The sequence below is a fragment of the Oncorhynchus keta genome, chromosome 32 (genome assembly GCF_023373465.1).
Source record: "Oncorhynchus keta strain PuntledgeMale-10-30-2019 chromosome 32, Oket_V2, whole genome shotgun sequence".
NCBI lineage: Eukaryota > Metazoa > Chordata > Actinopteri > Salmoniformes > Salmonidae > Oncorhynchus > Oncorhynchus keta.
The window spans coordinates 2159642-2231730 of NC_068452.1; the positions used below are offsets into that span (position 1 = coordinate 2159642).

The window sequence follows — 72089 nt, forward strand, 5'->3', positions numbered from 1 at the left end:
ATTGTTTTTCTATTTTTCTCTGCAATGTTGGGAAGAGCCTGTAAGAAAGCATTTCACTGTTAGTCCAAACCTGTTGTTCACGAAGAATGTGACAAATGCAATTTGATTTGATTTTGATTTGATTTCTCACTTTAGTGTGAACTGTGAGGGTACTGCATTCTAACTTATTGACAACGAATAGCTCAAGGAATAGTACCCCATGCAAAGATCACAATGTCGATGAACACTTTCAACACACTTTTTGAAACTGTTCACAGTAAGTGAGTGCTAATTGTCTTTGGTAATTACTGTGGTCACATAGCAGATTACTTGTTTTGGTGCAAATCAATAAACTTGACCGCAAAGTGTGACTCGAATTTAGAACGGCAGATGTAAATCTGAGTAATTACGTTTAAGGAATTATAATGTGAGATCCATTGATTCTACTTGACACCGCCAGAATGCAGATGAGGAAGAGGAGAAGCTGGAGTATTTCTCAGACAGACTACGGTAATTAGGGAAAAAGATTGAGACATGGAATAGAAACAAGTCTATACGGCATAGAAGGATGCGGCATATCTGAGATTCAGTTCAATTCTGCATTTTGCAATATAGAAATCAAGAAAATAGCAATGCCTGTTATCTGCATAAAAGGCAGAATTCAATTGATTCATATTGTCTGATATTTCCCTTGGCACATTGAAAAGTTGCATATTCATCTGCATCCAAGATGACTAAACGAATCCACCACATAGATTAATCAAACTACATTTAGTCCCACGCTCAACTGTTTGCACATGGAGTGTGTGTGTGTGTTTCTCTCTCTCTCTCTGTGTGTGTGTTTCTCTCTCTCTCTCTCTGTGTGTGTGTATGTGTGTGTGTGTGTGTGTGTGTGTTGCTAGGCTGCAAGGCAGTCCTGGCCTTCTCTTAATAATAGCATGCTGCAGCAAACACCTGACCATGTTAGCTCCACACCAGAGGAGGCTGGTAGGAGGAGCAATCGGAGCACAGGCTCATTGTAATATGGCTTTACACACTACATGACCAAAAGTATGTGGACATACAAAGGGAGGCTTACTGGATATCCTTTCTAAAAACATTGACCCCTAGTGGTTTGAATAATAACTTTGATCTCAGTCCCTTATGAACAATTCTTTATTTTATGAACAAGTCTTATAAATTGATATATTATATCTACAGCTTATCAGCGTACACCTAATATGTTCCCCCTGTTGATGATGCTTATTATGCATTAAGGTTCAACCAAAATATTACATGTGACAAGTATGAAATGAAATACGAAACAATTAAATATGTGAAATTGAATTAAACAATAATGTATGTTGATGCTAATATTATGTACAATATTCAATTATGTTTCTATATGATAACAATAGCCTTATATGTTTAATATGCTATAAACTACTGTTTTAACAGTTTCAGTCATTCATTCTAATGAACTTAATCATTACGACACAACCCTCACTATTGTCATTGGTTGCACTAATTGTACTGTTGGACTATATAACCTGGTTCAAGTCTTCATGACATTATCCTGAAGAAGGCACAGTGATGCCGAAACGTTAGTAAATACCCAATAAATGACTGGGAGTTTATATATGGAGTGTGAGACTCTTTATTTTGATAGTTTACACCTGCTCGTCGAACATCTCATTCCAAAACCATGGGCATTAATATAGAGTTGGTCCCCCATTTGCTGCTATGACAACCTCCATTCTCCTGGGAAGGCTTTTCACTAGATGTTGGAACATTGCCGAGAGAACTCTGTGCAGGCCAGTCAAGTTCTTCCACACCGATCTCGACAAACCATTACTGTATGGACTTCGCTTTGTGCACAGGGGCATTGTCATGCTGAAACAGGCAAGGGCCTTCCCCAAACTGTTTCCACAAAGTTGGAAGCACACAATCCTGTCATTGTATGCTGATAAGATTAAGATTTCCCTTCACTGGAACTAAGAGGCTTAGCCCGAACAATGAAAAGCAGCCCCAGACCATTATTCCTCCTCCATCAAACTTTACAGTTGGCACTATGCATTGGGGCACGTAGCGTTCTTCTGGCATCCACCATTCACAGATTCGTCCGCCGGACTGCCAGATGGTGAATCGTGATTCATCACTCCAGAGAACACATTTCCACTGCTGAGTCCAATGGTGGCGAGCTTTACACCACTCCAGCCGACACTTGGCATTGCGCATGGTGATCTTAGGCTTTGGCGGCGGCCGCTCGGCCATGGAAACACATTTCATTTCCTGAAAATCCCGAGGAACAGTTCTAGTGCTGATGTTGCTTCCAGAGGCAGTTCGGTAGTAAATGTTACAACCGGAGGTTTTTTAGGCGCTTCAGCACTTGGCGGTCCCGCTCTATGAGCTTGTGTGGCCTACCACTTCATAGCTGAGCCGTTGTAGCTGCTAGACGTTACCACTTCACATTAACAGCACTTACAGTTGACCTGGGGCAGCTCTTGCAGTCATTTGATAAACTGACTTGTTGGAAAGGTGGCATCTTATGACGGTGCCACATTGAAATTCACTGAGCTCTTCAGTAAAGCCATTCTACTGCCAATGTTTGTTTATGGAGATTGCATGGCTGTGTGGTCGATTTTACAGTATACACCCGTCAGCAACTGGTGTGTATGTTTGATACCGTTCCATTCCGGACATTACACCTGCCTCCACAGCTTCAGACCATTTGGTGCTGTGACACCCAAGGCTACAGAGAGTGGAAAACAGGTCAGTGGACTGAATCATTACATCTTACTGCATACACTGGGCCAGGGGTGTTAGCAGGCATGTGTGCACACGTGTGTGCTTTGTGTGTGTATATTTGTCTCTGTGTGTAAGGTGTATCAGTGTCTTTGAAATTATTTTATTGATTATTATATACACATGTATATATATATATATATATATATATATATATATATATATATATATATATATATATATATATATATATATATATATATACACATATATACATATATACATATATATCCAGTACCAGTCAAAAGTTTGGACACACCTGCTCATTCCAGGGTTTTTCTTTATCTTTACTATTTTCTACATTGTAGAATAATAGTGAAGACATCAAAACTATGAAATAACACACATGGAATCATGTAATAACCCTTGAATGAGTACGTGTGTCCAATCTTTCAACTGGTACTGTATATACACAGCCTAGGGTAACAGACCATGCTTCGAAGATGGTCTTTTACCGTGTGATTTGTTAGCTCTGAACAGCAGACCGTATTTTACCAAAACTTAATGTCGTTGTCGTGCCTTTTTCATGACTGTGTTGGTGTGAGTGGACCATGTTAATTCCTTAGTGATGTGAACAACAATGACATTTAAACTGTATTGATGCTTTGTGTGTTTGATGGCTCTTCCGAAGTCATAGCGGGATGTTGTATTGATTCATGTGATGACTGCTGTTCATCGAATGATTAACTGTTTATAAGTAAGTGATTAAATAAATCAGGTAATTATTAACTCATTAACCTGGGGCACCATGGGAAAGTTTTGGCTTTATTGAGTTTCTATTTCCCAAATGAACTCAAAGAATATCAGAATATCGATTTTACAACTGTTGCTAATTAATTACTCTTCTCTACAGTCTCATTCTGAACGTCGCATAATCCGGGAATCTGCACAAGCCCGAGTCTCACAAAGTAAGTCCATACCACACCAATTGAGTTGATTATTTATTTATTAACAAGCTAAAATGATAATATAAGATACACATACACAAACACACAGTCTAGGCTATTAATTATAACTTAGTACAATGAAACAGGTCCCTCGTGGGCCAACACAATATGACATGTGTTACACAAAATGGGGATTTCAAAAGAGAAAGAGAGAGAGTGCACGAGAGAAAAGCACACTTGGGTACATTTCTAAACTATGCTTAGTTTAACCCTAACCTTGCCCCGACCTGACGCTCTTGTGGGTCAGAATATAATGATGTAAATGCGTGTCGAAGGTCTCTGGTGGGGTGTCTCTTCGTGGACCGGGTTCGCCTTCTCTGATAACAGCGCGTCTTGGGTTACCGGGTGTAACTCTCTGCTTGTCCTCACAATGTCAGTGTCCTTTCTCTTAGTGGTCTGTTTCCTCGCCCTTGTTCTGAAAGGGGGGTCTTCTGAAGACAGCTAATCAGCCATATAGGTGGTTCCAGCGTGGGAATGAAAGCAGTGTAAACACACGATACCTTGGAGAGAATAACCGGGTGGTCCTGCTTGAATTCACTCTCTTAGACACAGCTACTCATCCATAGCATAGATTGTTAAAAGGTTATTTGTCTTCTTGTTTTGCATTTTGGGGTTACAACTAATCAAACCTTGGCTGCAGCTCGTGGTCCCAAGTCATGATGTTAATTCTTAACTCACATGTTTTACACCCTCGGGTCAGAAAGGGGTGTTTCCGCCTTTAGGACAAGTTCTCTGGGCATAACTAGTTACGAGGCAAGGATTTTACTCAGATCCAATTTAGACAACTAATTTCACATTTCATCTTTACAAAAACATTATCTTTGATCTGGACACTTTCCACACAACGTACAGTATGCAAACAGCAGGTACATATTGTGAAAACTCAATGTTTTCATTATAACGTCGTCATTTTACTTTTAATAACGTGTCAAAAATGACATTCATTTTCATATTCCATCTATCGTCTATCGCCATTAATACCATTTTGCCTGACGAAACATATTTTTCAAAAGTTAATTTATTGCATGTTATTGTTCTGAGGTAGGTTCTCCATAGGCCCATCATACATTCCATTCTCCCATACTGAGAAGACAAAGGTTTTGTCTGCTGCCTTAAGATTTACAATGGGTGGGAGGTGTCATAACCCCCCCCTCCATACCTCTAGATCTCTCCCCCTCTGGTGGGTGTGAGAGATATCATCTGTAGGAGTGTGGTCCATGGTAACCTGACCTGAACAGGCCAGTCATGTCATAAGCGTCTGGATTAGTGCCCCGCTCCTTGAACGTGGCAGCTTTAGCCTTTAGCTCAGTACTGATGTTGCCTGTAATCTATGGCTTCTGGTTGTGTACGTATCTCCCTGTGGGGACGACGATATCGATGCACTTATCAATGAGGTCGATGACTGATGAGGTAAACTCCCAATGTTATTGGATGAATCCCGGAACATATTTCAGTCTGTGCTAGCGAAACGGTCCTGTAGCTTAGCATCCGCTTCATCGGACCACTTCTGTATTGAGCGCTTCACTGGTACTTCCTGTTTGAGTTTTTGCATTGTAAGCAGGAATCAAGAGGATAGCGTTATTGCCAGATTTGCCAAAGGGAAAATATCAAGACAAGGATTCCTCTCAAAGAGTATTTCAAGACTATCTGCAAGCACAAAAAAGTCCAACAAATATACTACAGTGGGAACTGACCTCAACAGGCTGAGAGATATGAAACATCCTCATCTTTAACTTTAAATTAATAAACTATAGAGAAGATCTAAGCTCCTATCTGACAGGCATCTCAAGTGAATCGCCATTGTATAGTAGTACTTTGACCACCTTTTGCTGTGATTTCAGTTTGACTTTAATCATTTAAAAGTCACGTAGCTGCAGGCACACTAAACTATCTCATCTGGCATTCTCCCTGCCAAGAAACCGGGAACTTTTATGTCCAAAATGTATGATCTCTGGGTGATTTGTTTTATTACATTATATATAAGAAGATAGTCATTAGATACTGCATCTCAGAACATCATTTACCAGAACCCTAAGAAGCGAGTTCAAAGCAATCTAAGAAGTCATTTGAAAAAGGCTGCTGAAAGTAGACCTAACTAGGATTCTTGTTACTCTGAGATACAGTATTCAAACCCAGAGAAGGTAAGCTGACAAGCACCAAATGTAAACTGCTAGGAATTTATTTAAGCAATAAGGCACGGGGGGGTGTCGTACAAGGCCAATATACACTGCTAAGGGCTGTTCTTAGGCACGACGCATCTTGGACACAGCCCCATTGGCCACATACCACTAACCCCTGAGGTGCCTTATTACTATTACAAACTGGTTATCAACGTAATTAGAGCAGTAAAACTACATGTTTTGTCATACCCGTGGTATACGGTCTGAAAGACAGTTGAAGTCGAAAGTTTACATACACTTAGGTTGGAGTCATGAAAACTCGTTTTTCAACCACTCCACAAATTTCTTGTTAACGAACTATAGTTTTGGCAAGTCAGTTAGGACATCTACTTTGTGCATGACACAGGTAATTTTACAAACGACTGTTTACAGACAGATTATTTAACTTGTAATTCACTGTATCACAATTCCAGTGGGTCAGAACTTTACATACACTAAGTTGACTGCCTTTAAACAGCTTGTAAAATTCCAGAAAATGATGTCTTGGCTTTAGAAGCTTCTGAGAGGCTAATTGACATCATTTAAGTCAATTGGAGGTGTACCTGTGGATGTATTTCAAGGCCTACCTTCAAACTCAGTGCCTCTTTGCTTGAGATCATGGGAATATCAAAAGAAATCAGCCAAGACCTCAGAAAAATAATTGTCGACCTCCACAAGTCTGGTTCATCCTTGGGAGCAATTTCCAAACGCCTGAAGGTTCCACGTTCATCTGTACAAACAATAGTGCGCAAGTATAAACACCATGGGACCACACAGTCGTCATACTGCTCAGGAAGGAGATGCATTCTGTCTCCTAGAGATGAACGTACTTTGGTGCGAAAAGTGCAAATCAATCCCAGAACAACAGCAAATGACCTTGTGAAGATGCTGGAAGAAACAGGTACAAAAGTATCTATATCCACAGTAAAACGAGTCCTATATCGACATAAGCTGAAAGGCCGCTCAGCAAGGAAGAAGCCACTGCTCCAAAACCGTCATAAATAAGCCAGACTTTGGTTTGCAACCCCACATGGGGACAAAGATTGTACTTTTTGGAGACATGTCCTCTGGTCTGATGAAACAAAAATAGAACTATTTGGCCATGAGGACCATCGTTATGTTTTGAGGACAAAGGGGGAGGCTTGCAAGCCGAAGAACACCATCCCAACCGTGAAGCACGGGGTGGCAGCATCATGTTGTGGGGGTGCTTTGCTGCAGGAGGGACTGGTGCACTTCACAAAATTGATGGCATCGTGAGGCAGGAAAATTATGTGGATATATTGAAGCATCTCAAGACATCAGTCAGGAAGTTAAAGCTTGGTTGCAAATGGGTCTTCCAAACGGACAATGACCCCAAGCATACTTCCACAGTTGTGGAAAAATGGCTTAAGGACAACTAAGTCAAGGTATTGGAGTGGCCATTACAAAGCCCTGACCTCAATCCTGTAGAAAATGTGTGGGCAGAACTGAAAAAGTGTGTGTGAGCAAAGAGGCCTACAAACCTGACTCAGTTACACCAGCTCTGTCAGGAGAAATAGGCCAAAATTCCCCCAGCTTATTGTGGGAAGCTTGTGGAAAGCTACCCGAAACGTTTGACCCAAATTAAACAATTTAAAGGCAATGCTACCAACTACTAATTGAGTGTATGTAAACTTCAGACCCACTGGGAATGTGATGAAATAAATAAAAGCTGAAATAAATCATTCTCTCTACTATTATTCTGACATTTCACATTCTTAAAATAAAGTGGTGATCCTAACTGACCTAAGACAGAGAATTTTTACTATGTCAGGAATTGTGAAAAAGTGAGTTTAAATGTATTTGGCTAAGGTGTATGTAAACTTCAGACTTCAACTGTACCAGCTAATCAGCATTCAGGGTGCTCGATCCAGCCAGTTTATGATTTTCTTTGTACACCTCCTAAAAGTCTAGTGTTCGTATCGTGGAGAAAATTCAAGATTATGTTAATAATACTGTTATTACAACAAATGGTTGTTTTATGCAACAAAGTAGGGTTCTTAGAACTCTATTGTGTCTTTGTGATCTGTGAGGAGAATCTGAGATGTCACTCTAGCAACTGATTTACGATGGTCTTCTCCTCTCTCAGAGCCCGTATTCCATAGAATGAGTTGGTGCTTGTGTGCCAGGAGGTATCAGGGTGGAGATGGCTCCGGTATGGATAATGATGAGAGGAACTTTGTTTTGAGGGCCAGACCGTGGTTTCTACACATCGAGAACAGTCTTTTTTAGTATATTTCATACAAAACCTTATGACCCTTTCCCTGCATCTGTTATTTGTCATGAACATTCAGGAGGATGGACTTTGCTATAAAATGCTGTGGCTCAAATCCGCTCATGGGCTCTCAACGAAACACCCTACGGGTGGGTCGTTGACAAGCTCCATTACTGCAGTAATTAAATAATAGTTTAATAATAAAGGTTGGATTGTTTTGAAGAAATCTAAAAGTCTCTCCTTTTAATTAGAATAATTACATGGCATTAGTCATTTCACTCCAACCCATTCCCTACACCTGGCAATCCCATAACATCAAAATTAAACTATCCCGTTGTCACGTTCTGTCCATCGTTCGTATGTGTTTTCCTTGTTTTAGTGTTGGTCAGGACGTGAGCTGGGTGGGCATTCTATGTTGTGTGTCTGGTTTGTCTATTTCTATGTTTGGCCTGATATGGTTCTCAATCAGAGGCAGGTGTTAGTCATTGTCTCTGATTGGGAACCATATTTAGGTAGCCTGTTTTGTGTTGGGTTTTGTGGGTGATTGTTCCTGTCTCTGTGTTTGCACCAGATAGGACTGTTTAGGTTTTCTCTTTTCTTGTTTTGTATAGTCTGTTCATGTATAGTCGTCTTTATTAAAAACATGAATAACCACCACGCTGCATTTTGGTCTGCCTCTCTTTCACCAGAAGAAAACCCTTACAGAATCACCCACCAACCAAGGACCAAGCGGCGTGGTAAACAGAGGCAGCAGCAACAGCAGCAGCAGGAGAAGCGACAGGTACAGCTGGAGCAACAGAAGCAGCTGCAAAGGCAGCAGCAGGAGAAGCAACAGAGGCAGCAGTGGGAGAGGCTGCACTATTTGGATAAATGGACTTGGGAGGAGATCCTGGACGGAAAAGGACCCTGGGCAGAGCCAGGGGAATATTGCCGCCCCAAAGCCGAGCTGGAGGCAGCGAAAGCAGAGAGGCGGCATTATGAGGAGCTAGCACGGCAGAGCGGCTGGAAGCCCGAGAGGCCCCCCCTAAAATTTATTGGGAGGGGGCACAGGGAGAGTGTGGCAGAGTCAGGAGTCAGACCTGAGCCAACTCGCCCTGTTTACCGTAAGGAGCCATGGATGGAATTGGAGCAGTCGGCGAAGCAGAGTGCTGAGTCTGAGAGTGTGGGGGATGTATTGGACAGAGCAGAAAGAAAGCTGTTGGTTTGGCATAGTATGCACGGCATACCAGTGCCAGCACCATGCATCAGGCCTACAGTGTGTCCCGCCTGTCCAGCGCTGTCTGAGCTACCCGTCTGCCCAGCGCCGCCAGTGCCGCCAGTCTGCCCAGCGGCGCCAGTGCCGCCAGTCTGCCCAGCGCCACCAGGATCCACCAGTCAGCCAGGATCCGCCAGAAGTGCCAGTCAGCCAGGATCTGCCAGAACTGCCAGTCGGCCAGGATCTGCCAGTCAGCCAGGATCCGCTAGTCAGCCAGGATCTGCCAGAACCACCAGCCAGCCAGGATCTGGTAGATCCATCAACCTGCCTGAGCTTCCTCTCACTCCTGGGCTTCCTCTCACTCCTGAGCTTCCTCTCACTCCTGAGCTTCCCCTCTGTCCCGAGCTTCCCCTCTGTCCCGAGCTTCCCCTCAGTCCCGAGCTTCCCCTCAGTCCTGAGCTACCTCAGTCCAGTGGGGCCCGTTGTTAGGTTTCCAAGGCCAAGGTTAGCGGCGAGTGTCGCCACTCAAGGGACACTAAGGAGGTGGCCTAAGACAATTATGGAGTGGGGTCCACGTCCAGCGCCAGAGCCGCCACCGCGGACAGATGCCCACCCAGACCCTCCCCTATAGGTTTAGGTTGTGCGTTCGGAGTCCGCACCTTGGGGGGGGCGGGGGTTCTGTCACGTTCTGTCCATCATTCGTATGTGTTTTCCTTGTTTTAGTGTTGGTCAGGACGTGAGCTGGGTGGGCATTCTATGTTGTGTGTCTGGTTTGTCTATTTCTATGTTTGGCCTGATATGGTTCTCAATCAGAGGCAGGTGTTAGTCATTGTCTCTGATTGGGAACCATATTTAGGTAGCCTGTTTTGTGTTGGGTTTTGTGGGTGATTGTTCCTGTCTCTGTGTTTGCACCAGATAGGACTGTTTAGGTTTTCACTTTTCTTGTTTTGTATAGTCTGTTCATGTATAGTCGTCTTTATTAAAAACATGAATAACCACCACGCTGCATTTTGGTCCGCCTCTCTTTCACCAGAAGAAAACCCTTACACCCGTCAAATAAATAAATAAATCAAGTATAATGTACAGCACCTTTAAAATGGCACGCAACTGTGATTTGAAACATAACCTCAAGAAACCTTGAATGCTGTCCCTCCCCTCTCTTCCTACCCTCTCTACCCTTCCTCCCTCTCTTCCTCTCTTCCTCCCTTTTTCCCTGAACAATGCGAAAGGGCTGAACTGAAAACAGTGTGTAAATCCTCCTTGAGAACAAGATTTAAAATATTCATGAATGGATCCAAGGCATTTTTAAAAGGGAGGCAGGGAATGGAACGGAGCGTCACACACTTTCAGGGAGTCTATGAATAAAATAAACTCTCACACATGAGCATGCTTAGACAACAAAACATAAGGCTGTTGGGATTTCGTTGCGGCAACAAATATGAATAAAGACAAGAGGATAGAAGAGAAGAAGAAGAGGATCGTTTTTAACGCCAATGATGACATATATAAAAAGATACTGACTCCTTTGCAGACACATCATACTGTTTTGTTGTTGGAAAATTGCGATATCGCAAACAAACAAAGCAGCAGGGCTCCAGCCTCCCAAGCAGGGGGGCCCGATATTAAAACAATATCCACTTATTTCAGCGATCCATTTCAAGTCATGCTGTTTGACGTTTTGATAGACTTTCCGACGGGAATCGTTTTACTAGAAATGTTACAGTTGCATGGCTACAAGATCATTTCATTTGTACAGGGCCAAACAAGGTCTCTCCGATTACTTGACTCGGTGTGAGATTTGAGAAAGGTCAGTCCAGTGGCTACACAGCTAATTGCCTGTGAAATACCCCATTCTTGGTTAAGACCAGACCAAAGGAGCTTTATCCCTCTTTTTATCAGCCATGTTTTCAAAGAAAATGGTTCGGAGACATTAAAACCCTATGGACTGTAAATTGTACTGCTTTAGATAATGTATTGTAAAGGTGAAGACATCTTGGTACAAATGTTAACATTTTGACATTTGAGGTGCACAGTATTTACCTATATACCATCATTCCACAGACAGAGAACATTGAAAGTTAAGGGCCGCCACCTGCCCTGGGTTAACTCTGCCTGAATACATCTGTTCAGAGAAAGGGATAAAGCCTAGACTAAGTATCATAGAACCAAAGATCCAACTGATTGGAGTCCTACAGAAAATTAAGAAACACCAGTAAAACTACAACTAGAAGTGCAAAAGCCTAGTTCTATATGCATAGTCTTACAAATATATATTTTTAAATCCACAGCAGTTCTGGAAATACGCAAATGACCTTTTAAACATAGTAGGTTAAATAATCAACCGATTCAGTAAAGAATCCTAAATGACCGTGTCATTCAGGAGGCAGCATAGCTGTTTTTAATCAGCATTTCTCTTCTATTAGCTAATCTGTTACATTTCTGATAATAATTTCACCCACAATTCCATCAATGCTAGGTATTACATGAAACCAACACCCCAAATCAGACAGTTAACTTTAGAAAGATTAAAGCAACTGATAGACTGCCTCTCCTCAATGAAATAAATACTCTATTTAAAAAGGATCTTGCCTAGATAGACTGGAACCCAAGTTTATAAAGTGGTCTGCTAATGTTAGAATGTATCCTCTATCAGATATGTAACGACTGGTGAAACACCTTTTGTAAGGATCTGTGCCCGAGTGACCCCTCTTCATAAAGGTGCAAACTCCTTCGAGCCAAATAACTATAGACCAATATCTATAATCTGTTCAATAACATTAACAAATGTATCAGTACCTAGATTCATTTCATTTCATTTCACCCTTTCAATCTGGCTTTAGACCCAACTATTCTACCACTGCAGCATGAGTGAAACTTACTAATCATATAAATTCTTCACCTGACCAAGGCAAACTAACTGGTGCCATCTTTATTGATTTATCAAAAGTATTTGACTTAGTTTATCATTCTACCTTACAAGGAAAACTTCAAAACATTGGTTTCACGAACAGATCACAAAACTGGTTCCATGCATATCTTAGCAATAGAAAACAACATGTTTTCATAGAAGGACACAAATTACAACATCTTGGAGTCAGTAGAGATGTACTGTACCTCAGGGCTCAGTATCCCCCCCCGCTATTTTCTCTATATTTATAAATTAATTTGTAAGAATACACATGTTCACTTACACGCTGATGATAGAGTGCTCTATGAATCATGTTCAGTTACAAGCAACTCTACAAGATGATTTTGACACCATTTAAAAAATGGTTTCAAGCAAACAATGTCCTATATGATGCTGTTTGGTATATGGCAAAGAATAAACTCCACAGCTGGCAAATTCAGTGATGAAACAATGCTTACATTTACATTACATTTAAGTCATTTAGCAGACGCTCTTATCCAGAGCGACTTACAAATTGGTGCATTCACCTTATGACATCCAGTGGAACAGCCACTTTACAATAGTGCATCTAAATATTTTACGGGGGGTGAGAAGGATTACTTTATCCTATCCTAGGTATTCCTTGAAGAGGTGGGGTTTCAGGTGTCTTGGAAGTGATTGATTGTTTGAAATACCTGTCCATGAGGATAAATTCTGACTTTTGGAAAGCATATTGATAATAAAAATGTAAAAAATACTATAAGCTTGGATTACTATGCAGATCTAAGAATTGTTTTACTGTATCAATTAGAAAGACCTAAGTTACCCAACTGCTGCTTCTTATCCTAGACTATGGTGACATCATCTATCAAAACACAACCAAGACCTTACTTTGCAAATTAGATGTAATTTATAACAATTGTTGCAGATTCATACTTGGATGCCATTATAAGACACTAAATTGGATGTCACTCCCAAACTCCCAAATTAGTTGTATTAGTAGTTGTAGCAGTAGTTTGTATTAGTTGTATTAGTAGTTGTAGCAGTAGTTTGTATTAGTTGTATTAGTAGTTGTAGCAGTAGTTTGTATTAGTTGTATTAGTAGTTGTAGCAGTAGTTTGTATTAGTTGTATTAGTAGTTGTAGCAGTAGTTTGTATTAGTTGTATTAGTAGTTGTAGCAGTAGTTTGTATTAGTTGTATTAGTAGTTGTAGCAGTAGTTTGTATTAGTTGTATTGGTAGTTGTAGCAGTAGTTTGTATTAGTTGTATTAGTAGTTGTAGCAGTAGTTTGTATTAGTTGTAGTCTTTTTTTATGCTGTTAATGTATGTTTTTTAGTATTTGTTTTAGTATTATTATTATTTCATTGTTATTATTATTAAACAGTAGTATTATTCTTGTTACGCATTATTTTTAACACTTGAAAACGAGATCTCAAGAGATTTCATCCTGCAAAATGTCAAATAAATAAATACCACCTGTGATCACTATGAGGTGTTCTGTCTTTAATTCTAGATTTACAGCAAGGCCTTTAAAAAAATATCCCTCACTGGAGCCATACAGCAGAGAAACAGAGACAGAGAGCAATTCATTGTGTTGATTAGATTACCAAACGTGGAACAGATAAAGTGTCTGATCGCTGATTGAGAGAAAACAGAACATGGGCCGAGCCACTCCATCACATTACATTAATTGTAGTCCTTCTGTAGCTCAGTTGGTAGAGCATGGCGCTTGTAACGCCAGGGTAGTGGGTTCGATTCCCGGGACCACCCATACGTAGAATGTATGCACACATGACTGTAAGTCGCTTTGGATAAAAGCGTCTGCTAAATGGCATATATTATTATATTAATTGTGCTTTAGGTCCGCTAGCCCATGGCGCTACTAACACTCCTCTCTCCCCAGCATGCAATTTGTGTGTGATGTCTGAATGTCTGCTCACTGCTGCCTCACACAGATGGAGACATACAGGGCACAACCACACACACACACACCATTACTACCATCACACTGCTGGTGGTGATTAGGGACTGGTATAGCTAGTGGCTTCAGAATGGGTGTTTCACAGCCCTCGTCTGCCGCAGTACTCGAGTCCAGAGGCCATAGCATCAATCAAATTCTCATTGCTGATAGCCATCTTGTAAAAGTCTGTTATATTGTAATTGCACGGCACAGTGGTAATGCTTGCCTACGTCCCAAATGGTACCCTATTTGTTATGTAGTGCCCTATTTTTGACCAGAGCCCTTTGTGCCCTGGTCAAAAGTAGTGCACTATGAAATGAATATGGTGCCATTTGGGACACATCCCTTGTTGCAGTTGTAAAGGAGTCAGGCCTCTTGTTCAGCTTCGCCAGCCTCCTGTTAACAACTTTGTTTGTGTTGAAGATATAGTACACTGTTTGTTCACCTGGCTCTGAATGCTTCTTATATTCACAGATGCTCTAAGCACCGAATCCTATTATAGGATACTGTACAGTAAATCAAATAATGCATTGATGTCAATAGGAGCTCGGAGTGAAATGCGGTTACACACACATATCTGAAGTTTGGCCACAAGCTATTGTATAGCACTCAGTTCATTCATTCAACTTCATCAAGCAGGCCACTATCCAAGCTCTGGCTTGTTTTTGTTCTAGAAGTTACTTACTGTACTATAGTACAATACAAATAAGTTGTTTAGAAGACAGATGGTACATGTAGCTCTCCAACAATGCCTGGTACTTGTCCTGATACTACAGTCTGTACCAGTAGCTATAGGCAGCTCAGGGAGCCGCAGGTGGTAAATTGGGCACAGAGGGGCTCCAAACCAATTATGGGTGTGGTTTACTTGTCAGTCAACAAGTGTTGCTATATTTAGCCTGTCTGTTGCTTACCAGCAACTCAGTGAGATTCATTTAGAGGGCAGGGCTGCAATGCTGTCAGGTAGCCAATCAATATTTTCCCTTTGAGATTGGCTTTGATTGTTTTTTGAAGTCTCTTTTGTGAAATAAATGTGTAAACTCTCTAAATTAAGATTTAACAGTTGAGTATAATAATAGAATATAGCTATCTGGTTGACTGTCTGCCATACATGAGCTACAGTAGTCCCTGAATTCCAATCAAAAGTTTCACTTTAAAAGGGACCGTTTCTATTCTGGTGCTTCCTAGAGTCTTCTACTTCCTGATCTCTCACTCCTCTCCTCCTCCTCGCTCATTAAATGCTTTTCTCTCTCGCAGGTTCCTACCTATTAACTCTGGAGCTGGCCTCTAACTTCAGTTCATCGCTCTCTTCTACTCTGTTCTCATTCCCTTAGCACTCCATGTTTGATCTCTCTCTTCCTACTCTCTTCTCTATGTCCCTCATTCACCAGAGGTTCGTCTCCTTCTCCACTGTGGTTGTAATTCTTCTTGATCTCCCTCTCTTTCCCTCTCTCTGTCACTCTGTGATGGGTGTTGAAATCAGTGGATGCTCCTCAGAGGAGGAAGGGGAGGACCATCTTCCTCGGTGAATTTCAATCAAATAAAAATAGTAAAACCTTTTAAAACATTTTTAGATAAAACTATACTAAATATATTCACATGCTACCAAATAATTGATTAAAACACACTGTTTTGCAATGAAGTAATTTATTCCAAATTAGGAGAAGAGAGAGAGCTAGCTATATTTTGTAGTATATATATTTTCACTTTCACTTTCTTAGCTAGCATCGAATGCAGCTAGCTAGTTTAGCCTACTCAAACAGAGAGGGATGCTATGTTAGCTAGCAGGCTATGGCTATCCAACACTGGAACTATTCCAAGTCAAGGTAAGCTTTTGGTTTTATTCATTTATTGCCACCAGGGCCTGCCGGTGTATCTGCAAAACTGCTTGCTGCTGACTGTACACTGCACTGCAGGATTGTAGAGGGTTTACTAACGTGTTAGTTCTCATATCTATATTGACTATGACTTGACAATGATGTAGGCTGTGTGTAGCGGTTAGCAGTCATGATATGAAGGTTTGGCTTGGAAAGGTTTTTTCGCCTAGATGTTACATTGAGCTGGATGAATGGAATATGAGTGACAGTCATCCAATATGCTGTAATAGAAATAAGGCCATGTTCATGAAAGAACTATCATCCTCCCTCATCTTAAACGGCTCCAACCACCACTGGTTGAAATGCCTGGGGTCATATTGACTTTGTTACCACAGTTCACCGTTGAAACTGAACATGGTTGGCTTTTTTGACTCCTGCAATGTAATAGTTGTGCCACTGTGCTCTTCCTTGCTCATCAGAGCGCCGAGCTCTACAAGTGTTTAGATGTCCCTCAGGCAATCTAAGTGGTCTGCCTTGTGCTGTTGCACATCACATTTGGCATGTAGAACTGGAAGATTTCAGCGTTATCTTGAAAATGTTGATCAGATATTGTATAAATTATAGTCTCCTGCCTTGCTGTTCTGCCAAAATCAGACGTCAATATCTGAACTTTCACAGCGTTATCGGTGCTCGTTATTGGTAGCCAAAAAAAGTTAAAGCCTCCCTGCTTTAACTTTTGGAAACCTTTCATTTACAATTCACATAATATTTGATTTTCTATGAATATTCCATTTTTGGATTAAGTGATCTCTAGCTCCATCTGTCTTTCCCTTAGTAGGCTACGAGTGGGGAACCACCTTCAATATGATACTCTGAGATTTTTAACATACAGTATGAAGCTGTCAGTGATGACAGAATATGACATACAATCTAATGATCTTATACAAATAGAATGTTCTTCAACGACTTCATGCCGCATCAGGAATGAGCAACATCCTGTTGTTTAGAAGTCATGCTCAAAGTGATCCGGCCAACAGCAATCGCCCAAACCGATTGAGATGAACCAAGTGTTGAAGAAGTTTGCTTCTAGGAGACACAAAAGACTCCGAGCCTCTTACTCCTTATGATGCCACGCTACACTGACTAACCTGACACAGACGCTAGCTGAACACACCCTTTCAACTCCAGCGCCCCATCAGACGGTCTCCAGTGACACAATTACCAAGTTTTCGTTCAAATTTGTCTCTTGTCCAAAAGTAGCACGTCAAGCGCGGGTAAAGGGGACGGTAAATGGGCAACGTAGTCACGCCTATTATCGGACGGTGAGTTGCTAAATAACTAACCACCTGATGCAAGATGACACTTTTCGGATAAGTAACAAATAGGGGCGAGCACCCTCTTCAGCGCCTCTTCTTCCATCCGTGACCCTTTCAATAAACTGTTTAAAGTGCCGAGGGGGTTATTTCCAACAATTGCGGTCCTGCTCCCATTTTGGACCAGAGTGGAGAAAAGGTTAATGAATTCAATACTGCTGTAAGCCCTGTATCCTCCTAAACAGTGGGCACAACAGGAGTCAGTGGGTACAGGAGATTGTTCCAGAATGCTGATAAGGAGGACTAGTAGAGCAGAGTGTATATGCTGCCCCCTGTAGGTTTAGATTTGTAACTACAACCATCAACTTTATTTCCAAGAAACAAGCAAAACAACTAAGCAACGTCTGTGTTCGGTTTAATGTATTGGTTTAGGTTCGACCCACTGATTGCTTGTTCCCTTGTTGCGACGTGGGAATTAAACTTCCTGATTGATTCTAACTACTGCGCCACATGGAAATGTGGATGTACCTACTGCAACTACCATTGGGACTATGGGGCTGAATACATTTCAATATGACGTTTGACTCATTCCTTGCGATGTGTCTCTCAGCCGAAAGTTCCAGTGACTTTGTGATAATTGAATGGCACAGAGCAATCCCAGCTCTATGGCCATATGAAGAGGATTAGCATACAAGCAAAGTGTGAATATACTACAGTGTCGTGTGGTGAGATCACATCACACTCCATTCTCAGCCTCCTGTAATCTTGTCAGTGAGCAGCATATGCAGATTTGCAACCAGCCTTATCCTCTGTGAGAGAGAAAGTGTGTGTGCATGTGTGTGTCAGTGTGTGTGTGTCCATGTTTGTGTGTCTATAAGCTCCTGACACTGCATCTCAACACTTGACAGACATATATGTTCAGTAGTCAAAGACCTGAACCAGTGTCCAGAAACAATCCCATAGACAGGCTTTGTATTTCTGTTTTCCTTGTGCTTGTCTCCCACTCTCTCCTGCAAATGACAACGCTACCATTCACTCTGGATGTCAATGTTAGCTACATCAGGTGGAAGGAAATCCCATTTGTGTAATATCTGAATCAAAGATCCATTGCCACGATCCATAGCCACGATGAATAAAACGATCATTGAAATACATTTCTGTCCAAACCAGCTGGAGTAAAGTCATGTTTTTGACGTATTTTCCTAAAATCTCCTATTCAAGCCTAACAAAGGCGAAGTATCAGGGGACATTTCATATCATGCCATGTTCACGCCATTCACCTCGATTCATCTACATTTCACATAGAGTTCAGTGTTGGGATTGATGGGGCAACAGCTTGATTTATTTAAGATGGCGTTTCCCTGTGATGGGTGCTGCCTTCTACATTAGCTCCTGGTGAGTCTCCTGTTCTGTTGATGCAAGTTACTCTGTGATGTGTTCTCTCTCCCTGTCTGTATAGTAACCTGTCTCTCTGCACTGAAAATGACATGTGGTCTGCATCTCTGCATCTGAGGAGCGGTGGGCCTTGGGCAGGCAGGCAGGCCCACTAGACAATAAGAGAGAGTAGCTGGGTGCGTGTGTCATTCTTTATTTATGGGTTGAGACTGGGTGATTGACAAGACGGGACATGAGAGGCTTTCTTCCTAACCCCAAAGCCTCAGTCATATACCCATAGCGACACATAAAACACGGAGATGCATAAAACACACACACACACAGACACAGACACGGACGCACACGCACACACAGACAGACAGACACAGACAGACAGACACACATACGCACTCTTTGAAGAGAACCCCTAGCCAACATAGTCAAAGCAGCGCTTCTCTAGAGTCGTTTGGCACAGTTGTTTATTTGTTAGTGTGTCGTTCCGTTCTTCACAGCGTTCTCTCTTGACTATTTTCATATAATTGATGCCCACTCTCTTCACGGCCTGTAGAGCAACAAAGAGAGCGCATGAAAGCCATGTTATAGCAGTAGCCGTATGAATATTGCATGGGGATAACGTGTTAGGAGCAATTTACCCTCTTCCCTTTGTCTGACAGCTACATCAACAAGCGATTGGGCATGCTCCACATGTATAAATAAAATATTAGGTTGCCATTTATTTTAATTTTTTTATTATTACTTTTTAAAAATATATATATATTTTTTTACATCTGACGAACAGTATGGGTTTGTTGGATTCCAACAGAAGCCGGGCAGTGGCAGCTCTCACTCATCTTTTATTCTAACAGCCGCCGCTGTTCTCCTGTACGAGAGAGTATTACACTGTGGGAGACAGCCCAGTCCTTTTTTAAAAGCTATATATAAGCTTTAAAGCAGGCGGGAACAACATATATCATGGAAATGAAATATTTCTCTCAGGATTTGTGCCTTTGCCGCAGAATGTTAAAAAATGAAACACACTCGTCAGTTGGAGGCTTCTGCAAAAGTGCAGACAAATTATTAGTAGCAATTTTTCTGAACCATGAAACGCCACCCATTGAAAATCCTACTGCTTTGTTGACAACATGCATATGATAAATTGATGATGTATTTGTTGATCTAGTTTCTTAAGGAAAGGTTCTCTTACTCGGAGCTTCTGCTGTTCTGACAGCTCGAGTGAGGAACATCAGGCAACAAATGAAACAGCATGCAACTAGATTTGATGTCTTTCTAACATCAAGGAGAGTGTTTTCCACTTACCTAACCATATCTACTGAACCTCAGGTGGAGATGATCAATGATCTATCAATGATCATTTTAGTAAACATCCATTTCCATCTTGTGTTCCAAATAGTATGCTGATAGCAGTTCATAAAGGTCAGATCCCAAATGGCATCCTATTCCCTACATAGTGCTTACCTTTGACCAGAGCCCAATGGGCCCTGGTCAAAATTAACTCACTAAATAGGAAATAGGGTGCCATTTGGGATACAGCAATGTAACATTAGCTTCGTCTTCTCCCAACAACCTTACTGAGATATTGTCCATATCTGTCTTAACAGATGATTTAATTCCAGGAGATACTGTATATACTGCAGGGTATGCCAAAGGCAGATATGACTAAGCACCCCTTCATCTGCTATGTTTCTAGGCTTTGTTTTTGGTTTATGATCTCATGCGGCAGGTTTTATTATAGTGTGTGTGTGTGTGTGTGTGTGTGTGTGTGTGTGTGTGTGTGTGTGTGTGTGTGTGTGTGTGTGTGTGTGTGTGTGTGTGTGTGTGTGTGTGTGTGTGTGTGTGTGTGTGTGTGTGTGTGTGTGTGTGTGTGTGTGTGTGTGTGTGTGTGTGTGTGTGTGTGTGTGTGTGCTGTGCGCGCTCACAGCCTCAGGACTCTGGTCTGGGAATAAGAAGGTTTATGGAGGATCTATTCTCTCCCACACTCCTTGGCTCTCGCTGACCACCACCAGCCCTTTGATTTCCCCCGAGTGTGAAGGCCAGTTCTGATATCCTCCAGCAAAGTTTATCTCCACAGCAAAGTAATGGTCAAAACGCAGGACGTGCTGCCTTGGAGCTCATCACGCTGGAGAAACATGGATGCGTCCCAAATGGCACCCTATTCCTTTTTGTAAGGCACTACCTTTGACGAGAGTCCTGGTCAAAATAAGTGCCCCATATAATGAAGGGTGCCATTTAGGACGCATCCATGGTGGTTCTAAAAGGGAAGAAACTAGGCCGCTGCAGCAAATCAGTATAGCAGTAAGTGTTTCAGAAACATTTCTATATTCAAGACCTCCTAGAGCCTTTTGTTGTTTTCAATGACACATTTAGAAAGCTATGTTATCTTGATTTATTTAGAAAGCGACATTATCTTGATTTATTGATAAAGCTACATTATCTTGATTTATTGATAAAGCTACATTATCTTGATTTATTTAGAAGGTAAATATTGGCATCTAAATAATTTTCTAGTATTATCATTGACTACTTTGTAACACTTGACATTAAGTTCCTCTTATACCTGTGTAGTTCACTATTAGGTAACACTTTACATTAAGTTTATTAAGTTGATCTTATACCTTTACATTCAGTTGATCTTATACCTTTACATTCAGTTGATCTTATACCTTTACATTCAGTTGATCTTATACGTTTATATTAAGTTGATCTTATACCTTTACATTCAGTTGATCTTATACCTTTACATTCAGTTGATCTTATACCTTTACATTCAGTTGATCTTATACGTTTATATTAAGTTGATCTTATACCTTTACATTCAGTTGATCTTATACGTTTATATTAAATTGATCTTATACCTTTACATTCAGTTGATCTTATATGTTTATATTAAGTTGATCTTATACCTTTACATTCAGTTGATCTTATACCTTTACATTCAGTTGATCTTATACCTTTACATTCAGTTGATCTTATACCTTTACATTCAGTTGATCTTATACCTTTACATTCAGTCGATCTTATACCTTTATATTAAGTTGATTTTATACCTTTATATTAAGTTGCTTTATGTTTGTATAGTAACGCTGTAATTACAGAAGTCAATGATTATCTGGGTTTAGGTACTAAGGTCCTCCAGTAGATGGTGCACATTGACAGTATTGTAATAGCTGGAAATCAACATTTTATGATCATGAACATTTATTTTGACGTTTATTTCACATTTCTTTTGCGTCAATAAATCCAGATTATGTAGGATTATTACAAGTGACTGTAATATGTCTAACCCTAGAGTGTTCAGTTCATGTATTCCAGTAGTTTAGAAACACCACGTGTGTCGAGGTTCACCCCAGGTCGCTATGGCATCAGTACATTTATCTCCTGACCTGGAAGTCCAGCCTTCGTTTCTCAGCCAACCTCTGCAGCTGTTGAGACCAGCTGTGTTTAAGTCATGATCACGGGTCTTATTGAAGTGTTGCCATACATGGGACCCTCTCTCACTCTCCAGAGTGTATCATACTCTGTAACCAATATGTTAAAAGAGCTGTTCCCATGGCTCTCTCTATAGACCATGAGTATTGGGCCCTATGCATTAATTGTGACAGTAATAATGATTGTTACCCCATATTGCATTATAGGACTTGGTATAAGCATTCATAACAAATGGAATGTTATGATTAAGAGAACTTTGAATCTTTAAGTTGTATCAAAAACTGTTTTATTTCAGTTGTATCAAAATCATATTTATCTGTTTATTAATATACACATATTTAAATAACAAATAGAAAAATAAATAAAGAGTTTTAACTTATGATATCTTTAAATCTCTCACAATTAGTGTTGTATACTTGTATACAGTGCTGTACCACAAAATCACGAAAGGAAATCGAAAATCCCCCTCTCTCTCCCGCTCTCTCGCTTTCTCTAAAGTGCAGTGTCAGCCCTCAACATTCTTCTTGTGTGTGTTTGGTCACATGACTTCTGTGAAAATCCAGCCGTTGGGTTTTCCATGCCCCTTCTCCCCTCCTCCGTTACGTTCACTCTGCTTTTCTCTTAAGACACCTCTTCTTTTGCTTGTCGTCCTTGTTTATTCTATTTGGAAGGAGGGAGAAGAGTGTTATTCTCAGAAAGGACTAATGTTACATGGATTATATTAAGACAAGTGCTATAGGATGTTTCTAAAGTATGTGCTAAGGTCTTTTGCTTTTACATGCATTAGCCTCATGTCTGCTACTTAATGGTGTGATAAAACTATAATTACAGTAAAGTTTATAATTACAGTAACTTAGCTTCTTTTTTTTACAATTAGATTTATATGTCATTAGATTGTGATAAATGTTGATCTATAAGTTATTACATTGTCATAACTGCAGTATAGTTCTGCCAAGGATTTAGTATGGTGGTGAGGAGTCTGATGATTTGATCTATCTTACCTGTTCCAGCAGTTGACGAAAAACATGGCCTTCCTTCCAGCGGGGTTCAGGCACCGTCTGGCTCCATCTTCCGCCAGAGTAACACTGAAAAAAACAAACCGCACATACACACAATTAATGCTTGTGTCACACAACTGATACAAGGCTGATGGAGGTGATTGTCATGTCAGAAGTAAATGTCAGAAAGAAACAAACCAAAAACAGAGAGAGAAACCACTTTCTGCTTAAATTAATGCAGTTACTTACATGATTTCAGTAGTGTCACAGTAGTGGGTCTTTTCAATGATTTCAAAGTCACCGATGATTTCCTGAGTGTGCATAATGGTTCCTGGGCATTTGCATCTGGCACCTGGGACGTGTTGAGCTGTAATGAGAGTTATAAACATCAATTAACATGGTCAAACATTTGAATGGAAACGTTGTTTTATGACAAATATGTCTTCAAATTGGATTTTGGATAAGAATTCACATGAATGCATTTTTTGCACAATGCTTGTTCTAAGAAGAAACTGTACATAACTGCAACACTCATTTTATGCTATACGACAGCCACTATATGTATAGTAGCCTAGTCACTGCAAAATCCCTAGTCAGTCAGGTAACTAGTAAAAGCATGCACACTGTACTGTACATTCCATATATTGTAGCTGACATGGCTAGAAATGACTTTGAAATCTTACCTCCGTTGAGCTGTATACAAACTCCCAGCAAAACCACCAGGAAAAGACTGCAGGCTTTTGGTGTGAAGGCCATCGTGAATATAAGTAGCGAGAGATGGGGTGAGGTGAGGAGTCAAGAGGCAGTAAGATCCACTTGAAGTGAAAGTGAAAAGTGAACTATTGGGATCCATTGTCCTTTTTATAAACTGCCGGCAGAGGGTTTTCCCAAATCCCATGTTCTTTCCCGGCAAACGTTCAAGAAACAGCTCTCACTGGAATTTCCCAGCTCACTAGGGTAGAAATGAAGGAATGTTGGACTACAGAGTGGAAGGGGCGGAGGGAAGCTAGGAGTCTGCAGATAAAAAGTTGGCCGCGAGAATCTTAACTCCTAACTTCCTAACTGTGACTGTGGGAAAGTGAACGCCAGGGTGAGTCAGCGTTGTCACGGTGATTCATGTTTAAGTGGCCTGTCTGCAAACCTGTTATTTTAAATCATGTAGATTAAGCTGTCTCGGATTCATTAGATGGACAGATCCAAAGTCTCCTTCCAATTACCTTCTCCTTCTGAAAACTGCTCTTTATGACATCACAGATCTGGGGGTCAAACGAGAGATGGTGCTTCAGAAGATGGTCTCGTATTAAGACAAACTTCACCCCAAACGTTCTTGGATAGAAATAAACAAAGCTAATAGGAAAAGTGAAAACAAAAGTGTATCAACTGCGAAGAATGTTGATGGTTCTTCTCCTTCTCCACCAGCATGCCCAGGTCAGATATGCTGTCTGGGGCAATTAGCAACAGCAACAGCTGCAGGAACATCATGATGACACGATAGCCAGTCATCTCTATTCTGTGAACCCCCAACCTAAATCTACCATGTCATACTAATCATGCTAGTCAACACTAGAACATGTCTATAGACCGACACCTGTTTTACCAGAAGTGAATGATTATCATGGTGATGAATAATGACTGGGCCTAACACCCAGGATGTGGCTGGTGTTTTCAGTCATGTGTGTTGTGTCTTGTCAGAGGTTCCTTTTCGGGTCCCCATGTATTTATATTTTTCATTTGTTTATTTAACCTTTATTTAACTAGGCAAGTCAGTTAAGAACAAATTCTTCTTTACAATGACGGCCTACCAAAAGGCCTCCTGCGGGGACGGGGGTTGGGATTAAAAATAAATAAAGAAATGAAGAAATGAAATATGAATATATGACAAAACGCACATCACGACAAGAGAGACAACACGACTAAGACAACAACATAGCAAGACAGCAACACATGACAACAAAGCATGGTAGCAACACAACATGACCACAACATGGTAGCAACACATCATGACCACAACATGGTAGCAACACATCATGGTAGCAGCACAAAACATGGTATAAACATTATTAGGTACAGACGACAGCACAAAGGGCAAGAAGGTAGAGACAACAACACATCACGCAAAGCAGCCACAACTGAAAAAATGGAAGCCGGTTGAGATACTAAATGTCTCCTATTCTGTGCCGTGATGATGTCAGGTTTTAATTGATGCTAAAACATGTTTTTTCATGATAAATAACTAGATAGATACACCTATGTTTTTAAATGTAATTACACTACATATGATTACATCTGCAAATGTTTTAAAAGCTGGTTTATGCATTATGTAGTTGTATGCAGTGGAGGCTGCTAAAGGGAGTACGGATTATAATAATGGCTGGAACAGAACGTATGGAATGGCATCAAACACATGGAAACCATGTGTTTGATGTATTTGATAGCATTCTACTTATTTCGCTCAAGCCATTACCAAGAGCCCATCCTCCCCAATTAAGGTGCCACCAACCTCCTGTGGTTGTATGATATTTGACCAATTCTGCTCAAATTAATTAACACAGTGGGACTATGCTCAACAAGTTGAGAGGTAATGGCCTGATTTCACTTTTTGGTTCATACACAATTTATTATATGACCAATACTGTACTCTGACTACCACCTCCAATTATGTGAGCCACTGCTAATGAGCCATATCCAAGATAATCCAAGATCATGACTAACACAAATTTGGGTGGTTATCGCAAATACTGTTGCTCTTTCTCATAAAGTGTAATTTCATGGTAATGTCCACTGAAAACATTGTTACTTAACGTCTTAAAATGAGTTTGGTATTTCTTCGGAACAGGACCTAATGACGTTTCAGTAGAATATGTACTGTATAATTCATCTATATTCTGGGTATTGGAAACATTAACATTGATTTACATTTCAGTGACAATGTATCACCGGAAAGAGCAGGCCTCCCTGTTCCCTCCCTTCATCTTGTTTTGATAGAGGGATGGATCTAGGCCAAGGTAGCGTTATTGCTAATGCACTGTAGCGCCAGCTGTCTTGGCTCACCACACGCTTGCGACATTTAGAAGAAACAGAAACTTAAGGAACCTAACGGACCAGAACCAGAGCACACAGGAGTGCTTAACAAAGACAATAGATACAATTTGCTGGCCCATAAAGAAAAGAGAAATGTCTGTTCTTGAAGACAAAGAGAAAATAATTGCCTTGATTGTGAGTGACAGAGTCAATGGCTGTGAAAACAATGTTTTTGAATACCATGTTGTTTTAATTGGGTTGGTCACAGAAATATATTTACAGACAATCATGTACAGTATTTACAGCTTCTATTTACAAAGAGTTCCTTACAAAAAGATTATCATTGCGAGGGTATCCAGAGAGATAAAGCAGCTAAAGTGTAAATTCATTGGGCTGCCCCCTCCTTTGTAAGGTGTCTTCTTCTACGGTGTCCATATTAGGACACCCTTCAACTCTGGTCATGCCTGGAGGGAATCAGTCCATACAGTAGATCACATTGGAGAGTTAAGACAACATTCACAAATCATTCCTGACTACCTCGACCTCCAATCTCACGCTGGGTTAATCCAGTAATGTAATTCAGACTATGCTTCCTGTTCACCAAAGAGTTCCGCAAAGCCCTGTTGCCTTTTCCACAGCACCGTCACAAACAGAAGCCTAGGACTTTCTTACCGGAAAACTGGGCCTGCGCAAACAACCAATCCAGGGGGTCTCGTCCTGAACATAACCGGGTTACACAGTCCAAAGGATGGGCGACCATCAGTGACACATCCGATAGACCACTGGGGATCCAAGGAGCATATGCCATGGATTTGTTATAGGGCGCCAATGAGGCTACAGTGGAAGCATCTTCTGACGGGATGGGTGGCCAAGCAGGTCATCCATTGTCGGTGCTCCCGGAGTGGGCCGTGGAGGGGGTATGGGGCAGTCTGGGAGAATTTCTTGATGGAGTCCACATACTCCTCCATAGTGGGGTACTCATCTTCCCCATCCTCCAGAACTCCTTCCTGCAGCTCACTGATGGTGGGCAGCAGCTCGACGGAGGAAAGCAGCCATCTGGGCTTCATCCTGTAAAAACAGCCTGGAAATACATTGACATTTTTTTAATATTTTTGATATATAAACTAAGGAGATGCGTTTCCTGTTGATACAGAGCCTTGCGAAAGTATTCACCCCCTTGGCATTTTTCCTATTTTGTTGCCTTAAAACCTGGAATTAAAATATATATTTTTTGAGTCATACCAAAATCTTTAAATCATACCACAGATTCTCAATTGGATTGAGGTCTGGGCTTTGACTAGGCCATTCCAAGACATTTAAATGTTTCCCCTTAAATCACTCGAGTGTTGCTTTAGCAGTATGCTTAGGATCATTATCCTGCTGGAAGGTGAACCTCCGTCCCAGTCTCAAATCTCTGGAAGACTGAAACAGGTTTCCCTCAAGAATGTCCCTGTATTTAGCTCCATTCATCATTACTTAAATTCTGAATCGTTTCCCAGTCCCTGTCGATGAAAAACATCCCCAAGGCATGATGCTGCCACCATCATGCTTCACTGTGGGGATGGTGTTCTCGGGGTGATGAGAAAAGTTGGGTTTGTGCCAGACATAGCGTTTACCTTGATGGCCAAAAAGCACCATTTTAGCCTCATTTGACCAGAGTACCTTCTTCTATGTGTTTGGGGAGTGTTTGCTTATTTTTTTCTTTAAGCAATGGTTTTTTTCTGGCCACTCTTCTGTAAAGCCCAACTCTGTGGAGTGTACAGCTTAATGTGGTTCTATGGACAGATACTCCAATCTCCGCTGTGGAGCTTTGCAGCTGCTTCAGGGTTATCTTTAGTCTCTTTGTTGCCTCTCTGATTAATGCCCTCCTTGCCTGGTCTGTTTTGGTGGCCAGCCTTTTCTTGGCAGGTTTGTTGTGGTGCCATATTCTTTCCATTTTTTAAAATAATGGATTTAATGGTGCTCTGTGGGATGATGAAAGTTTCTGATATTTTTTTTATAACCCAACCCTGATCTGTACTTCTCCACAATTTTGTCCCTGACCTGTTTGGAGAGCTCCTTGGTCTTCATGGTGCACATTGTTTGGTGGTGCCCCTTGCTTAGTGATGCTGCAGACTCTTTCGCCTTTCAGAACATGTGTATATATACTGAGATCATGTGACAGATCATGTGACACTCTGAGTCGGAAAAAAATCATTGCACACAGGTGGACTTCATTTAATTAATTATGTGACTTCTGAAGGTAATTGGTTGCACTAGATCTTATTTAGGGGCTTCGTAGCAAAGGGGGTGAATACATATACATGCACCACTTTTCCGTTCTATATTTTTTTGATTTTTTTTAAACAAGTTATTTTTTCCTTTCACTTCACCAATTTGTACTATGTTGTGTATGTCCATTACATGAAATCGAAATAAAAATCTATTTAAATTATAGGTTGTAATGCAAGAAAATAGGGAAAACGCCAAAGGGGGTGAGTACTTTTGGAATGCACTGTACATTAGCTATGATTTGATTTCTATGCTCTATTTGAATAGACACTGTATAGTACAAATCCACTGTATGAATATTGCTCATTATCTTATGGACCATGTAGAAAATACCTTATCCTTTAGAATAGCATTACATCATAAAATAGCAAACAATCATACAGGGTTGAAAGATAATGTGAAATATATATTTTTTAAAGATACTTGTATCCTTACAATGAGTTTTAACCCTCAGCCCGCCACCACCATCACCACCCCCACACTATATTAGCATTGTCTTACCTCGATTGTCTAGACTGTATCCCTCTCTTGTTGGTATTCCACGGTGTGTCGCAATCTCTCTCTCTCTGTGTCCTGTATGCCACTGTCTCTCAGTGCTATGGCTAACAGAGTGGTAACTGACAGGTCGGAGGTCTGTAGTGCTATACTGGGATCAGTGAATCAGGTGGGGCTTTTATATCTCATTATTCCAGACTAGACCAATGGGAATAAGTATAGCACTGGGCATGGAAGTGCTGTCGTTTACTCTAACTTGCCTCAGTGTGTGTCTGTGTGTGTAAAGAGGTGAATGACAGGTGGGTCTTTGGCTAGGTGTTATATTGATATGTGAGGGTATGAACACATATGGCATAAACTGGACATCTCTGGGTATATGCATAAATTACTTTATTGTAGAAAAAATATACTTTATGTAGTTGACATAATTTAATGCCATAGTTTCTACAACAAATATATAACATACAGTTTCTCTGTTACATTTGAGTTCTCCTGTTAGTATTTTCTCTCAACCTGGCTGTCACGCCTTGGTCATTGTAATTTGTGTTTTCGTTATATATTTGGTCAGGCCAGGGTGTGACATGGGTTTATATTCGTCCTGAGGTGCGTGTTAGTCGGCTGGTGAAGTTGGTGCCAGCCTCACGCACCATGCCTCCTGTGCACATCCCTAGCCTTGCACGTCCTGTGCCAACACTGCTCTCAAGATCTCCAGTACGCCTTCACGGTCTAGCCCATCCTGTGCCACCTCCACACACCAGCCCTCCGGTGGCAGCTCCCCGCACCAGGCTTCCTGTGCGTGTCCTCGGCCCAGTACCACCAGTGTCAGCACCACGCATCAGGCCTACAATGCGCCTCGCCTCTCCTGTGCTGCCGGAGCCTCCTGCTTGTTCAGCGCTATCAGAGCCTTCCTCCTCTCCTGCGCTACCAGAGTCTCCTGCTTGTTCAGCGCTATCAGAGCCTTCCTCCTCTCCTGCGCTACCGGAGTCTCCCGCCTGTTCAGCGCTTCTAGAGCCTTCCTCCTCTACAGCGCTGCCGGAGCCTCCTGCCTGTTCGGAGCAGCCCGAGCTGCCAGTCTGCATGAAGCAGCCAGAGCTGTCAGTCTGCAAGGAGCAGCCAGTCTGCAAGGAGCTGCCAGTCTGCAAGGTGCTGCCAGCCTGCATGGAGCAGTCAGAGCTGTCAGCCTGCATGGAGCAGTCAGAGCTGTCAGTCTGCATGAAGCAGCCAGAGCTGTCAGTCTGCATGAAGCAGCCAGAGCTGTCAGTCTGTATGAAGCAGCCAGAGCTGTCAGTCTGCATGAAGCAGCCAGAGCTGTCAGTCTGCAAAGAGCTGTCAGCCTGCAAGGAGCTGCCAGTCTGCAAGAAGCTGTCAGTCTGCAAGGAGCTGTCAGCCTGCATGGAGCAGCCAGAGCTGTCAGTCTGCAAGGAGCTGCCAGTCTGCAGGGAGCTGCCAGTCTGCAAGGTGCTGCCAGCCTGCATGGAGCAGCCAGAGCTGTCAGTCTGCATGATGCAGCCAGAGATGCCAGGCTGCATGGAGCAGCCAGAGCTGTCAGTCTGCATAGAGCAGCTAGATCCGCCAGTCAGCCATGATCTTCTAGATCTGCCAGTCAACCAGATTCTTCCAGATCTGCCAGTCAACCAGTCTCTTCCAGATCTGCCAGTCAACCAGAATCTTCCAGATCCGCCAGCCAGCCAGGATCTACCGGAGCCTACTACCTGCCTGAGCTTCATCTCAGTACTGGGCTTCCTCTCAGTACTGGGCTTTCTCTCAGTACTGGGCTTTCCCTCAGTCCCGGGCTTTCCCTCAGTCCCGAGCTGCCCCTCAGTCCCGAGCTGCCCCTCAGTTCAGTGGGGTTCTGGGTGAGGACTATTAGGCCATGGTCGGCGGCGAGGGTGGATTATCCCAGGACGCGAAGGGGAGGAACTATGACATTAATGGAGTGGGGTCCACGTCCCGAGCCGGAACCGCCACCATGGACAGATGCCCACCCGGACCCTCCCTATGGTTGTGAGGTGCGTCCGGGAGTCCGCACCTTAGGGGGGGAGGGGGGTTCTGTCACACCTTGGTCATTGTATTTTGTGTTTTCGTTACATATTTGTTCAGGCCAGGGTGTGACATGGGTTTATTGTGTTGTCATATTGGGTTTTTTGTAGGCATTGGGATTGTGGTTGATTAGGGGTGTGTCTAGTTTAGGCTTGGCTACCTGAGGCGGTTCTCAATCAGAGTCAGGTGATTCTTGTTGTCTCTGATAGGGAACCGTATTTAGGTAGCCTGGATTTCACTGTGTATTTCGTGGGTGATTGTTCCTGTCTCTGTGTAGTGTTCACCAGATAGGCTGTAATTAGGTTTCTTGTTCCGTTTGTTGTTTTTGTATTTATTAAGTTATTTCATGTATCGTCATTTGTTTCATTAAAGACATGAGTAACCACCACGCTGCATTTCGGTCCGACTCTCTTTTGACAAACGAAGAACGCCGTTACACTGGAGGGAATCACAAAATGATTTGTGCATGAAAGAAGAATAAAGATTTCATATTTGACAAGTTATTGCGCATGTCCTGAAATCTCAAAAATCGTCCTTCTTTTCAGCATATCGAAAAGTAGATCAAGATCCAGATATTGACCTAGCATATCTGGAATCAATACAGATTATTATCTTGAATATGCTAAGAAAACACAGAAACGCGATGTATATATTGTCAGTATTTGTACAACATGAAGAGAGAAAATAGGATCTCACATATCTCAGGATATTGAATGTGTCCATACTCGGCCATAGGAAATGTCCATGTGTGATGTTCAGAGTAATCCCAATATGATATATGTCTAAAAGTCACATCTGGGTTCAGTATTTGTCAGGATATGGTGCAAATCCACAAAACTCTAAATACACTGCTCAAAATAATAAAGGGAACACTTAAACAACACAATGTAACTCCAAGTCAATCACACTTCAGTGAAATCAAACTGTCCACTTAGGAAGCAACACTGATTGACAATAAATTTCACATGCTGTTGTGCAAATGGAATAGACATCAGGTGGAAATTATAGGCATTTAGCAAGACACACCCCAATAAATGAGTGGTTCTGCAGGTGGTGACCAGACCACTTCTCAGTTCCTATGCTTCCTGGCTGATGTTTTGGTCACTTTTAAATGCTGGCGGTGCTTTCACTCTAGTGGTAGCATGAGACTGAGTCTACATCCCACACAAGTGGCTCAGGTAGTGCAGCTCATCCAGGATAGTACATCAATGCGAGCTGTGGCAAGAAGGTTTGCTGTGTCTGTCAGCGTAGTGTCCAGAGCATGGAGGCGCTACCAGGAGACAGGCCAGTACATCAGGAGACGTGGAGGAGGCCGTAGGAGGGCAACAACCCAGCAGCAGGACCGCTACCTCCGCCTTTGTGCAAGGAGGAGCAGGAGGATCACTGCCAGAGCCCTGCAAAATGACCTCCAGCAGGCCACAAATGTGCATGTGTCTGCTCAAACGGTCAGAAACAGACTCCATGAGGGTGGTATGAGGGCCCGACGTCCACAGGTGGGGGCTGTGCTTACAGCCCAACACCGTGGAGGACGTTTGGCATTTGCCAGAGAACACCAAGATTGGCAAATTCGCCACTGGTGCCCTGTGCTCTTCACTGATGAAAGCAGATTCACACTGAGCACATGTGACAGACGTGACAGAGTCTGGAGACGCCGTGGAGAACGTTCTGCTGCCTGCAACATCCTCCAGCATGACCGGTTTGGCGGTGGGGCAGTCATGATGTGGGGTGGCATTTCTTTGGGGTGCCGCACAGCCCTCCATGTGCTCGCCAGAGGTAGCCTGACTGCCATTAGGTACCAAGATGAGATCCTCAGACCCCTTGTGAGACCATATGCTGGTGCGGTTGGCCCTGGGCTCTTCCTAATGCAAGACAATGCTAGACCTCATGTGGCTGGAGTGTGTCAGCAGTTCCTGCAAGAGGAAGGCATTGATGCTATGGACTGGCCCGCCCCCTCCCCAGACCTGAATCCAATTGAGCACATCTGGGACATCATGTCTCGCTCCATCCACCAACGCCATGTTGCACCACAGACCGTTCAGGAGTTGGCGGATGCTTTAGTCCAGGTCTGGGAGGAGATCCCTCAGGAGACCATCCGCCACCTCATCAGGAGCATGCCCAGGCATTGTAGGGAGGTCATACAGGCACGTGGAGGCCACACACACTACTGAGCCCCATTTTGACTTGTTTTAAGGACATTACATCAAAGTTGGATCAGCCTGTAGTGTGGTTTTCCACTTTCATTTTGAGTGTGACTCCAAATCCAGTCCTCCATGGGTTGATAAATTTGATTTCCATTGATAATTATTGTGTGATTTTGTTGTCAGCACATTCAACTATGTAAAGAAAAAAGTATTTAATAAGAATATTTCATTCATTCAGATCTAGGATGTGTTATTTTAGTGTTCCCTTTATTTTTTTGAGCAGTGTATATATGCATTGGAAATGGTCTGTATTCTCTAGAATATGAACAACGTGTCATGGAAAGATATTCCTTCATTTGGACCCTTTTCGCCCAGTGCCTGTCTTGCTCCCTCTCTACCTCCTGTTTACTTCCCTGGTTTGAAGCTGTTACGGGAACAAGAGCAGTATGATTCAGCATTGCTTGACTTTGCACAATCAATGGACCAGACTGATTCCTGCTAGCACATAACATTCTGATAACCGTATGTTTCTTAGAGCGTGGTGAGAGCGTTGTTATCACATGGTTATTCTACATACAACCTTCACACAACTTTCTGGGAATGGTGCAGGATGGTTGCTTGGCTTTGGAACATTTCCAGCACATTTAAGGAACTTGACAACAACAAAAATGTTTTTCTTGGTATTTCATTACTTTAACAGGATGTTTTCTAAAAGTTCAAACATGGTCACATTTTATTTACATTTTGATCATGTTCTAGGTATGTGCTGGTTGTTAAAATATGTGTATCGTTGGAAAAGATGTTTGAAAAGGGTATTTTGTTTTTAAATTATATTGTAAATTGGAATGATATAGTTATGTATTTCATGGAGTTATGAGATTTGCATGGGAAGGTCTGCTCAATCCAAGATAACAACCAATTGATTACAGCATTAGCCCAAAAATGGAGGAGGCAGATGGCAGCAGGAGGAGGTAGCAAACTAGTCTGTCTGCTCAATATAAAGGATCTTAACTGGCAGAGGAATAAAAATAGCATGAATAGGAAAGTATACCAGTTTCATTTGAGGACCAGGATGTTGACAGCTGTGCCATACAGATTGAAAAAAAGTTGGGAGGAGATTTTTGATGTATCGATTCCATGGTACAGGGTGTATGAGTTTATATATAAAACAACACAAGATTCGTGCTTTTCAGCTAAAATTATTGTACAGAATTCTTGCCATTCTTGTTTAGGGCATACAATCATCGCAGCTCTGCAGATTATGTTGTGAGGATACAGAATAAATTGAAGTCTAATCAAATCAAATGTATTTATATTGCCCTTCGTACATCAGCTGATATCTCAAAGTGCTGTACAGAAACCCAGCCTAAAACCCCAAACAGCAAGCAATGCAGGTGTAGAAGCGCGGTGGCTAGGAAAAACTCCCTGGAAAGGCCAAAACCTAAGAAGAAACCTAGAGAGGAACCAGGCTATGAGGGGTGGCCAGTCCTCTTCTGGCTGTGCCGGGTGGAGATTATAACAGAACATGGCCAAGATGTTCAAGTGTTCATAAATTACCAGCATGGTCAAATAATAATAATCACAGGCAGAACAGTTGAAACTGGAGCAGCAGCACGGCCAGGTGGACTGGGGACAGCAAGGAGTCATGATGCCAGGTAGTCCTGAAGCATGGTCCAAGGTTTCAGGTCCTCCAAGAGAGAGAAAAAAAGATAGAAAGAGAGAATTAGAGAGAGCATACTTAAATCCACACAGGACACCGGATAAGACAGGAGAAGTACTCCAGATAATGCAAACTGACCCTAGCCACCCGACACATAAACTACTGCAGCATAAATACTGTAGGCTGAGACAGGAGGGGTCAGGTGACACTGTGGTCCCATCCGATGATACCCCCGGACAGGGCCAAACAGGAAGGATATAGCCCCACCCACTTTGCCAAAACACAGCCCCCACACCACTAGAGGGATATCTTCAACCACCAACTTACCATCCTGAGACAAGGCCGAGAGTAGCCCACAAAGATCTCCGCAATGGCACAACCCAAGAGAGGGGGGGGGGGGCAACCCAGACAGGAAGATCACATCAGTGACTCAACCCACTCAAGTGACGCACCCCTCCTAGGGACGGCATGAAAGAGCACCAGTAGGCCAGTGACTCAGCACCTGTAATAGGGTTAGAGGCAGAGAATCCCAGTGGAAAGAGGGGAACCGGCCAGGCAGAGACAGCAAGGGCGGGTCGTTGCTCCAGAGCCTTTCCGTTCACCTTCACACTCCTGGGCCAGACTACACTCAATCATATGACCCACTGAAGAGATGAGTCTTCAGTAAAGACTTAAAGGTTGAGACCGAGTTTGAGTCTCTCACATGGGTAGGCAGACCATTCCATAAAAATGGAGCTCTATAGGAGAAAGCCCTGCCTCCAGCTGTTTGCTTAGAAATTATAGGGACAATTAGGAGGCCTGCGTCTTGTGACCATAGCGTACGTGTAGGTATGTACGGCAGGACCAAATCAGAGAGATAGGTAGGAGCAAGCCCATGTAATGCTTTGAAGGTTAGCAGTAAAACCTTGAAATCAGCCCTTGCCTTGACAGGAAGCCAATGTAGGGAGGCTAGCACTGGAGTAATATGATAATTTTTGGGGGTTCTAGTCAGGATTCTAGCAGCCATATTTAGCACTAACTGAAGTTTATTTAGTGCTTTATCCTGCTAGCCAGAAAGTTGAGCATTGCAGTAGTCTAACCTAGAAGTAACAAAAGCATGTATAAATTTTTCTGCATCATTTTTGGACAGAAAGTTTCTGATTTTTGCAATGTTACGTAGATGGAAAAAAGCTGTCCTTGAAACAGTCTTGATATGTTCGTCAAAAGAGAGATCAGGGTCCAAAGTAACGCCGAGGTACTTCACAGTTTTATTTGAGACGACTGTACAACCATTAAGATGAATTGTCAGATTCAACAGAAGATCTCTTTGTTTCTCAAGACCTAGAACAAGCATCTCTGTTTTGTCCGAGTTTAAAAGTAGAAAGTTTGCAGCCATCCACTTCCTTATGCCTGAAACACAGGCTTCTAGCGAGGGCAATTTTGGGGCTTCACCATGTTTCATTGAAATGTACAGCTGTGTCATCCGCATAGCAGTGAAAGTTAACATTATGTTTTCGAATGACATCCCCAAGAGGTAAAATATATAGTGAAAACAATAGTGGTCCTAAAACATAACCTTGAGGAACACTGAAATTTACAGTTGATTTGTCAGAGCACAAACCATTCACAGAGACAAACTGATATCTTTCCGACAGATAAGATCTAAACCAGGCCAGAACTTGTCCATGTAGACCAATTTGGGTTTCCAATCTCTCCAAAAGAATGTGGTGATCGATGGTATCAAAAGCAGCACTAAGGTCTAGGAGCACGAAGACAGATGCAAAGCCTCGGTCTGATGCCATTAAAAGGTCATTTACCACCTTCACAAGTGCAGTCTCAGAGCTATGATTGGGTCTAAAACCAGACTGAAGCATTTTGTATACATTGTAGAATTCCGAAGAGGGTGGCCAGCAGAGAGAGGTGGGATGGGCTGGGGGAAGCTGAGGGTTGGAATGTGGAATTGGAGACAAGTGCGAGTGGAGTTGCTAGGAGGGGGATAGAATGACGGTCAAAGATAAAAGTACAAAAATAAAGTCTAAATGAAACATAAAGTACGTTTGAATGACACAGGGGAAATGTTGTTACAGATATTTTTATGTTTATTTCACCTTTTGTCACGTTCTGACCTTAGTTATTTTGTTATATCTTTGTTTTAGTATGGTCAGGGCGTGAGTTGGGTGGGTTGTCTATGTTCGTTTTTCTATGTTGTGTTTTGCGTTTGGCCTGGTATGATTCTCAATCAGAGGCAGGTGTCGTTCGTTGTCTCTGATTGAGAATCATACTTAGGTCATACTTAATCATACTTTTCCCACCTGTGTTTCGTGGGTGATTATTTTCTGTTTTGTGTATGTCACCTTTCAGAACTGTTTAGTTTAGTTTCTCCTTTGTTATTTTGTTTAGTGTTCTCGGTTTAATAAATATATGATGAACACTTACCATGCTGTGCTTTGGTCTTCACCTCATTCCAACGACGAACGTCACACCTTTATTTAACCAGGTAGACCAGTTGTGAACAAGTCCTCATTTACAACTTGCGAACTGGTCAAGATAAGGCAAAGCAGTGCGACACAAACAACACAGAGTTACACATGGCATAAACAAATGTACAGTCAATAACACAATAGAAAAGTCTATATACAGTGTGTGCAAATGTAGTAACATTGGGGAGGTAAGGCAATAAATAGGCCATAGTGGCAAAATAATTACTATTTAGCAAATAAACACTGGAGTAATAGATGTGCAGAAGATGAATGTGCAAGTAGAAATACTGGACTGCAAAGTGCAACAAGAAAAAACAATATGGGGATGAGGTAGTTGGGTGGGCTATTTATAGATGGGCTCTTAAACGCCAAATGCTCTTAAACGCTAGTAAAACTAAATGCATGCTCTTCAACCGCTCTGACATCTGATGCTTAAAGTTAGTGAGGGAGATATTAGACTCCAGCTATTAGACTCCAGCTAAGTGATTTTTGCAATTCGTTCCAGTCATTGGCAGCAGAGAATTGAAAGGAAAGGTAGCCGAAGGAGGAGTTGGCATTGGGGATGACCAGTGAAATATACCTGCTAGAGTGCGTGCTACGGGTGGGTGCTGCTCTGCTGACCAGTGAGCTGAGATAAGGTGGGGCTTTACCTAGCAAGGACTTATAGATGACCTGGAGCCAGTGGGTTTGGCGACGAATATGAAGCGAGCGCCAGCCTACAAGAGCATACAGGTCGCAGTGATGGGTAGTACAGTGGGGCAAAAAAGTATTTAGTCAGCCACCAATTGTGCAAGTTCTCCCACTTAAAAAGATGAGAGGCCTGTAATTTTCATCATAGGTACACTTCAACTATGACAGACAAAATGAGGGAAAAATATCCAGAAAATCACATTGTAGGATTTTTAAGGAATTTATTTGCAAATTATGGTGGAAAATAAGTATTTGGTCACCTACAAACAAGCAAGACTTCTGGCTCTCACAGACCTGTAACTTCTTGTTTAAGAGGCTCCTCTGTCCTCCACTCGTTACCTGTATTAATTGCACCTGTTTGAACTTGTTATCAGTATAAAAGACACCTGTCCACAACCTCAAACAGTCACACTCCAAACTGCACTATGGCCAAGACCAAAGAGCTGTCAAAGGACACCAGAAACAAAATTGTAGACCTGCACCAGGCTGGGAAGACTGAATCTGCAATAGGTAAGCAGCTTGGTTTGAAGAAATCAACTGTGGGAGCAATTATTAGGAAATGGAAGACATACAAGACCACTGATAATCTCCCTCGATCTGGGGCTCCACGCAAGATCTCACCCCGTGGGGTCAAAATGATCACAAGAATGGTGAGCAAAAATCCCAGAACCACACGGGGGGACCTAGTGAATGACCTGCAGAGAGCTGGGACCAAAGTAACAAAGCCGACCATCAGTAACACACTACGCCGCCAGGGAATCAAATCCTGCAGTGCCAGATGTGTCCCCTGCTTAAGCCAGTACATGTCCAGGCCCGTCTGAAGTTTGCTAGAGATGATCCAGAAGAAGATTGGGAGAATGTCATATGGTAAGATGAAACCAAAATATAACTTTTTGGTAAAAACTCAACTCGTCGTGTTTTGAGGACAATGAATGCTGAGGTACATCCAAAGAACACCATACCTACTGTGAAGCATGGGGGTGGAAACATCATGCTTTGGGACTGTTTTTCTGCAAAGGGACGAGAACGACTGATCCGTGTAAAGGAAAGAATGAATGGGGCCATGTATCGTGAGATTTTGAGTGAAAACCTCCTTCCATCAGCAAGGGCATTGAAGATGAAACGTGGCTGGGTCTTTCAGCATGACAATGATCCCAAACACACTGCCCGAGCAAAGAAGGAGTGGCTTCGTAAGAAGCATTTCAAGGTCCTGGAGTGGCCTAGCCAGTCTCCAGATCTCAATCCCATAGAACATCTTTGGAGGGAGTTGAAAGTCTGTGTTGCCCAGCAACAGCCCCAAAACATCACTGCTCTTGAGGGGATCTGCATGAAGGAATGGGCCAAAATACCAGCAACAGTGTGTGAAAACCTTGTGAAGACTTACAGAAAACTTTTGACCTCTGTCATTGCCAACAAAAGGTATATAACAAAGTATTGAGATAAACTTTTGTTATTGACCAAATACTTATTTTCCACCATAATTTGCAAATAAATTCATTAAAAATCCTACAATGTGATTTTCTGGATTTTTTTTCTCATTTTGTCTGTCATAGTTGAAGTGTACCTATGATGAAAATTACAGGCCTCTCTCATCTTTTTAAGTGGGAGAACTTGCACAATTGGTGGCTGACTAAATACTTTTTTGCCCCACTGTATATGGGGCTTTGGTGACAAAACGGATGGCACTGTGATAGACTACATCCAATTTTCTGAGTAGAGTGTTGGAGGTTATTTTGTAAATGACATCGCCGAAGTCAAGGATCGGTAGGATAGTCAGTTTTACGAGGGTATGTTTGGCAGCATGAGTGAAGGATGCTTTGTTGCGAAATAGGAAGCCGATTCTGGATTTAATTTTGGATTAGAGATGCTTAATGTGAGTCTGGAAGGAGAGTTTACAGTCTTTCCAGACACCTAGGTATTTGTGGTTGTCCACATATTCTAAGTCAGAACCGTCCAGAGTAGTGATGCTAGACGGCCTGTGCGGGTGCGGGCAGCTAATCCTGTTTGCCTGAGGCTGATGCCACCCAGGTGTTTGTACACATGCATATACACACAATTTCATTCAAACACACACATGGGCACATACACAGACACAGACACACATACACACATGTAAATAGTGCCATACATGCACTCAACGCATATTTTCATTTGGCCTTGCTGTTATGATTTTTGTTGTCCTTGATGTCTTTTGTGTTTTGCATTGTAGATTCCTGTTTTCCTTTGTCTTTCTCTTTTGTTCATTTTGTTGGTTGTTGGTGCATTATTGGGAGATGGGGCACGGGGGCTTGGGGTGTGACAATCTTGGGGTTGGGGAATGGAATTATTTTATTGCATTTTTTCAAATAGTCCAGAGAACATTAAGAAACAACGTTCTTCTGTGGGAATTTCAGTAATTCAGCATAAAGTTTCCTACATGTTTCCTCGTCGTTCTATTTAAAGTCATGTTATCAAATTGTTCCGAGAACATTAAGAAAACTTTCCATAAAAACCACATGAAAACATTAGTAAGAATGTTATTTAAAAACAAATACATTCCGTTCTCAGCATCAACAAAACTCACTCTATCCTCTATCTTGTTAATTGGCCACACCTGATCTTAATGAATTCTGCTTCCCTTTGAAATGGGGTCTATTTGAATATACTAAAATGCTTCGTATATGTTTTTTTTTAAACATGGCATGCTAGCTCCATCCTGGTGGTGCAGTGGACTAATTCCATGGATAGAGAACAGAAGATACTGTAATAGGTTAGAATCTCACTGATGCTGTGCCACAATACATTGCATGATTAATGCCTAAGCAAATTCATTTCCATGTGTCATATATGTGCTTAGAGTTCAAAACAGTTAACCTAAGCTAGCAGTCTTATAGAAACATGTTCTCAGAACGTTAATAAAACCTCCCAGGAAAACGTTCAGGGAACTGTAGTAAAATGTTCTCAGAACCTCCCTACAACTTAAAAATGAATGTTACCAGAATAGGCTAAATGTTCACTTCTGTTCTCAAAACATTTTTAAAAAACATTTTGTTTTCCCTGGTCAGGTCATGTGGTCATATAGTCAATATAAACAGTGCATTCGGAAAGTATTCAGACCTCTTGACTTTTTCCACATTTTATTGCGTTACAGCCTTATTCGAAAATGTATTAAATAGATTTTTCTCCTCATCAATCAACACACAATACCCCATGATGACAAAACTAAAATAGGTTTTTAGACATTTTTGCAAATGTATATAAAAAAATGGAAATATCACATTTACATAAGTATTCAGACACTTTTCTCAGTACTTTGTTGAAGCACCTTTAGCAGCGATTACATCCTTGAGTCTTCTTGGGTATGACGCTGCAAGCTTGGCACACCTGTATTTGGAGAGTTTCTCCCATTCTTATCTGCAGTGTTACAGTACACCCTTCAATTGCCCTTTAATTGCAAATCCTTCAACACCTCCATTGTAACACCTTACGACAGCTCCCTTACTGACTAACAGTGCTGATGGGCTCCTTGTGATCTAGACAGATTAATGAATTAAAATACAGGCTGTGGCCTTAATCTAAATACATCAAATGAATCTGTCCCATTGAACACACTCTAACCTCAGAGATCAATTGTAACATGCTGCCCTGAAGTCAAGGACCACAAGTGTTTTTATTAATCATATAATGTGCTATCCTCTCGAATCAAAAGTATTTTAAACCCAAAAATGAATTAATAAACCAGTCTAGCAAAATGCAATAATTTCAGGTACGTGACAGATGCTAAATGACCATGCTACTTATTCTTGTTTACAGTAGCCTAGCTAGTTACATTAGATGTCCTGTTTATGTTATCCAATCAATCTCCTTGCGGCATAGGGTGACGGTGACACGTTGGTAACCCCTCTCTAAGCAAGGTTATACTTAACATGTGTACCAGCAATAGCATCCTAATGTGGTCCTATTTTAAAGGCCCATTTCCTCATCACCAGGGCCAGATACAGACATGTGGATTAAGGCCAGGTCAGGAAGAGTGACTCCTGATGGCTAATAATAGGATAACAGGCTAGGTGTTGGTCACACGGGTAATAGCCAGGCAGGATAACACAGTCTAAAGTGAAATGATGTAATAGCCCAGAGGGAGGGTGGTGCTCAGAGTTCCTCCTGACTTCCGCTTGTAGTCGAGAGAAACAGTCGCTGGTAAGAAGCCTAATCCTATAAACCTGGTCCCTGTACTAGACAGTATGTACTGATGCCAGCCAAGTCATCATGCTGTGTCCGTGATTAAACAGAGTCATGTTGAAGGCCTATCTATAGTCAGGTGGCAGGTGAATCAGACACACACAGATCTGAGACCAGTTAGGCTTCCTAATAAACCGGCTCATACAGGGCATAACATCTGTTTGACCTTATCATCATGATCTATTGAATAGTTCATCACCATGTTATGCCTTATTTCTAACCAAGTTGGTGAACATGCAGAACTGAGCTGAAGCGTGGCTCTATTGACTGTCACTGTGCTGCCATCTGTTGGTAACCAGGATAATAACACTGTGAATTGTGCGTAGAGAGTGTAGATAAGTTCGAGAGTTAGTCATGTTTCATGGTCATTTCAATGCAGTCAAATCGGGACACGAATTGAGATTCCAGTGCAAGATTAGAAAGGGGCGTTTTAATTGCCATTTTTGCAATGTAATTTATATTCCCATGCTGAAGCGAAGTGAATTTACATGAAAATACAGCAACAGTGTTTCCAAGACTTGGTTGGTAAATAACAAACATCAGGAAAGCTCTTAGAGTTCATAAAACAGACCGCATTCACATAAGTGCATTCTTACCTAGCAGGTTCAAATTGCTTAGTGAACTATACACCTTGTAATAATGGTACGCTATACTAGGAACAGTAACTGGTGCAGTTCTGTAATAGTATTAGAGGGATTTGAACGGATTCGTCACTAGGTGGCAGTGTTGTTATTAATTTCGCATTAAACAGTGATTTCGGACCATTCGGTTACCACAACCAAGAAGAAAGCCAGGCTGGTCGGTCACCCGTGATACAAGTCAGTACACAACACCTATCCATCAGAAAGCATGACTTGATTCAACATAAACACTGCATGTCTAAGAATGCTAAATACGTTACACAAATCAAATTATGTGACGTGACCGTTGAATAATCACTAACACTAATCACTTAACAGGTAACACTAATCCGGTTACATTTTTGAATGTATTAGAAAAACGATATAACCGGATATACACAAGCTTACGGAGTCATCGGCCATTTTATGTTGTATCACTTTTATAAAGGCTTCATTAATGCATATGTTATTCTAATAGAATAATCTCACATCTAATAGATTAATCTCTTACATTTGTCATGTTTCTTATTGCAATGCTAAAGACATGATGTATTCTATTGATACAATGTAAACCTCCATAGAATGTATAGAATTCACCACTCCACTTCGATGCTATATTTTCCCACCAGTACTTCACTGATGACACTCTCCGTCTGTACTTCATGTGCAGTTCTTAACGCAGAACACCCTTCTATACACACACACAAACTGAATCTCATTCACTCTTGCGTTCTCTCTCACACAAACACACACACGCACTCTCCCCTCTCCCTTCTAACTCTAAAGACCATAACCTAATTGATTCTCATTTTCATTATGTTCTCCCAGGGTCTCTCTCTCTCTCCATCTCCCAGCGAACAACAAAACCCGAGGAGACAGAACAGAACAGTCTGCCTCTCACACTGTGAGGATGACACGACCCTCCCCCTAAAGAGGAAGAAATAGAGGGTCTGCTTTGAAGTCCCACCCCCGCAAAGCAAAGGTCAAAATAATAAATGTAGGCCCAATTGAAGGGTATGCAGGGGGGGACAAAAGGCTCCAAAGGGGGCGAATGGTATATTTTGGTCGGGCAGTCCCTCACAGTCCCTCACAGTGTACTAAAGGCATGATGAATTCATAGAATCAGGCATAACCAAAGACTGGAGTAGCAGGGGTCCTCGGGGAGAGAATAGGATTTTTTAACCGGGCAGACAGGCCTGGCTCCTGCATCCTACTCTTTTTGTAGGCCATCAGTCTTTCTTTCGTCCCCTCTTTCTTTCTCTCGCTCTCTGTCTGTTTCTCCTTTGCTCACTTAACCTCTGAGAGACACACTCTCGCTCACACACACACACATTTTCTCTCTCACACACGCATAAAACTCACACTATTTCTGATACACACACTCATTCTCCCTCACTCTCTTTCTTACACACAAACACAACAGACACTCTCTCTCACACACACACGCACTCTGATACACACATATTCTCTCTCACTCTATCTTACAAACACACACGCAGCATATACTCTCTCTCACACGCACAAACACACAACAGACACTCTTTCACGCACACAACACACAACAGACACTCTCTCTCACACACACACACACACACTCTGATACACACACACACACACACACACACACACTCTTACACACACACACACACACACACACACACACACACACACAGATTCACACACACACACACACACACACACACACACACACACATACACATGCGTGTGTTTTCCTTTTTCACTTGTTTGGCTTCTGCATCACCTCTTCACCTCTATTGAAAGGCATAATTAGAGGCACTGATGAATCCCAGAGCCATCCCATAGACAGGCCCCATCAGCTGCAGCAGCTGCGGCATGTCACATTGTGGCCATTGTGGTTCACAACAAGTCACTTTCATTTATGTCAGTCTTTGAGGAACTAGGGACTATGTCATTTAAATATGAGCAAGTTTTGATACAGATGAATGGATTTATTTAATCTGTAGGCCTAGTAATTGGTTTTCAACAAATATTGCATGACAAATCTATATGAATATCACAAACTGATTTAGGGTATACCACACCAATTCGGTCTCAAAGTCAATATATACAATCATTTGTAGTTATTAAATGTACACAGAACATTTTGTGGAATTCAATATAGTAGGCTAATACATTTTTTTCCCAGGTGAGAAGTAAATAAACTTCGTCAACATGTGTAAAACTGTTGATCTGACTGTGTGTGGCATACAGTAGGCATATAGACAAGGCTATGCGGGGACACTACTGCCTGACCTTTACAGTAACATATCAGAGTTCACGTGTAAAATATTCAGTCCCTTTGCTTTGTTATTCCCAACATCTCCCAGACACATTTAATATGAGGCGCATCATCGAGGCTCCAATTTCCTCTGGAGGATGCAACCAGTACCGAATTACATGCGCAATCCTGCCGTGAATCAGACATCACCACGGTAACCGAACGGTATTCACCATTCTCTGCTTTACCCGTAAACATCCGCGACGCAACCCTACCGATCGTCATCCTCGCACGCAGTAAGTCATTTTTCTCCCTTTGTTATAACCTATGTGGAATGTATTGTCATCGTTTGTGTGGGCAATTTTATTGATCAGGCTTTATTTCTGCTTGCGCTTACGTGAATAAACCCGTAGCCTACGGTGTCCTATAGTCTACATTGCAAATGACATGATTCGATTGTCACAAACAACAACAAAACATTGCCTGATGTGAAAACGACATTGGTTGCTTATGTCTTTGTGTCTATTTGAGTATCAATAATGGCTGTATATTTCAAGCATATTGATACGGTTGAGAGCCCCCTCGATATTAATCCAATGCGCGAACGGTCTAAACAATTTCAAAGATGACATTGTCATTTCCGACAATTATATCGGTGTTCAAATTAGCTTTTATAACGAATTATTGAATGTCAATTTTTTCTTGAATTCTTGAATGTCAATCCATTGCCCTTGTAGCCTATGCAAAGAGCATCTCGAGCAATCTGTGCCATGACATGAGGTTATAGGTTATGTATGGTGCTTACCGAAACGTATGTTACCACATGACGTGTGATGTGACATGAGTTTCAGCAGTCATGTTCATGCCATTTCTCTGTCTTGTTTGTTTTCGGGATGTTTGCTAACTGGCCGTTAGCTGTGCTGATCAGTAGAATCTCTGTTGCAGCAAACACGCTCTTTTCAATGCAGCAAGTTGAGATCAGATGCCTGATTAGTGAACCATGAAGAAAAAAGTTAACAGGCCTAGATACTAATAGTTTATAGAATCATTCATTTTTTTTATTTGTAAGACTATGTTTTATGTTGTATTATGTGGTTCTAGCACTTATAAAGCATTAATACACATCACCTTATTGTACTTCCCAATCAAAATATTCAGAGAATATTGACCAAAAATATAAATAGAAAAGATTAAGGAAACTATACTGTTTTTATGGTTATAATGCCATCCACATTCATCCAAACCTTGTTTCATTCCTTCGCTTATGGAGGAACAGATTTGACAGCTGGCTCTCAGCTCTTTCTGCATTGATATAGCATCAATCAGTCATCTGAATCACCATGGCACCCACACCTCCCTCCTACAGTAGGCTGCAATCTACAGTCTGAAGATGGTGGGCTGTAGTTCTGTACAGACAACCACATTAGCCATTATAGCCACCCACTCACTCCACAGTGCAACAATAGCTAGGCTAATGGAGCCTAGAGGAAGTGTGTGTGTGTGTGTGTGTGTGTGTGTGTGTGTGTGTGTGTGTGTGTGTGTGTGTGTGTGTGTGTGTGTGTGTGTGTGTGTGTGTGCGTGTGTGTGTGTGTGTGTGTGTGTGTGTGTGTGTGTGTGTGCATATAATAATAATAATAATAATATATAATAATAATATATGTTTAGCGTGCATGCGACAGAGAGAGATAGCTAGAGAGAGAGAGAGAGAGTGTGTTTGTGTGTATGTTTTCGTGCTCGTCTGTGTTCCTGCCTATACCTGTCTGTATGATTGAACCTGCGAGGAACTGATCTTTGCCCCCTTGTTAGCATCCTCATTATGAGTCATTCTCACAGCGGTACAGGATGGCGAGCTACGGAGAAGGTGGTGCTGCATTTCACACGGCGTCAACGAGCTCAGTGGCTTCTCACCTTGTGTTCCACATTCAGATGATGCGCTGATCGAGGAAGAGGGGGAACAGCACAGTTAGACCAACACACACATAGGATATGAAACAAACACACAGCGTGTGTTCCTGTGTGTAGCCCACGCAACATGACTCACCTTGGAATTACAGCCAGTATGGACATAATAAACGAATAAACATAATAAACGAATGAAAGAGATACTGTAGGCCTACTTGTGGGAATAGACATAATGACGATGACACCTAGTTTGACACAAACCTCCTAGATAGTGCAGGGCGAAGACAGTCAAAGACAGTCAGAGGCATATCATGGCATCCATTTAAATACAGTTCTCACCATCATCATCACCACCACCATCGTTTTAACATCATCATCAATTTCAGCCACACAAGGAAACAAGGAGCAACGAAGTGGAATAAAACCAAGCTGCATTACCAAGTATCCTACCCTCTACACAGTAAAGCCAAACTGAGTTGCGTTACCCAGCATCTAATCGTTCAGCACTGTTTGTATTGCGATCCAAATTCGTCCAGACAGACAGTCATTGAGAAGTAGTTTGAACCCAACAGAGCTGTGTTACCCAGCATCTGATCCTCTACACTGCTTCTTTCCCCATTCAGATTGGTCAGGCAGGCAGACATGGTGAAGCTGGGCAGTAACCTGGCTGATAAGCTGGATAAAGAACAGTCTATGGACGATGGCTTTGATAACATCCCCCTCATCACCCCTCTGGAGGTGAACCAGCTGCAACAGCCATACTTAGACAAGGTAACAATGTGAGTGTGTGCGTGCTCGTGCGTGTGTGTGTGTGCGTGCGTGTGTGTGTGTGTGCGTGTGTGTGTGTGTGTGTGTGTGTGTGTGTGTGTGTGTGTGTGTGTGTGTGTGTGTGTGTGTGTGTGTGTGTGTGTGTGTGTGTGTGTGTGTGTGTGTGTGTGTGTGTGTGTGTGTGTGTGTGTGTGTGTGTGTGTGTGTGTGTGCGTGCTCTTGCGTGTGTGTGTGTGCATGTGTGCGCATGCGTGTGTGTGTGTGCGTGTGTGCACCCAGCAATTATTAAACATGTTCAGTACATCCTGTCTGTATATTACATTACACTGCATGTCTAGACACACTTCAAGCCTACATCATTTCTGAGCCTGTCATTGGTCCCTGTACTGTGCCTTGACCCAGCTTCCTTGTTATCCTAATGATTCAGAGTGCTGTGGCATCACTCCACACTATCTCAGAGCCTCTTAGATTACATAGTAGATCACACGCACGCACGCACGCACGCAACACACACACACACACACACACACACACACACACACACACACACACACACACACACACACACACACACACACACACACACCCCCCTTTACAGTTCTATTTAAGGCAGCAGCCCGGTTCCAACCCAGCGATCTGACTCAGAGTGCTCTGCTGTGCTATGCTGCTGTTCATCCTCAGGTAATCGTGAAGACCACAACAGAGTATCAGCTGCAGCAGAAGAAAAAGAAGAAGTTGTACGTGCCGGGAATCAAGAAGCTGAATATAAAACTGTACGACGAGGTATCAGAGAAGGTCAAGGTAAAGTCTTATCTAAGGGCTAGTAGTATGTTTACTGAAGTACTACTGGGAATGGTGATATTCATGGTCGTGTGTGTGTGTGTGTGTGTTCCAGCTCACAGGTTTGATCCTCATCACCCTTGGGTTCCTGGCTTGTCTTCTCCTGCTGGTCATGTACAAGGCTCTGTGGTACAATCAACTTACCTGCCCAGAGGGCTTCATTCTCAAGGTAGGCATCACTAACACACACACACACACCTTCTATCCGAACAGCTTATGTCCCGATGGTAAGGTAGACTACTGAAAGCATCATCATCATCACATACACACATAAACACACACTGCCTCCTATCCCAGTCAGACAGTCCGAGAGGTTTTTATTTTAATTTAACCTTTATTTAACTAGACAAGTCAGTTAAGAACAAATTCTTATTTACAATGACGGCCTGCACCGGCTAAACCCGGACGACTCTGCGCCAATTGTGCGCCGCCCTATTGTACTCCCAATCACGGGCGGTTGTGATACAGCCTGGCATCGAACCAGGGTGTCTGTCGTGACGCCTCAAGCACTGAGATGCAGTGCCTTAGACCGCTGCGCCACTCGGGGTTACATTCATTAAAACCACAGACAAGAAGCAAAGGTTGTTTCTCAAGCGTTCTCCCACAGAGACCAACAGAGGACTATTATGTAAGTTCTTATAATCGCCTTCACAAACATAATTATCATCCAGTCCCAATGACTTACTAATACACCCTCTGCTATAGTCAATACTTACTGTACACCTCATCTAGTACTCATATTGTATTCTGTTGACAACATATTTTCCCACCAGAGACTTCTAAGGGATTCTCTCCCACTCTGTCTGTGTTCTCTTCACTCTGGGAACATAAAGTCATTATCTCCTTAGGACACCTCCCAGGCATCGTGTGCTCAGGCAACGCTCCACGCCTGTTACTCTCTATAAAGGCCCCCTGTCTTTTAAAGAGCGAGAGGCAGGCAAGGCTTTTTGGTCAGGCAGTAGATTGGGACGCCCGTGAATCAGAGAGGGGCCTTTCATTAAGGCCGAGCGTGACTAAACTGTGATTAAAGGCTGAAGACGAGAGGAGGGAGATGGGCGACGGGGTCTTCCCGGCAGAGGCTTTTGATGTAGACGGGTACAGTGTAGCTCGCAGCGTTTTTCCACAGCTAATGTGTTGTTGGAGACATGAAAAGGGGCAGGAAGAAGGAGAGTCAAACGGAGGGTGTCGTGGGGTTGTCTTCCGTTTAGCAGAGCGCAGGCAGCCAGGGTTGTTGTGAGAGGTCATTTCTCCCAATACTGATGGAAGGTCAGGTAGTCTGTCAAGAAGCCTTGGATTTCCCTCAGGGGTTTGTTCAGTAGACCGATGCTACTCAATGGAAAAATGCTCTTAAGGAAGACTCACTTGAAGCTTCTCCTGTCAGAGCTTGGCAAATTGGTGGAGTACCTTTCTTTCCCTTCGACAGCTTTACGCGTTCATTTATCTAAGGATGGCATCTCAGGTGTCATATCTAATGAGACGGAGCTGGCACATCTAAGTTTGAATATGAAAAATGATTTCCCTGAAAGAACCTTACTCATGCTCGCCCACGCTGTGGAATAAGACGTTGTATGACTCACTCGTAATAAGTCGTTTCAGTGAAGGGTAAGGTAGTAACATGTGACTTGCCCTCATCATTTGCCGAGTCCTACCACAACCCATTATGATGACCAGAATCCCTGCTGTCCCTAACCGTAAATAGAGGCAACACTATCATATGTCATCACTTTGCACACCCTCTTCACTGACGCTTCTGCCTCCCGGCTCCTGTCTCTTACAGGGTCGGGGGTCACTTTCCATTCACTCAATTCAGGAAGTGATTTAAAACTGATATTTTGTTCACATCCTGAAGTAAATAATAAAATTGACACCAACCGTCCTCTCTCCTCTTCCCCATGCAGCACAAGCACTGCACCCCAGGAGCGGTGCTGGAGCCCTGGTACTACTCAGAGCAGCAGCAGCAGGAGGACCCAGGCGTGTCCCCCCGCTCCAGCAGTCTCTACACCGCCCTGGGTCACCTCAACCAGGCCAAGAGGACCGCCGGCGGCGGCATCATCCCCGAGCTGCCCCCGTCACCATGGTTCCCCGTCATCAACGCCCTGAAGCAAGCCGAGAGGGCCAAAGAGGAGGCGAGTCGTTGGAAGGAGTGAGGGATGGAGAGATTTCCAGAGGGAAAGGGTTTAGGAAGGGGGCGATAAAGGTAGAAGGGAATATGGGATTTCCAAAAGGAAGAGTTAGGAAGAGGGGATGGAGATAGAGATGGGGGAAAAAGTGTTGTTTACTTGGGGGAGTTGACTATGAGGTATTCTGGGTTACGCTCCAAATGTCTGTTTAGGTGTCAGCGAACGTGACTCATTTGCAGTAAAGTTAATCTCTCTATGACGTTATCAGTGAGGACCACCGCCTTGTGTTATGTGCGTGCGTGCCTGTGCAAGCGAGAGAGAGAGAGAGAGGTGTGAGAGAGAGAGAGAGAGAGAGAGAGAGAGAGAGAGAGAGAGAGAGAGAGAGAGAGAGAGAGAGAGAGAGAGAGAGAGAGAGAGAGAGAGAGAGAGAGGTGTGAGAGAGAGAGAGAGAGAGAGAGAGAGAGAGAGAGAGAGAGAGAGAGAGAGAGAGAGAGAGAGAGAGAGAGAGAGAGAGAGAGAGAGAGAGAGAGAGAGAGAGAGAGAGAGAGGTGAGAGAGAGAGAGACACAGAGGTGAGAGAGAGAGAGAGGTGCGTGTGGGAAGCATTGGAGAACTGAACATAATAACATTCCCTGAAATGCTCACTAGATTGTCTTTATCAGACTAACATGTTTTCAGGTTTTTATTTTATTCTGAACTGAATGTAGAGTATTGTTAGTAATGTGGTCTGACAAGGTTTAGCGTTATTACATTTAGATCGAACTAGACTTTTTCATACACAGTTCGGAAATAAAATGTTTTGTTCTATTCAGGAAGCACAGAGCCCACATTAATTTAGAAACATGATTGTAAAAAACATATTTATCATGCCTTTTTTTCTCAATAGATTTTCCAGCAGCTGTGAACATTTTGTGTATGAGGATTTTGGTACAATTGGGTACGAGGAACCTGAATATTTTCAGGTGGAACCAAATGGATTGATGTAATTTCAATTCAGATGATTTCGAATGTAGTAGACTAGCAGGTGTACAAGTTGGATTCCTGTCTCATAATATTTTAACATAACATTAACTACCTAAAGTATCCGTATCTTTGTGTTTTCTAGTATTTATTTAAAGACCTATTTATTATGAGCTTACTTTATTTCTTAAGCTATTTATTTGATTTTTGGGGGGGGGGGTGAAAAGCTTGGAGGATTACATTTTTTAAATTATTTATTTGGGGATTTTTGAAATAGTGAATAAAATGCAATGCGATTCATATCAAGTTTGCATTCATCCTAATTCATCATAATAACTGGCAGTATTTTCACCATGGATCAGATTGTGATACTGCCATTGTGTCACCATTCACCACCCAGCGTTAATAAACCTTGTTCTGTTCTGAGTGCCAAACGTTTATGTCAGACCCATCTGCTCTGATGTCATCAATAAAGTGTTCATCATAATCTGGGACTTGTTGAATTGGCTGTTTTACTGCTTGCATGTACTTTCAATGCACAAAAGCAACGCTATTTTTTACGATCCAGTTTCAATATCTATTTACCTGGTATTTCCAAATTGTTTCTATTAAGTTTTTTTTTTTAAGAAGAAGAAAACCAAGTAAAAGTACACCAAAAGGAGTCCGTTATTTTCACTGTTGATTATTCAGAGATGAGTGGCATGCACAGAATGCTAAACATGACTTGCTTCTTTTCTTCAAACCTCAGCTTAGCTATTCGGAACTGAGCCATATCCTCCCCTCTCTCTCTCTCTCTCTCTCTCTATCTATCTCTGTCTCTCTTTCTGTGTCTCTCTCTCTTGCTATCTCTCTCTCTGTCTCTCTCTCTCCTGCTCGTTCTCTCTCTCTCTCTGTCTCTCTTCTCTGTCTCTCTCTCTCTCTGTCTCTCTCTCTCTCTCTCTGTCTCTCTCTCTCTGTCTCTCTCTCTCTCTCTGTCTATCTCTCTCTCTGTCTCTCTCTCTCTGTCTCTCTCTCTCTCTCTCTCTCTCTCTCTCTCTCTCTCTCTGTCTCTCTCTGCTCTCTCTCTCTCTGTCTCTCTCTCTTGCTATCTCTCTCTGTCTCTCTCTCTCCTGCTCTTCTCTCTCTCTCTCTGTCTCTCTCTCTCTCTCTCTCTCTCTCTCTCTCTCTCTCTTTCTCCTATTTCTGTCAGGGACTCTGCTGTGAGGCTGTCTGCATCTCATTTACACTCACATATTTTCACACCATCGCATTAAGCCCGGAGACGTGTGTGGATTTATGTGTGTTTTGTGTGTGTGCGTGCTTGTGTGCACATTTGTGTGTGTGTATGGGCAGGCTCATGTGTATGTGTGTGCATGTGTGTGTTTGCGGATGCCTATGTGTACATGCACCTACTGCATGTGTGTGTGTGTGCCCAGCCACGCTTATTAATGAAATTGACATTATGCCCAGTTTAGACTGTGATGGGAGTTTTTTTCTCTCCCCCTCCGCATGCAGTTGCTGAGTGACAAACTTTGTCCGCTTGGCCTAGGGCATGGAACTACATAATGTGTTAAAAAGTATTTATTAGGCCATTTCCAGACCCCATGCTTAGTCAAAGCATAGCATCTCATGCCAAGAAGGCTTGGATTTGGGGCCGGGGGGAAATCAAATAAAATCTGCTGGGTAGTCACGTAAAGGCCTCCAGTCTCGTTTCCCTCGCTTTACAACATCAACAGATCTCCACAGTAAAATAGCAGGTTGGCTTTTAATTTGTTCTGACTGTTTGGAGGCTCCGCATTCCCCAGTAGATTGCGAGGAGTCACTGCCAAAAGTCATTTAGGCTCATTTAGTGTATAACGTTCGCCATAATCAAATTCCTCTGGGGGTTTTCTGATGTCACAAATAACAAGAGGAGAATGTGAGAGAGAGGGGGACTTGGAGTGATGTAACTGTAATGTTCTCTCTCTCTTTCTTTTCATTGTTCTGTTTCATTTTTTATTGGTCTAGGTGATTACTCTCTCTCTCAGCGGCTGATAAGTAGGGAGGTGTAATTAAAGTATGTAAAAAAAAAGTATGAAAAAAGTGTGAAAATTGGAGAGAGGTAGAAGAGAAGAAAGACAGAGACCGAACAAGGATAAGAAAGGAGGGAGAGAGAGAGATATAAGAAAATAAGAGAGAGACAGTGGACAGGAGAGAGGAGAGAGACAGAAGAGATATAAGAAAATAAGAGAGAGACAGTGGACAGGAGAGAGGAGAGAGACAGAAGAGATATAAGAAAATAAGAGAGAGACAGTGGACAGGAGAGAGGAGAGAGACAGAAGAGATATAAGAAAATAAGAGAGGGACAGTGGACAGGAGAGAGGAGGGAGACAGTGGACAGGAGGGGAGAGAGAGACAGTGGAAATGAGAGGGGAGAGAGACAGTGGAAAGGAGAGGGGAGAGAGACAGTGGACAGGAGAGGGGAGAGAGACAGTGGACAGGAGAGGGGAGAGAGACAGTGGACAGGAGAGAGGAGAGAGACAGTGGACAGGAGAGGGGAGAGAGACAGTGGACAGGAGAGGAGAGAGAGACAGTGGACAGGAGAGGGGAGAGAGACAGTGGACAGGAGAGGGGAGAGAGACAGGGGAAAGGAGAGGGGTGAGAGACAGTGGAAAGGAGAGGGGAGAGAGACAGTGGAAAGGAGAGGGGAGAGAGACAGGGGACAGGAGAGGAGAGAGACAGTAGACAGGAGAGGAGAGAGAGACAGTGGACAGGAGAGGAGAGAGACAGTGGACAGGAGAGGGGAGAGAGACAGTGGACAGGAGAGGGGAGAGAGACAGTGGACAGGAGAGGGGAGAGAAACAGGGGAAAGGAGAGGAGAGAGACAGTGGACAGGAGAGGGGAGAGAGACAGGGGAAAGGAGAGGGGTGAGAGACAGTGGAAAGGAGAGGGGAGAGAGACAGTGGAAATGAGAGGGGAGAGAGACAGGGGACAGGAGAGGAGAGAGACAGTAGACAGGAGAGGAGAGAGAGACAAGGGACAGGAGAGCAGAGAGACAGTGGACAGGAGAGGAGAGAGACAGTAGACAGGAGAGCAGAGAGACAGTGGACAGGAGAGGAGAGAGACAGTAGACAGGAGAGGGAGAGAGACAGTGGACAGGAGAGGGGAGAGAGACAGGGGACAGGAGAGGAGAGAGAGACAGGGGACAGGAGAGGAGAGAGACAGTGGACAGGAGAGGAGAGAGAGACAGGGGAAAGGAGAGGGGAGAGAGACAGGGGACAGGAGAGGAGAGAGAGACAGGGGACAGGAGAGGAGAGAGACAGTGGACAGGAGAGGAGAGAGACAGTGGACAGGAGAGGGGAGAGAGACAGTGGACAGGAGAGGAGAGAGACAGTGGACAGGAGAGGGAGAGAGACAGTGGACAGGAGAGGGGAGAGAGACAGGGGACAGGAGAGGAGAGAGACAGTGGACAGGAGAGGGGAGAGAGACAGGGGACAGGAGAGGAGAGAGACAGTGGACAGGAGAGGGGAGAGAGACAGGGGAAAGGAGAGGAGAGAGACAGTGGACAGGAGAGGGAGAGAGACAGGGGAAAGGAGAGGAGAGAGACAGTGGACAGGAGAGGGAGAGAGAGACAGGGACAGAAGGAGGAGAGGGGAGAGAGAGAGACAGGGACAGGAGAGGAGAGAGAGACAGGGGACAGGGGAGGAGAGGAGAGAGAGACAGTGGACAGGAGAGGAGAGAGAGACAGGGGAAAGGACAGACAGGAGAGAGAGAGAGACAGTGGACAGGAGAGGAGAGAGAGACAGGGGACAGGAGAGGAGAGAGAGACAGTGGACAGGAGAGGAGAGAGAGACAGGGGACAGGAGAGGAGAGAGACAGTGGACAGGAGAGGAGAGAGAGACAGTGGACAGGAGAGGAGAGAGAGACAGGGGACAGGAGAGGAGAGAGAGAGACAGGGGACAGGAGAGGAGAGAGAGACAGGGGAAAGGAGAGGAGAGAGAGACAGGGGACAGGAGAGGAGAGAGAGACAGGGGACAGGAGAGGGAGAGAGACAGTGGACAGGAGAGAGGAGAGAGAGACAGGGGACAGGAGAGAGGAGAGAGACAGTGGAAAGGAGAGAGGAGAGAGACAGGAGAGGAGAGAGAGACAGGGGACAGGAGAGGAGAGAGACAGTGGACAAGGAGAGAGAGAGAGAGACAGGGGAAAGGAGAGAGGAGAGAGACAGGGGAAAGGAGAGAGGAGAGAGACAGTGGAAAGGAGAGAGGAGAGAGACAGTGGAAAGGAGAGAGGAGAGAGACAGTGGAAAGGAGAGAGGAGAGAGACAGGGGACAGGAGAGAGGAGAGAGACAGGGGACAGGAGAGGGAAAGAAAGAGACAAACAGAAAAATACCAAAACGAGGGAGAAGAGACAATAGGAAACAGAGAGGGAAAAGACAGTAGGAAGGAGAGGAAGGAGAGACCGAGGTAGGAAGGGTGGAATGGAGGGAGGAGAGCAGATGAGAGGCAACTCAGTCTCGGGGGGTCGCCCTGTGTCTGTATGTGTTGTTGTGTGTCACAGTGGGTTCCCTCTACACTGGCGCCAGATGGGAATGTCTCCTTAACTAGAGTCAGTGCAACGACACATCCTCCACACACACACACACACACACCCTCCCCATACCGACCTGTCTTTGATGATAGAAACACTATACATGCAGCATGATCACTGTGGCTTGGTATTCTATGGCGGTATCAAGGGGACTTTATCATAACTTATCACAGTGGTTTATTTCCACAGTATTATTATTGAGTTGAAGAGCAATGAGATAAAGAGAAAATAAAGAGGGTACAATGACATGCTGAGGAGGAGCAAACTTTTGTAATTAGGGATCTGAAATGAGTTATAGGGCCTACGGGTCCTGGTCCACAGCAGTGCACTATGATAGGGGATAGGGTGCCATTTAATTCAGACATAGATTTAGTGTTACAGTGGGAGTTTAGGAGGTATATTGCCCCCTAGGGGTTGTATCCGGGGGTTGCGGAAAGGAATTCACTCAGGCAGAGTTCTGGTTGTCACTAGTTACCACAGCCACAAATTATATATTATATACTATATTTTAAAAACTCATGAAGTCAAAAACGAGCTTTTTGGACTTCATTTAAGGTTGGGGTTAGGCATGAGGTTAGCAATGTTGTTCGGGTTAAGGTCAGGGTTAGGTTTAAAATAAGATTTTAAGAAGAGAAAGGGTTGAAATAGGCGGGGTTTAGCCATTTGTGGCTGTGGTAACTAGAGATGACCCAGAGCTCTCTCGCTGCATTCTCTTCCCTGATACTTTCAATTTGACCTATAGTGACAGACAGTGTTCTCGGTACCCCTGCATTTCATCACAGACATTTTGTGATGATGAAATTTGATTTAACTCAATACCGATACTCGCAGTTTTTGGGTATGCGAAAATAGAACCTTTTATAGTATGTGAAATTTGGAAAATTGAGTATGCTTTAAAACGCCAGGATTTCATACTAATTTCGTCTTTTCATCTATTAGAATTCGCTGCATGCTATTGAGGAAGAGAATTTGTGTTTGTGTTTGACAGCAGCTGATAATCATCTGATAACGAGATAAGGCTGCTGTCTCAAACTTAAAGAATGGCGGGAAACGACGCATTCATTTGACGCCTTCTCAGTATAGCTGAGTCTGGTATGGTGACACGTGTTCCTTACTGAGCACATTTTCACTAAACAGTAGGTTCTAAATAGTATGTAGCACAATAAGTATGTCATTTTTGTAAGTAGTAGGACAGATTTCAGACATGGCCAGAGACTTTGTGTGTTGTTTTAACATCTCCCTCCTTTTTACCTGGTTGTTTAGTCAGTGGCTACAATGAGAGAGAACGTTTCAGTCCTTTAACTCGCAGTCAGATCAACAAGATGGCTGCCCTTTAAAATGACTCAACAGCCATGAAATTACTCATTAGTCTGTTACCCTGCCGTGAGATACCCTAATGCCACGACGTCTAGCGTGTAAGCAATTATCTCGACCTACGGAGAGGTAGTTCGATAGGCCCAAAGCTGCGGCCCATACATGGCATCAAAGAGAACAACAACAAAAAGCATTTGGCTTTTGTTCCGTTCCGTTTTGGAGTAGAAATATTATCATTAGTCATAGACCAAATCATTTTACGACATCCTGTGATTAGACTTTGGACTAATAGGCTAATGAGACAAATGGAGGTTGAATGGAGAGGAGTTGGTTCCTATTACCAATATGGCATCTCAGGGAGAAGCTGAGACACACACACACACTCTTTCTTTCTCTCATACACATACACACAGGCTGGTTTGATTTAGGCTCTGTGGTCTCCACCCGCTCGGTGAAGCCACAGACTCTCTCTCTCAGACGAAAAAGAGAGAGAAAGAGAGAGAGAGAGAGAGAGAGAGAGAGAGAGAGAGAGAGAGAGAGAGAGAGAGAGAGAGAGAGAGAGAGAAAGAGAAAGAGCAGAATGAACCCCCAGTTAGGTCAGCCTGACCATGGGCTGCCTGCCTGCGTCTGCAAAGCATCAAGCGCAAACCATCCAAATTGGCTTTAATCTGTGTTTTGCTTTGCCCATTATCAGCCTGCGGAGCTGCATGGCAAATAGGAATGAATGGGGCTTCAATGGGGTTTGGATAGTTTGGTTGAGGGGGAAGGTCATGACATGATTCATGTTGATCTATTGATTCCGTGACCTGGGAAAGCTTTAGCGGTAATACGGGATAAATGACCGACTTACATCCCCGCAGACCTTTTACTAGTCGGTGAACAATAAAAGTGGGATGCAGCAGAAATGAAGACTATTATCAACCCTCCTCAGGTGAAGACAACCTCCACTGTAACAGATTATTCATAAACATATCGAATATTATATATGGAGCTCGGCAGGCTTTAAGAGATCCATAACCTCAAACAGAGCAACTGAATTGAATATACTTTGTATATATATATATATCATCAAACATATGTAATATTTATTTTTAGACTATATCATCAAACTCAGCAAGCAAATATAACATAGCTTGATAGGCTATTGAGAACTATGGCATCAAGCAAACCCAACATATTTAATGGAGCTCTATAGGACCTCTGGAACTACCCAATCAAACACAGCAAACATATTTAATGGAGCTCTATAGGATCTCTGGAACTACCCAATCAAACACAGCAAACATATTTAATGGAGCTCTATAGGACCTCTGGAACTACCCAATCAAACACAGCAAACATATTTAATGGAGCTCTATAGGACCTCTGGAACTACCCAATCAAACACAGCAAACATATTTAATGGAGCTCTATAGGACCTCTGGAACTACCCAATCAAACACAGCAAACATATTTAATGGAGCTCTATAGGACCTCTGGAACTACCCAATCAAACACAGCAAACATATTTAATGGAGCTCTATAGGACCTCTGGAACTACCCAATCAAACACAGCAAACATATTTAATATAGCAGGACAGCTCTAGGCTATAGATAAACAGAACAAACCATTTCAATGTAGCCCTGTAGACAGACAACGTCAACCACAGCAACCATATTTCATAGACGAAGAGCTATGTTACATATCTACCACATCAAACAGGGCATATTTAATGGAGCTCTCTAGTCTATCTAGATCTTTGACATCAAACCCCAGGTTTATGTTCAGGCTTTAAGTAGGCTTACTACCCACATTAAAACAAGCTGTCTGATCTGATCTGTATAAACAAACACGGTCTCCAGTCAGGCAATACAATACTATTTACCCTTAATGAAAGTCATCTCTGAGGACCCCCGAGGACTTCGGAGGGGTCCTAAGGCTCTTTGAGTCGGCAGAGCACCCCTCCGTGAGCGGCGGGCCTTGCCCGGTAAGTCCCTGCTGCCAGACAGCCAGACAGACACCGTGGCGTGGGACCCCAGGAGGGGGCCATGGAGGGGCCACAGAGGGGCCCGGCACTGCGTGTTTACCTGCCGAGCGGACCGGATCTGTATAATGGCAAAGAACCCTACCGGGATTAGGTTAGAACTGACGAGAAGAAGCTACGGCGCAGCGGTAGCATTGAATAGCTCAGGACTCAGGAGTACAAAGTCTGTGCCTTTTGCTTATTGGCGGAAAGTCGAATTTAACTGCTTGCCTTCCTCATCTATTCCATGGATGATGCTCACAGTAGATCGTAAGGAATCATCCATCATCCCATCATTTAGTGAAGATGATGAAAACATCACTATGGATTTGGATTGGTATTCCCAGGTTTCTGGTTTTGGTTAGAAGATCATGCGGAGGAATGCTGGAGTGGATTCTTAGAGTAACGACAGCCGTAAAATGTATAGTATCACATCAAATAAAAATCCTATAGATATTTATGGGTGTATCTGACGCTGGAAGCTATGGCAATAGAGGGGTGGTCATAAGAATTGCGCAGACCCCACGCACACCAACACACGCAAGATAAAGGACTGATTGTCCAATAGTGGCCTATCATTCTTGGTGACAAGTTTTCACCCCAAAACGAATTTGATGGTGGTCACAAGAGAGAGAGGGGGGAGTGACTAAGTGAGGACAATTAAACATCTAAATGATGAACAACTGTCAACAAATAATGACAGTCACCCATAAAACTGCGCAGCGACCCCACTGGCCGTAAGATCGGCTTTTCGGGGTTGAGAAAGGAAGCCAAGAATAAATTGTCTGTCCGTAGTCATTTAAATTCAACATTTAGCTGTGATTTATGTGTAGAAGGATAGTATTATGAGCAAACATTTTCCAAGTGCAACAGCTTGCAGCAATTTCCCATTATATGGGGAGAAAACCGCTGAAACAAATATTTGACTGTGTTCCATAATGAAATGGATATATTTATACATTTATACAATTGACTCAAAGGCTTGTTACGAATGCTGGCTTTAGCTGGTTTGAACCATGAACCTCAGTGTTCTCACAGTAAACATTTTTATAAACGCTGCAGGGCTCGGAATGAAAGTTATTACAGCCAGTATATTCCCTCAGGGCCAGGAGAATCATTTGATCCGTATAGATATTAAATATTAAGACAAGGAGGATACTCTACAGTTTTGTCCTGTGTGTAAATTAACTGGAATGAGTGAAATGGACTATTTAATGAACAAATCAGTTTTCATCATACATAATGCAAAGCGAATTATTTGGTTGTTTGTTAGCTCGTATTTCCATAGAGATGAGGTAACTGCTCTATAGTGTCTTGTTTTGTTTACTCTGTGTACTCACATACTAGCTCATCACAACTATAACATGCATCACACAGTGATTGCAATGTAAAATGGATTCATTGAAAATATAATATTCACATTGGGCCCACAATGATCAATTATTTTATAAGGATAATCTCCTTGAGAGACGATCATGTCTATATTGTTTAATATTGTGTTAATATTATATGCATATTGTGTAATACTTATAATGTGCTGAGAGGACCACCAGACAGTTAACACTCTGAACTGAGAGGACCACCAGACAGTTAACACTCTGAACTGAGAGGACCACCAGACAGTTAACACTCTGAACTGAGAGGACCACCAGACAGTTAACACTCTGAACTGAGAGGACCACCAGACAGTTAACACTCTGAACTGAGAGGACCACCAGACAGTTAACACTCTGAACTGAGAGGACCACCAGACAGTTAACACTCTGAACTGAGAGGACCACCAGACAGTTTATACTCTGAACTGAGAGGACCACCAGACAGTTAGCACTCTGAACTGAGAGGACTACCAGACAGTTAACACTCTGAACTGAGAAGACCACCAGACAGTTAACACTCTGAACTGAGAGGACCACCAGACAGTTTATACTCTGAACTGAGAGGACCACCAGACAGTTAATACTCTGAACTGAGAGGACTACCAGACAGTTAGCACATTGAACTGAGAGGACTACCAGACAGTTAGCACATTGAACTGAGAGGACTACCAGACAGTTAACACTCTGAACTGAGAGGACCACCAGACAGTTAATACTCTGAACTGAGAGGACCACCAGACAGTTAACACACTGAACTGAGAGGACCACCAGACAGTTAACACTCTGAACTGAGAGGACCACCAGACAGTTAATACTCTGAACTGAGAGGACCACCAGACAGTTAACACTCTGAACTGAGAGGACCACCAGACAGTTAACACTCTGAACTGAGAGGACCACCAGACAGTTAATACTCTGAACTGAGAGGACCACCAGACAGTTAACACTCTGAACTGAGAGGACCACCAGACAGTTAATACTCTGAACTGAGAAGACCACCAGACAGTTAACACTCTGAACTGAGAGAGACAGTTAACACACTGAGCTAAGAGGACCACCAGACAGTTAACAATCGGAACTAAGAGGACCACCAGACAGTTAGCACATTGAACTAAGAGGACTACCAGACAGTTAACACACTGAACTGAGAGGACCACCAGACAGTTAACACACTGAACTGAGAGGACCACCAGACAGTTAACAATCGGAACAAAGAGGACCACCAGACAGTTAACACACTGAACTGAGAGGACTACCAGACAGTTGGCACGTTGACACTCTCTAATTAGCACATTGAACTGAGAGGACTACCAGACAGTTAACACTCTGACCTGAGAGGACCACCAGACAGTTAGCACATTAAACTGAGAGGACTACCAGACAGTTAACACTCTGAACTGAGAGGACCACCAGACAGTTAGCACATTGAACTGAGAGGACTACCAGACAGTTAGCACATTGAACTGAGAGGACTACCAGACAGTTAGCACATTGAACTGAGAGGACCACCAGACAGTTAACACTCTGAACTGAGAGAGACAGTTAACACATTGAACTGAGAGGACTACCAGACAGTTAACACTCTGAACTGAGAGAGACAGTTAACACTCTGAACTGAGAGAGACAGTTAACACACTGAACTGAGAGGACTACCAGACAGTTAGCACATTGAACTGAGAGGACTACCAGACAGTTAGCACATTGAACTGAGAGGACCACCAGACAGTTAGCACATTGAACTGAGAGGACCACCAGACAGTTAGCACATTGAACTGAGAGGACCACCAGACAGTTAGCACATTGAACTGAGAGGACCACCAGACAGTTAGCACATTGAACTGAGAGGACCACCAGACAGTTAGCACATTGAACTGAGAGGACCACCAGACAGTTAGCACATTGAACTGAGAGGACCACCAGACAGTTAGCACATTGAACTGAGAGGACCACCAGACAGTTAGCACATTGAACTGACCACCAGACAGTTAGCACATTGAGACAGTTAGCACATTGAACTGAGAGGACCACCAGACAGTTAGCACATTGAACTGAGAGGACCACCAGACAGTTAGCACATTGAACTGAGAGGACCACCAGACAGTTAGCACATTGAACTGAGAGGACCACCAGACAGTTAGCACATTGAACTGAGAGGACCACCAGACAGTTAGCACATTGAACTGAGAGACAGTTAACACACTGAACTGAGAGGACTACCAGACAGTTAGCACATTGAACTGAGAGGACCACCAGACAGTTAGCACATTGAACTGAGAGGACCACCAGACAGTTAGCACATTGAACTGAGAGGACCACCAGACAGTTAACACATTGAACTGAGAGGACCACCAGACAGTTAGCACATTGAACTGAGAGGACCACCAGACAGTTAGCACATTGAACTGAGAGGACCACCAGACAGTTAGCACATTGAACTGAGAGGACCACCAGACAGTTAGCACATTGAACTGAGAGGACCACCAGACAGTTAGCACATTGAACTGAGAGGACCACCAGACAGTTAGCACATTGAACTGAGAGGACCACCAGACAGTTAGCACATTGAACTGAGAGGACCACCAGACAGTTAGCACATTGAACTGTTAACACATTGAACTGAGAGGACCACCAGACAGTTAGCACATTGAACTGAGAGGACCACCAGACAGTTAGCACATTGAACTGAGAGGACCACCAGACAGTTAGCACATTGAACTGAGAGGACCATTAGCACATTGAACTGAGAGGACCACCAGACAGTTAGCACATTGAACTGAGAGGACCACCAGACAGTTAGAACTGAGAGGACCACCAGACAGTTAGCACATGAACTGAGAGGACCACCAGACAGTTAGCACATTGAACTGAGAGGACCACCAGACAGTTAGCACATTGAACTGAGAGGACCACCAGACAGTTAGCAGAACAGTTAGCACATTGAACTGAGAGGACCACCAGACAGTTAGCACATTGAACTGAGAGGACCACCAGACAGTTAGCAAGAGGACCACCAGACAGTTAGCACATTGAACTGAGAGGACCACCAGACAGTTAGCACATTGAACTGAGAGGACCACCAGACAGTTAGCACATTGAACTGAGAGGACCACCAGACAGTTAGCACATTGAACTGAGAGGACCACCAGACAGTTAGCACATTGAACTGAGAGGACCACCAGACAGTTAGCACATTGAACTGAGAGGACCACCAGACAGTTGAACTGCCACCAGACAGTTGAAACTGAGAGGACCACCAGACAGTTAGCACATTGAACTGAGAGGACCACCAGACAGTTAGCAACTGAACCCCTTCAGGACCACCAGACAGTTAGGACATTGCAACACTTTAATTAATGTCACAGACCAAATATTTTAATGATTTACAAATGGGGACTGTGCCCATACATTGAACTGAGAGGACCACCAGACAGTTAGCACATTGAACTGACAGGACCACCAGACAGTTACACACATTGAACTGACAGGACCACCAGACAGTTACAAATACACACACAACTACACACCACAATGACTATTAGCATTTACATTGAAAGACCTACTGGTATAGGGACCAAATACAGACAATTAGCACAAATTGAACTGAGAGGACCACTACAGACAGTTAGCCTTGGTCTGAGAGGACCACCAGACAATTTAGCACATTGAACTGAAATGGCACCCAGACAGTTTTTGAACTGAGGAGGACCACCAGACAGTTAGCACATTGAACTGACGAGGACCACCAGACAGTTAGCACATTGAACTGGAGGACCACCAGACAGTTGCTTTATTTGAACTGAGAGGACCACCAGACAGCTTAGCACATTGAACTGAGAGGACCACCAGACAGTTAGCACATTGAACTGAGAGGACCACCAGACAGTTAACATTTTGAGAGGACCACCAGACAGTTAACACATTGAACCCACCAGACAGTTAGCACATTGAACTGAGAGGACCATTGTACACACACACAATGTGCTATGCCATTCATTTACAGTCTGATTAAGACCTACTGGTATATGGAAACAAATACAGACAATTCTTAGACATCCAAATTAGAGGGGGTAGAGAGTGTCGCGGCTACAGATACATGTGTGTTACCCTGTGGTCTTCCTCCCCTCTTCCCCCCATCCACCTCCCTAATTTAGCCTTTTTTCTAATCGATGCCAAATGGCACTTTTTCCAGTGTTTTTCAGCGAGAGAGAGAGAGGAAGGAGGCCATTGTTTTTCAATGGGAGCCTTCCATTTTCAGTTTTCTTTACAACCCACGTCACATTTTATCCCCCACAAACAAACTCATACAATTACTAGTGCTTTGATGTACCACAGACTGTGGGGAAAGGGGGCAATTGCTTATAATTAAGAGGTATTTGTTTGGGGGGGAACAGGGGTGGGGGGTCCTTACATTAAGTTATGGATGTGTACATACAGTATGACTTTGTGACAGATTATGAGCTCTAAAGTGAATGAGTCACAATAGAGTAGATAATAAATCACACCATTTTTAAAATCTTTTTTAATGTATTTATTTAACTAGGCAAGTCAATTAAGAACAAATTCTTATTTACAGTGATGGGCTACCCCGGACAAATCCTCCCCTAACCCGAACGACACTGGGCCAGCCTCTGCCCTATGGGACTCCCACTCACGGCTGGTTGTGTTACAGCCCGGGATCGAACCAGGGTCTATAGTGACGCCTCTAGCACTGCGATGCAGTGCCTTAGACCGCTGTGCCACTCAGGAGTACCACCAGACAAATGGGACAGAAATGCAATTTGACATCTTAAATATTTAAAGGATTATGAGGACTTAAAATACCAAACAGTTTCATGCAATTCAAATTACTATCGATGTGTATTCACTCTAAAAATAAAAATAAAGACTTTAGAAGGGAAATGCATTTTGACAATCTTAAGGGTATACCATTGTATTGTAAGGACCTTTTTGACATTACGAGGATAAAAAAAAGACAAAGATTTTTCATCAATATACAGTATATATTCCAAGTTCATAATAATACTTCATCAAACCCTGGTCGACTGTTACGGTGTTTGTGTGAGCGTCTGAACTGAACACCCTTTGCTGTACCTTTAATCTCTCATTTACACGTAATAACACAGTAAAATAATTCCACACTTAACCCAGCATATGCTAGTCATTATTAATTAGTGCATTTAGTTGCCTCCATTTGGGTAATAGCAAAGAAAGGAGAACAGTAAAAACTCTTTACGTTCAATACCCAAGGCCGTACAATTAAAATTTACTATGTGTTTGTTTTTCAATAGGTCTTTCGTTTTGGCTGATGCAATCTGTTGGCACGATGAAACCAGGGCACGAAGCTGATTTCATTTGACTGCAAGATAAACAAAGCTTTGTGGACTTTTATTTGAAGAAGAAGAAAACATTCTCGGTTTGATTGCTGGATTCTTCGGGATGATCGGATGATCAGTTTCTTGAGCACATCTGCGTCCGCATATTTTTTTTGCGAGGAAGTAAGTCACAGAGGCGCGGTAATTGGGAATTACAGTCAAACTGAGACAGACTCTATTTTTTTGTCTAGAGAAAACGGATAAACTCATGATTTTCCCTTGTTATAGTTTTCATGATAATCTACCGGACCCCATTGACTCTCATGAATTCAATGTGATCTGACCAGGTAAAAAAAAACGTATGGCCCTACTTTACTTCTCTACAGTGCATTCACACTGTATTCAATACAATTCAATACAGGGCATTTCAATGGCTGAACAAATATGAACGCTGAATCTCCCCCATCTCTCCTGCAGTCTCAGACTAGAACAGTGCTCCTATTGCTTCCATCTCTCTGCTCATCTGACATCATAAAAAGGGGTCAATTCTTCTCTCAACTCCTGGGCAGTGGAGACGTTTAGTCTGATGGATGAGGCCAATTCTCCATAGAGATCCTCACTGCAGACGAACACAATCAAATAAATGGAAAGAGGGAAGAAAAGAAAAAAAGAAAGAAAAGAAAAGAGTGGGCCAGGAGGATTAACTTAATATGACCACTAGCTCATGTCAAGGAAGGGCGCTCTTTTGTTATGTTCCTCCCAATCTCTCTCTCTCCCCCTCTCGCTCGCTCGCTCGCTCGCCCTCTCTTTCTCTTTCCCTTTCTCCCTTCTCTCCCACCCTCTATCTCCCCTCTCCATCCACCCTCCATCTCTCTCTCTCTCTCTCTCTCTCTCCTCTCCCCCCCCCCTCTTCTCCCCCCTCTCTCCATCCCTCCCTCCATTGTGTGTGTGGGTATATCAGCCACAGCTCCTGTCATTTGGCCTGACTCGGCAGAAAGCCGTCTGGGTCACAAAGTCAGCTGGCACCAGAGCTAATGGGGAAGGTTTGTTACGGGGGGCCCTCTCTTCTCAGCCCGGGCCGGGGCACAGCAGCCGACAATGGCCAGCGTCTCTGAAACCCGGGCCGCGCGATGACAGGTCGATCGGCGGGGGACAATGCGCTGTAATTTGTGAGGGCCTCGCCGGAGAGGTGGATGATGGGTAATTAAGAGGAAGACAGTGAGAGACACCACAGAGGCTCGGAGCGGCTCGATGACAGGCGAGTCAGGTGATTGGCTGTTTGTGAGTTAGTAGGGGGGCCCTGGCATCTCCAGTTCGGCTCTTCTCTCTCTCTCCTCTCCCTGTCTGTCTCCCTCATCCCCGGCTAAAACAAGCCTGGCGGACAAGAGCAAACAAGGGCCTTTGAGTAGAGCTCAATGGTAGCTGGATGTTGGGGAGGTTCAGTTAGAGTGGTGGGGGTTGCTGTTTATGGGGGGGGACAGGGACAAGTACTGTAGCTGTGTGTTCCATAGCATATGAGGGGACTACCTGTATAAAGGCTTACCTGTACTGTCATTAGATGGTTAGGGGAGACCGGGATTGGTTGTGACACTTTTTACTCTCGTGTGTATTTCTCAGCTCCAGTATATCTTACAAGACTATTTGCAATATTAGGTGAACAAACAAGGTCTTAGGTTTAAATGGGGACCTTTTAATCCTCATATCTCATTCCAACATGGAGTTATAAGCCATCAAACACACGCTGGGCACTTGTGACATCCATCCCCATAGCGAGGTTGGATTTCACACAGTATGTTGGTTGTCACAATGTTTTCTATTAGCTTATTCATTTTGGAACAGGAAATGAAGCAATAACGTATACAGTCTTAGAAATAGCCTTTCTTTGATCGAGCGATATTCCAAACAAAATTCAGCATTCTGTGCCATGAGAAGAACATATGACATTTGAAGTAAATTTGTTTGTGTATGCGGGTGTGTGACAGAAAGAAATGTGTGTGTGAGAGAGGCAACGAACCCAACCTTAGAGCTTGGAGAGAGTGTGATTGTCCTATGGTTGTTTAGCATGACGCTTTCTACAGGTTTCCTCATGATTCTATTTAAAGTCATGTTCTCAGAACGTTCAGAGAACATTAAGAAACAACGTTCTTCTATGGGAATTTCAGTACTTCAGCATAACGTTTTCTGCAGGTTTCCTTACGATTCAATTTAAAATAATGTTATCAGAACATTAAGAAAACGTTCCATAAAAACCACAAGACATTTTTTATTGGGGACGGGGGGGGACGATGAGGAGTAGATCAGCATTAATCTTGCAGATAGATTGTGGCTGCCATCAAAATAATTATCTGCATTATTTCCAATCCCCCATATATTTTTGGGTAAATATATAAATATATATATATATATATACACACATAATATATATACAATATATACAGTAGCAGTCAAGAGTTTGGACACTCATTCAAGGGCTATTCTTTATTTTTACTATTTTCTATGTTGTATAATAATAGTGAAGACATCAAAACTATAAAATAACACATATGGAATCATGTAGTAACCAAAAAAGTTACTGCAGAATGTTATGGTAGCCATGCTGGTTAAGTGTGCCCAGCAAAACACCCCCACACCTCCTCCTCCATGCTTCACGGTGGGAACCACACATGTGGAGATCATCTGTTCATCTGTCCTACTCTGCGTCTCACAAAGATACGGCGGTTGGAACCAGAAATCTTACATTTTGACTCATCAGACCAAAGGACAGATTTCCATCCGTCTAATGTCCATTGCTCGTGTTTCTTGGCCCAAGCAAGTCTCTTCTTCTTATTGCTATGCTTTAGTGGTGGTTTCTTTGCAGCAATTCGACCATGATGGCCTGCTTCACGCAGTTGATGTTGAGATGTGTATGTTACTTGAACTCTGTGAAGCATTTATTTGGGCTGCCATTTCTGAGGCTGGTAACTTGAATGAACTTATCCTCTGCAGCAGAGGTAAGTCTGGATCTCCCTTCCTCATGAGAGCCAGTTTCATCATAGTGCTTGATGGTTTTTGCGACTGCACTTAAAGAAACTTTCAAAGTTCTTGACATTTTACGGATTGACTGACCTTAATGTCTTAAGATGAACTGTTGTTTCTCTTTGCTCATTTGAGCTGTTCTTGCCATAATATGGACTGGGTCTTTTACCAAATAGTGCTATCTTCTGTATACCATCCATACCTTGTCACAACACAACTGATTGGCTCTAGTGCATTAAGAAGGAAAGAAATTCCACAAATTAACTTATAACAAGGCACACCTGTAATTGAACTGCATTCCAGGTGACTACCTCATGAAGTTGGTTGAGAAAATGGCAAGAGTGTGCAAAGCTGTCATCAAGGCATAGGGTGGCTACTTTGAAGAAACTCAAATATAAAATTTATTTAGATTTGTTTAACACTTTTTTGGTTACTACATTAATCCATATGTGTTGTTTCATAGTGTTGATGTCTTCACTACAATGTAGAAAATAGTTTCAAAAATATATATTTAAAAAACCTGGAATGAAGCAAAGTACAGAGCGATCCTTGATGAAAACCTGCTCCACAGCGCTCAGGATCTCAAACTGGGACAAAGGTTCACCTTCCAACAAGGCAATGACCCTAAGCACACAGCCAAGACAACTCAGGAGTGGTTTCGGGACAAGGCTATTTAAAAAAACATTTTAAATAAAAAATAAAAAAAACACTTTCCAAATGCACTGTACATATGAACAATACCAAAACAAATTATCTAATGATTATGTCTCTTCACAGCTAAATCTGCAGAGCTAGGATGGTTGTATCCCCCTTATATATAACATGTTATTGGTTGCAAGAATTTTGTATAATCATTTCAATTTACAAAACTATGTTTTGAATCCAGCGTGGTTTTGTGTATCAGTTCATAAACCATGTGCCATAGAAGCGGTACATCAAAAATATCTTCCTCACTATTTTGCCATATGGCACAGCTGTACATTCTTTGGTCCTTAAATGAAACTGGCATGCTTTTTTCATTTAGCACAATTTTCTTTAGCCAATATTGGTCTTTAATGCAGGGCCGACAAACAAGTTCCTTAATTTCTTCACCTTCCACTTGCCTCTTACATATTTGCGGTAATGCTGCAATTAGTAACATTCAAAGAACGTTCTAAGAAACATACATTCTGTTCTCATTGGCCACACCCGATTTTAAGAGATAAAAATGAACCACTTTGTGTGAGTTAAAAGAACGTGGCATGCTAGCGCTATCCTGGTGGACTAATTCTATGGATAAACAACAGAAGACCATAGGTTTGAATCTCACTGACACATGCCACAATAAAAAATAAATGTGTTTGCATGGTTAATGCCTAAATTAATTTCCATGTGTATTTTCTGTCTTTGGAATTCATAACAGTTAAGCTAGCAGTGTTATTAACAGCCTTAATGAAACATGTTCTCAGAAATCTATCTAATTGCCTTCAAATAATCATTTCTGTTCTTAGAACATTCATGAAACCTCCCAAATAACCTTTCAGGGAACCATAGTAAAACATTCAAAAACCTCCCAGCAACCTAAAATTGTAAGTTTCCAGAGCTTTACATTTTACCGGACAGGAAAATTATGACTTTGTTCCCAGAACCAATGGGAAACCAAAAACGAACGTTCCTACAACTTCCATGGAACCAAATGTGCTAGCTGGGAAGGGAACTCTTTATAGCACAATCACAAAAGAGCTTGGGATTTATTGTATACTGTCAGTGGCAATTTTATAATGGAGTTGATAGAGACAACCAACCCCACATTCCATGTGACCCTGCGTGGCTCAGTTGGTAGAGCATGGCGCTTGCAGGGTTGTGGCTTCGATTCCCATGGGGAACCAGTACAAAAAAAGCATGAACATGTATGAACTCACTACTGTATATGTACGTGACAAATATATGTGACAACCGGCCCAAAGCTAATTAAGATACTAGTTACCACATGACTTCGGAACTCAGAAATAGGTTTGAAATATAGCTATGCTTTTTCTCTTTTTGACAAACATAATTCTTCATGGATACTCCCATAATCCCCCAAAAATTATACTTTCACGTATGAAAAACACATGTTTTGTCATGTCGACATAAATTGACCAGGTGGATGAGTTATTTCAAGGAATTCACATGTTTTAACCTTAAATATATATATATATATATATATATATATATCGTTTGAGAGCCTGAGCTGTTGTGGAAATGCATATTCAATCTTAACCTTTTTAGTTTTCTTGTTTTTACCCACAAATCAGTTGTGTGCGACATTTCGTGTGAGTGCCTACCTACGCTGTCATGAAATCAAAGCAAATGTTACTTGTCACATGTGCCGAATACAACAGGTGAAGATCTTACTGTGAAATGCTTTTACTCACAAGCCATTGACCAACAATGCAGTTAAGAAAAATAAGTGTTACGTTAAAAAAAATATAGATAAGTATTTTATTTTTATTTTTTACAAATAATAGAAAAACAACAAATAATTAAAGAGCAGCAGTAAAGAGCGAGGCTATCTACAGGGGGTACCGGTACAGAGTCAATGTGTGGAGGCACCGGTTAGTCGAGGTAATTGAGGTAATATGTACATGTAGGAAAAGGTAAACTGACTATGCATAGATAATAAACAGAGAGTAGCAGCAGCGTTAAGGGGGGGGGGGGTATGCAAATAGTCCGGGTAGCCATTTGATTAGCTGTTCAGGAGTCTTATGGCTTGGGGTAGAAGCTGTTAAGAAGTCTTTTGGACCTAGACTTGGCACTCTGGTACTGCTTGACATGCGGTAGCAGAGAGAACAGTCTATGACTAAGGTGGCTGGAGTCTGACAATTTGTAGGGCCTTCCTCTGACACCGCCTGGTATAGAGGTCCTGGGTGGCAGGAAGCTTGGCCCCAAGCTGGGCCGGAAGCTGGGCAGTACGCAATACCCTCTGTAGTGCCTTACGGTCGGAGGTCGAGCAGTTGCCATACCAGGCA

General features: G+C 42.8%; 2 protein-coding genes across 3 annotated transcripts; one reads left to right on the forward strand and one right to left on the reverse strand.

Annotated features, from left to right (window-relative positions):
* Nucleotides 1-22361: 22361 nt before the first annotated feature.
* LOC118389321 (C-X-C motif chemokine 11-like) lies at nt 22362-24027 on the reverse strand. The gene is made up of 4 exons (XM_035779244.2): nt 23774-24027; nt 23340-23457; nt 23094-23177; nt 22362-22752 (listed from the first exon to the last, which is right to left on the reverse strand). Exons 1-4 carry the CDS (start codon nt 23844-23846, stop codon nt 22698-22700), a joined length of 330 nt encoding a protein of 109 aa, XP_035635137.1. The 5' UTR covers nt 23847-24027; the 3' UTR covers nt 22362-22697.
* Nucleotides 24028-45057: 21030 nt separating this feature from the next.
* On the forward strand, nt 45058-52036 carry LOC118389317 (neuronal vesicle trafficking-associated protein 1). Of its 2 annotated transcripts, XR_008088258.1 has the most exons (6): nt 45058-45240; nt 47470-47617; nt 48296-48415; nt 48510-48623; nt 50353-50904; nt 51000-52036. XR_008088258.1 is itself a non-coding variant. In XM_035779241.2 (5 exons), exons 2-5 carry the CDS (start codon nt 47489-47491, stop codon nt 50599-50601), a joined length of 612 nt encoding a protein of 203 aa, XP_035635134.2. In that variant the 5' UTR covers nt 45058-45240; nt 47470-47488; the 3' UTR covers nt 50602-52036. The 2 variants fall into 2 exon arrangements, 1 of the variants encoding a protein (XP_035635134.2); XM_035779241.2 differs by having other exon boundaries at nt 50353-52036.
* Nucleotides 52037-72089: the final 20053 nt, after the last annotated feature.

What these genes read in the sequence shown, in the direction of transcription:
- LOC118389321 (XM_035779244.2), bottom strand. Translation starts at nt 23,846, where the DNA reads ATGGCCTTCACACCAAAAGCCTGCAGTCTTTTCCTGGTGGTTTTGCTG. An exon ending in TTGTATACAGCTCAACGGAG is followed by an intron (nt 23,458 to 23,773) that starts GTAAGATTTCAA and finishes CTCTCATTACAG; the next exon opens with CTCAACACGTCCCAGGTGCC. An exon ending in TGTGACACTACTGAAATCAT is followed by an intron (nt 23,178 to 23,339) that starts GTAAGTAACTGC and finishes TGTTTTTTTCAG; the next exon opens with TGTTACTCTGGCGGAAGATG.
- LOC118389317 (XM_035779241.2), top strand. Translation starts at nt 47,489, where the DNA reads ATGGTGAAGCTGGGCAGTAACCTGGCTGATAAGCTGGATAAAGAACAG. An exon ending in AGGTATCAGAGAAGGTCAAG is followed by an intron (nt 48,416 to 48,509) that starts GTAAAGTCTTAT and finishes TGTGTGTTCCAG; the next exon opens with CTCACAGGTTTGATCCTCAT. An exon ending in CAGAGGGCTTCATTCTCAAG is followed by an intron (nt 48,624 to 50,352) that starts GTAGGCATCACT and finishes TTCCCCATGCAG; the next exon opens with CACAAGCACTGCACCCCAGG.